This window comes from Neoarius graeffei, chromosome 2, assembly GCF_027579695.1.
Source record: "Neoarius graeffei isolate fNeoGra1 chromosome 2, fNeoGra1.pri, whole genome shotgun sequence".
NCBI classification, from domain to species: Eukaryota; Metazoa; Chordata; class Actinopteri; order Siluriformes; family Ariidae; genus Neoarius; species Neoarius graeffei.
Window position 1 is genome coordinate 115,562,545 of NC_083570.1, and position 72,089 is coordinate 115,634,633.

Consider the following 72,089-nt stretch of genomic DNA (forward strand, 5'->3'; position numbering starts at 1 on the left):
TTGTTTTTTATTAAGTTCTATTCTATTCTCTTTTATTCTGATTTATTTTCTATCCTACTGACTTCTATTCTCGTGTTGTCTTCTTCTATTGAAATCTTTTCTACTGTGTTCTATTTTATCCTATTCTGTTATGGTTTGTTCTATTCTATTCTACTGTGTTCTCTTTTGTTCTCTCATGTCTTTTCAATCCTACTGAATTCTATTCTCTTCTATTGTGTTGTATTCTTCTATTGAGTTCTATTCTATTCCATTTTATTGTTTTGCTGTTCTGTTCTATTCTATTGTGCTCTATTCTCTTTTGTTCTTTTTTATCCTAATGACTTCTATTCTCTTCTATTATGTTGTATTCTCTTCTATTATGTTCTATTATGTTGTATTCCATTTGGTGTGGATCACTGGGGGCTGGGTGTGAACGGCCTAGAGAGTTGTTGGGGTGATCAATGGATTGTTGGATCTCTATGTCCTCCTGTGAGTCACTCAGTGCATTTACATGCACATCCAAATCAAGCTACTGTCGGTAATCGAGCAAAGGGTCCCAGCAGGGGTGCCAGAGAAATCCAATCCTACATGCACACAAGGAAATCGAGCTATTGTGTGAGGTACATTGTGCACCCGAGCCACAGGTGGCGCTACACGCCCCATCATGTTGGTACACTTCCGGTTGTCGTCATGAAGAAGAGCTATTCAAGAGTATAAACAAAGTTATCAGTTCCGTGTTCACAAGAAGAACGACGACGTTCGTTCTCCTTGTTCCTCCTGACCTCTTCTGCTGCTCGCTACTACTACTGTTATCATGCCGACCGAGGCTGTTGTGTTTCCCGCTTGTGGTCTCGTCACTCGTCACTCCCAGAAGGGGCAGTGCTGAATTAAGTAGCTCGACTACGTAGCTCGATAGGGTATACATGCACTAAGTAGCTCGGCTACAATCGCATAATCTAGGTTGCGTAGCTCGATTACGAGAAATCCAGTTCGGTTCGATTTCAGCTCAGCTAAGGTGTTTCCATGGCATTTAGAACTTCGATTTCAGTCGAGCTATGGCAGAAATTCGATTTTCTCTATGTGCATGTAAACGCACTGACTGAAAACAGCTGGGTTTTGGTGTGCATTCAGTTGTCTGGGAAGTGTGCCAAGGACTGCATTGTAGGCGGCTGATAAATGATGTCTTAGCCATTCAAAGTTGACAAAAATGGCTCATTTAACTCCTCGCTCATACCAACGATCCTCTCTGGCTAAAATGCATACGTTGCAATCCTGAAATGAGTGTCCTTTCTTGTTAAGATGAAGATAGACAGCAGAGTCCTGGCCTGAGGAACTGGCTCTCCTGTGTTGATCCATGCACATGTGAAGCGGTTGTTTTGTTTCCGCAATATACGAGTCCGTGCCTTCCTCACTGCACTGAATTGCATACACTACGTTGTCCAGTTTGTGTCTGGCTATTCTGTCCTTAGGGTGGACCAGTTTCTGCTTCAGGGTGTTACTGGGTCTGAAATGTACCGGAATGTTGTGTTTGTAGAAGATCCTCCTGAGTTTCTCAGATAGACCAGAAATGTAAGGAATGACAATGTTCTGCCTTGTTGAGCTGTATTCATTGGGTTTCTGTTTGATCCAATTGCACTCTGTTCTGTTCGACTGTCTTCTATTCTGTTATGCTCTAATCAAGTCTACTGAGCTTTATATACTTACAGTGGTGCTTGAAAGTTTGTGAACCCTTTAGAATTGTCTATATTTCTGCATAAATATGACCTAAAACATCATCACATTTTCACACAAGTCCTAAAAGTAGATAAAGAGAACCCAGTTAAACAAATGAGACAAAAATATTATACTTGGTCATTTATTTATTGAGGAAAATGATCCAATATTACATATCTGTGAGTGGCAAAAGTATGTGAACCTTTGCTTTCAGTATCTGGTGTGACCCCCTTGTGCAGCAATAACTGCAACTAAATGTTTCCGGTAACTGTTGATCAGTCCTGCACACCGGCTTGGAGGAATTTTAGCCCGTTCCTCCGTACAGAACAGCTTCAACTCTGGGATGTTGGTGGGTTTCCTCACATGAATTGCTCGCTTCAGGTCCTTCCACAACATTTCCATTGGATTAAGCTCAGGACTTTGACTTGGCCATTCCAAAACATTAACTTTATTCTTCTTTAACCATTCTTTGGTAGAACAACTTGTGTGCTCAGGGTTGTTGTCTTGCTGCATGACCCACCTTCTCTTGAGATTCAGTTCATGGACAGATGTCCTGACATTTTCCTTTCGAATTCGCTGGTATAATTTAGAATTCATTGTTCCATCAATGATGGCAAGCCGTCCTGGCCCAGATGCAGCAAAACAGGCCCAAACCATGACACTACCACCACCATGTTTCACAGATGGGATAAGGTTCTTATGCTGGAATGCAGTGTTTTCCTTTCTCCAACCATAACACTTTTCATTTCAACGAAAATGTTCTATTTTGGTCTCATCCGTCCACAAAAAATTTTCCAATAGCCTTCTGACTTGTCCACATGATCTTTAGCAAACTGCAGATGAGCAGCAATGTTCTTTTGGAGAGCAGTGGCTTTCTCCTTGCAACCCTGCCATGCACACCATTGTTGTTCAGTGTTCTCCTGATGGTGGATTCATGAACATTAATATTAGCCAATGTGAGAGAGGCCTTCAGTTGCTTAGAAGTTATCCTGGGGTCCTTTGTGACCTCGCCGACTATTACACGCCTTGCTCTCGGAGTGATCTTTGTTGGTTGACCACTCCTGGGGAGGGTAACAATGGTCTTGAATTTCCTCCATTTGTACACAATATATCTGACTGTGGATTGGTGGAGTCCAAACTCTTTAGAGATGGTTTTGTAACCTTTTCTAGCCTGATGAGCACCAACAATGCTTTTTCTGAGGTCCTCAGAAATCTCCTTTGTTCGTGCCATGATACACTTCCACAAACATGTGTTGTGAAGATCAGACTTTGATAGATCCCTGTTCTTTAAATAAAACAGGATGCCCACTCACACCTGATTGTTATCCCATTGATTGAAAACACCTGACTCTAATTTCACCTTCAAATTAACTGCTAATCCTAGAGGTTCACATACTTTCGCCACTCACAGACATGTAATATTGGATCATTTTCCTCAATAAATAAATGACCAAGTATAATATTTTTGTCTCATTTGCTTAACTGGGTTATCTTTATCTACTTTTAGGACTTGTGTACAAATCTTATGATGTTTTACAGTGGTGCTTGAAGGTTTGTGAACCCTTGAGAATTGTCTATATTTCTGCATAAATACGACCTAAAACATCATCTGATTTTCACACAAGTCCTAAAAGTAGATAAAGAGAACCCAGTTAAACAAATGAGACAAAAATATTATACTTGGTCATTTATTTATTGAGGAAAATGATCCAATATTACATATCTGTGAGTGGCAAAAGTATGTGAACCTTTGCTTTCAGTATCTGGTGTGACCCCCTTGTGCAGCAATAACTGCAACTAAACGTTTGCGGTAACTGTTGATCAGTCCTGCACACCAGCTTGGAGTAATTTTAGCCCGTTCCTCTGTACAGAACAGCTTCAACTCTGGGATGTTGGTGGGTTTCCTCACATGAACTGCTTGCTTCAGGTCCTTCCACAACATTTCCATTCGATTAAGGTCAGGACTTTGACTTGGCCATTCCAAAACATTAACTTTATTCTTTAACCATTCTTTGGTAGAACAACTTGTGTGCTTAGGGTCGTTGTCTTGCTGCATGACCCACCTTCTCTTGAGATTCAGTTCATGGACAGATGTCCTGACATTTTCCTTTAGAATTCGCTGGTATAATTCAGAATTCATTGTTCCATCAATGATGGCAAGCCGTCCTGGCCCAGATGCAGCAAAACAGGCCCAAACCACGATACTACCACCACCATGTTTCACAGATGGGATAAGGGTCTTATGCTGGAATGCAGTGTTTTCCTTTCTCCAAACATAACGCTTCTCATTTAAACCAAAAAGTTCTATTTTGGTCTCATCTGTCCACAGAACATTTTTCCAATAGCCTTCTGGCTTGTCCACGTGATCTTTGGCAAACTGCAGATGAGCAGCAATGTTCTTTTTGGAGAGCAGTGGCTTTCTCCTTGCAACCCTGCCATGCACACCATTGTTGTTCAGTGTTCTCCTGAAGGTGGACTCATGAACATTAACATTAGCCAATGTGAGAGAGGCCTTCAGTTGCTTAGAAGTTACCCTGGGATCCTTTATGACCTCACTGACTATTACACGCCTTGCTCTTGGAGTGATCTTTGTTGGTCGACCACTCCTGGGGAGGGTAACAATGGTCTTAAATTTCTTCCATTTGTACACAATTTGTCTGACTGTGGATTGGTGGACTCCAAACTCTTTAGAGATGGTTTTGTAACCTTTTCCAGCCTGTTGAGCATCAACAACGCTTTTTCTGAGGTCCTCAGAAATCTCCTTTGTTCGTGTCATGATACACTTCCACAAACATGTGTTGTGAAGATCAGACTTTGATAGATCCCTGTTCTTTAAATAAAACAGGGTGCCCACTCACACCTGATTGTCATCCCATTGATTGAAAACACCTGACTCTAATTTCACCTTAAAATTAACTGCTAATCCTAGAGGTTCACATACTTTTGCCACTCACAGATATGTAATATTGGATCATTTTCCTCAATAAATAAATGACCAAGTATAATATTTTGTCTCATTTGTTTAATTGGGTTCTCTTTATCTGCTTTTAGGACTTGTGTGAAAATCTGATGATGTTTTAGGTCATATTTATGTCGAAATATAGAAAATTCTAAAGGGTTCACAAACTTTCAAGCACCACTGTATATTGTACTGTGTTCTATTTCCTTCTGCGTCCCTTCCTTTCTTTTCCTCATGTTCTTCAACAATGAAATGAATTGTTCATTTTCTTTTTCCTGTAAAACTTTTTCCTCTTTCCTCTTTCTGTCCTTTTGCATGGCTCTGTTATTCCATTCACCCTTTTCATCTCCTCAGGCAGTGTCAGTAATTTTTAACCTGTTGATATGTCAGCAAGTGTGTGTGTGTGTGTGTGTGTGTGTCACACTAAATCAGCAGCAGCATTTTCTGCAACAAACACACACTTCTGCGTATATACAGCAGTGCTTGAAAATTTGTGAACCCTTTCTAATTTTCTACAACCCCGATTCCAAAAAAGTTGGGACAAAGTACAAACTGTAAATAAAAACGGAATGCAATGATGTGGAAGTTTCAAAATTCCATATTTTATTCAGAATAGAACATAGATGACATATCAAATGTTTAAACTGAGAAAATGTATCATTTAAAGAGAAAAATTAGGTGATTTAAATTTCATGACAACAACACATCTCAAAATAGTTGGGACAAGGCCATGTTTACCACTGTGAGACATCCCCTTTTCTCTTTACAACAGTCTGTAAACGTCTGGGGACTGAGGAGACAAGTTGCTCAAGTTTAGGGATAGGAATGTTAACCCATTCTTGTCTAATGTAGGATTCTAGTTGCTCAACTGTCTTAGGTCTTTTTTGTCGTATCTTCCGTTTTATAATGCGCCAAATGTTTTCTATGGGTGAAAGATCTGGACTGCAGGCTGGCCAGTTCAGTACCCGGACCCTTCTTCTACGCAGCCATGATGCTGTAATTGATGCAGTATGTGGTTTGGCATTGTCATGTTGGAAAATGCAAGGTCTTCCCTGAAAGAGACATCGTCTGGATGGGAGCATACGTTGCTCTAGAACCTGGATATACCTTTCAGCATTGATGGTGTCTTTCCAGATGTGTAAGCTGCCCATGCCACACACACTAATGCAACCCCATACATCAGAGATGCAGGCTTCTGAACTGAGCGCTGATAACAACTTGGGTCGTCCTTCTCCTCTTTAATCTGAATGACACGGTGTCCCTGATTTCCATAAAGAACTTCAAATTTTGATTTGTCTGACCACAGAACAGTTTTCCACTTTGCCACAGTCCATTTTAAATGAGCCTTGGCCCAGAGAAGACATCTGCACTTCTGGATCATGTTTAGATACGGCTTCTTCTTTGAACTATAGAGTTTTAGCTGGCAACGGCGGATGGCACGGTGAATTGTGTTCACAGATAATGTTCTCTGGAAATATTCCTGAGCCCATTTTGTGATTTCCAATACAGAAGCATGCCTGTATGTGATGCAGTGCCATCTAAGGGCCCGAAGATCACGGGCACCCAGTATGGTTTTCCGGCCTTGACCCTTACGCACAGAGATTCTTCCAGATTCTCTGAATCTTTTGATGATATTATGCACTGTAGATGATGATATGTTTAAACTCTTTGCAATTTTACACTGTCAAACTCCTTTCTGATATTGCTCCACTATTTGTTGCCGCAGAATTAGGGGGATTGGTGATCCTCTTCCCATCTTTGCTTCTGAGAGCCGCTGCCACTCCAAGATGCTCTTTTTATACCCAGTCATGTTAATGACCTATTGCCAATTGACCTAATGAGTTGCAATTTGGTCCTCCAGCTGTTCCTTTTTTGTACCTTTAACTTTTCCAGCCTCTTATTGCCCCTGTCCCAACTTTTTTGAGCTGTGTTGCTGTCATGAAATTTCAAATGAGCCAATATTTGGCATGAAATTTCAAAATGTCTCACTTTTGACATTTGATATGTTGTCTATGTTCTATTGTGAATACAATATCAGTTTTTGAGATTTGTAAATTACTGCATTCCATTTTTATTTACAATTTGTACTTTGTCCCAACTTTTTTGGAATCGGGGCTGTATATTTCTGCATAAACATGACCTAAAACATCATCAGATTTTCACACAAGTCCTAAAAGTAGATAAAGAGAACCCAGTTAAACAAATGAGACAAAAATATTGTACTTGGTCATTTATTTATTGAGGAAAATGATCCAATATTACACTTCTATCAGTGGCAAAAGTATGTGAACCTTTGCTTTCAGTATCTGGTGTGACCCCCTTGTTCAGCAATAACTGCAACTAAACATTTGCGGTAACTGTTGATCAGTCCTGTACACTGGCTTGGAGGAATTTTAGCCCCTTCCTCTGTACAGAACAGCTTCAACTCTGGGATGTTGGTGGGTTTCCTCACATGAACTGCTTACTTCAGGTCCTTCCACAACATTTCGATTGGATTAAGGTCAGGACTTTGACTTGGCCATTCCAAAACATTAACTTTATTCTTCTTTAACCATTCTTTGGTAGAATGACTTGTGTGCTCAGGGTCGTTGTCTTGCTGCATGACCCACCTTCTTTTCAGATTCAGTTCATGGACAGATGTCCTGACATTTTCCTTTAGAATTCATTGGTGTAATTCAGAATTCATTGTTCCATCAATGATGGCAAGCCGTCCTGGCCCAGATGCAGCAAAACAGGCCCAAACCATGATACTACCACCACCATGTTTCACAGATGGGATAAGGTTCTCATGCTGGAATGCAGTGTTTTCCTTTGTCCAAACATAACGCTTCTCATTTAAACCAAAAAGGTCTATTTTGGTCTCATCCATCTGCAAAACATTTTTCCAATAGCCTTCTAGCTTGTCCACATGATCTTTGGCAAACTGCAGACGAGCAGCAATGTTCTTTTTGGAAAGGAGTGGCTTTCTCCTTGCAACCCTGGCATGCACACCATTGTTGTTCAGTGTTCTCCTGATGGTGGACTCATGAACATTAACATTAGCCAATGTGAGAGAGGCCCTCAGTTGCTTAGAAGTTACCCTGGGGTCCTTTGTGACCTCGCTGACTATTACACGCCTTGCTCTTGGAGTGATCTTTGTTGGTCGACCACTCCTGGGGAGGGTAACAATGGTCTTGAATTTTGTCCATTTTTACATAATCTGTCTGACTGTGGATTGGTGGAGTCCAAACTCTTTAGAGATGGTTTTGTAACCTTTTCTAGCCTGATGAGCATCAACAACGCTTTTTCTGAGGTCCTCAGAAATCTCCTTTGTTCGTGCCATGATACACTTCCACAAACACGCGTTGTGAAGATCAGATTTTGACAGATCCCTGTTCTTTAAATAAAACAGAGTGCCCACTCACACCTGATTGTCATTCCATTGATTGAAAACACCTGACTCTAATTTCACCTTCAAATTAACTGCTAATCCTAGAGGTTCACATACTTTTGCCACTCACAGATATGTAATATTGGATCATTTTCCTCAATAAATAAATGACCAAGTATAATATTTTTGTCTCATTTGTTTAACTGGGTTCTCTTTATCTACTTTTAGGATTTGTGTGAAAATCTGATGTTGTTTTAGGTCATATTTATGCAGAAATATAGAAAATTCTAAAGGGTTCACAAACTTTCAAGCACCACTGTAGGTTCCAATGGAAGATTCAAGTGTAATAATAATAATTAAAAAAAAAACTTTCAGGATTACTTCACTTCATGGATTTAAATTTTCTATTTGATTATTTTTAAAGTCTCTTTTATTAATTTCTTTTTGTTCTAAATCAAGTTTCAAATCAAGTTTATTTGTACAGCGCTTTTAACAATAAACATTGTCGCAAAGCAGCTTTACAGAATTTGAACGACTTAAAACATGAGCTAATTTTATCCCTAATCTATCCCCAATGAGCAAGCCTGTGGCGACGGTGGCAAGGAAAAACTCCCTCAGACGACATGAGGAAGAAACCTCGAGAGGAACCAGACTCAAAAGGGAACCCATCCTCATTTGGGCAACAACAGACAGCCTGACTATAATATTAACAGTTTTAACAGGTATAACCCTCAACTGTCCTCATGGGGCCGTCCTTCACAGGAGTGGGGCGATAAAACTCCGACCAGACACAGGGCACCAGGATGGATCAAGCAGGTCCGAGGGGCAGAAGAGGCCAGCATCTCAATCCCAGGATCAACATGTAACTCAGAGGGACAGATGGGGGGGGGAAGAGAGAGAGAGAGAAAGAAAACACGTTGTTAGGTATGCCCTAAAAATGACAAGTATTAAATCTGTGTGGTAGGCTCACAGAGACGAGAGTCTTTACATCAGGCATAACACACAATGGCATGTTAATATGGTAAAAAATATATCATGACTCTGCTCTGGCTGGATGCTTGATTGGGTGATGGGAGCACACTCCTCAGCAATGATGAGATGCAGATGGGACCCTTAGGCCTGGCCAAGACAATTCAGTTACATTTCACCGGGTCTGGGACATGCGACAGAATGTCTGACGGCCGATTCCCTGCAGGCTACGATAGCCAGTCGAGGTCCCCACCGTCTCCACCAAAAGATTTCCTGTTGACTCCATGTAACTCAGAGGGACCGATTTGGGGTGGGGGGGAGAGAAAGAAAACACAGGTGGTTAGGTATGCCCAATGTCACCTGAATAAGTAGGAACAGTATACATATTGCACCGAGTACAAGCAGGGACTCCGGCAACTAACTATGACAGCATAACTAAAAGGAGAGAGCCAGAAGGTAACACAGGCATGAGGGAGCCCCGGGACATAAAGCAGCCAGCCACTACACCGTCAACAAACTCGAGTGAGCAAGCGAGTGGGGACTGACAGCATCCATACATCCCAGTTTACCAAAACACTCTATGTCTGAGGACCCTCCAGATCTACTCCTTTACCTCATAAACACCATTAACAAAAGGCTTGACTAAACAGATATGTTTTCAGCCTAGACTTAAATGCTGAGACTGTGTCTGATTCCCGAACATTACTTGGAAGGCTGTTCCATAACAGTGGGGCTTTGTAAGAAAAGGCTCTGCCCCCTGATGTAGCCTTCACTATACGAGGTACCAGCAGATAGCTTGCACCTTTTGATCTAAGTAGGCGTGGCGGGTCATAGAGGAGCAGAAGTTCACTCAGGTACTGTGGTGCGAGACCATTTAGTGCTTTAAAGGTCAATAGTAGTATTTTATAATCAATACGAAATTTGATTGGGAGCCAATGCAGTGTGGATAAGACAGGCGTGATGTGGTCATATTTTCTAGTTCTAGTAAGGACTCTTGCTGCGGCATTTTGAACTAACTGGAGCTTGTTTATGCACTTATTGGAACATCCAGACAGTAAGGCATTACAATAATCCAACCTGGAGGTAATGAAAGCATGGACTAGTTTTTCTGCATCATGCAATGACATTAAATTTCTTATCTTTGCAATATTTCTGAGATGAAAGAAAGCTATCCGGGTGATGTTATCAATGTGAGTTTCGAATGAAAGACTGGGGTCAATAATCACTCCGAGGTCTTTTACTGCTGCACGTGAAGAAACAGAAAGGCCATCCAGAGTTACTGTGTAATCAGAAAACTTACTTCTAGCTGTATGTGGTCCTAGCACAAGTACTTCAGTCTTGTCAGAGTTAAGCAGAAGGAAATTTATAAGCATCCAGTGTCTAATGTCCTTAACACATTCCTCAATTTTATTAAGCTGGTGTCTCTCATCAGGTTTTGCAGAGACATACAACTGTGTGTCATCAGCATAACAGTGGAAACTAATACAATGTTTACGAATAATATCGCCCAGAGGTAACATATATAGAGAAAAAAGCTGTGGACCCAAGACAGAACCTTGTGGAACACCAAACTTTACCTCGGTACGTCTAGAAATATCACCATTTATATCAACATACTGATAACGATCAGTTAGATAAGACCTGAGCCAGGAGAGGGCCATTCCCTTAACTCCCACAACATTTTCTAGTCTATCCAGAAGAATGGAATGATCAATGGTATCAAATGCTGCACTAAGGTCAAGCAACACAAGTAGCGAGACACAGCCCTGATCAGACGCCAACAGTAGGTCGTTTACTACTTTAACCAGTGCTGTCTCTGTGCTATGATGAGGTCTAAATCCTGACTGATACATTTCATGGATGTTATTCCTATGTACATATGAGCATAACTGCTGTGCCACAGCTTTTTCAAGGATCTTGGAGATAAAGGGGAGGTTTGATATTGGCCGATAATTGGACAGCTGACAGGGATCAAGGTCAGGTTTTTAATCAGGGGTTTGATAACTGCTAGTTTAAAGGATTTGGGTACATAGCCAATCATAAGAGAAGAATTTATTATTTTTAGAAGCGGTTCAATTACTCCAGGCATTATCTGTTTGAATAGATGTGTCGGTAAGGGATCTAGTGCACAAGTTGAGGCTTTTGATGTAGAGATTAATGAAAGTAATTCAGTTTCTTTTAGGGGAGTAAAACATTCTAACTGATGATCTGATACAGTTATATTGTTAACTACAAGGTCACTTTCATTGTCTAACCTTAAATTAGTAGTTTGAATTTTTTGTCGGATATTCTCAATTTTGTCATTAAAAAAATTCATGAAGTCGTTGCTACTACATACTGCAGGTGTGCATGTGTTGATAGTGGACTTATTCTTGGTTAATTTTGCTACAGTATTAAATAGGAATCTAGGATTATTTTTGTTATCTTCTATTAGGGAGGAGACATATGTTGATCTCGCAGCACTAAGAGCTTTTCTATACTTCAGGAAGCTCTCCTTCCAAGCTAATTTGAACACTACCAATTTTGTTTGACGCCATTTACGTTCCAATTTTCGAGTGGTCTGTTTTAATGTGCGAGTGTCATCATTATACCAGGGTGCTAATTTTTTGTCTCTGACCATTTTCCTTTTTAGAGGAGCTACATTATCTAAAGTATGGCGGAATGTTGACTCTAAGCATTCAGTTGCCTGATCAAGTTCTGCAGGGGCTGACAGTGACCCAATCAAAGTTGACAGCTCTGGGAGATCATTTATAAAGCTCTGTGCAGTAGTTGATGTGAAAGTACGTTTAATACAGTAACGTGGTGAGGTGCATATATTATTACTCAGACATATTTTGAATGAGATGAGACAATGATCTGAGATAACTTCAGACTGTGGAAGTATGACTATATTGTCTACGTTTAATCTGAATGTTAGTATTAGATCAAGGGTGTGACCACCATTATGGGTCGGTCCTATGACATTCTGCTTAATCCCGACTGAATCTAAGATGGACACAAACGCTGTTTTCTATCCTGTGTTATATGATTGAACTCAATTCTATTGTGTTATATTCTATCATGCTGCCTTCTATTCAGTTGTACTCGAGTCTATTCTGTTCCATGTTCTATTTTCTATTGTGTTCCTTTTGATTCGATCCGGTTTCCTTCTGTCCTGTGTAATATCATACTATACTAGTGTACTCTTTTATAGCACTGTATTTGGAGCTTCTGTTAACCTGCACATTCACATCATGATGTAATCAGATGATCATGTAGCAGCAGCAGCACGGTGTATGAGATCCTGCAGGAATCAGCATGAAGGGAAAGTGTGATCTCTGTGACTTTAACTGTCGTGTGGGTCTCAGTGTCAGATGGTCTGGTTTGAGTATTTCAGAAACTTCTGATCTCCTGGGATTTTCACACGCAGCAGTCTCCTACTAGTAGAAAATAGTGATGAATAATGAGTAATTAGACACAGAGTGCAACAGCCCACATACTAAACCCTTATTTCCTCTACAGTAACACAGTCACTGTGTGTTCGTCAAATGGAGTCCACAGTAAAAAGCAGAGGACATGCTCTCTCTCTCACACACACACACACACACACACACAATCAGAATCATGTGAAATGCCTCAGTGTACCACACCCTGCACTCCTACAGTTACGTCCTCCTTCTCGGAGTCCTCTTTTTCCATCTAATTTTGTCTCTTTCTCAACTCTCTCATCCACCTCCTTTCCCAACATACACACTCACTGGCCACTTTATTCAGAACACTCATACATCCACTTGCTGTTTTATGCAGTCCTCTAATCAGCTGATCCCTCGATGCATCAAATCACACAGATGCAAATCAAGAGCTTCAGTTAATGTTCACAGTGTTCAGACATCAGAATGGGAAAAATTGTGATCTCAATTTTTGTGTGACTTTCTTTCACTGTGGCATGCGTGTCGGTTTGAGCCAGATGGACTGGTTTGAGTATTTCAGAAGCTGCTGATCTCCTGGGGTTTTCACACACAACAGTCTCTAGAGTTTACACAGAATGGTGCAAAAAACAAAACAAACTTCAAGTGAGTGAGCGACAGTTCTGTGGATGGAAACAAATGCCTTGTTGATAAGAGAGGGTCAGAGGAAAATTGAGCTTTTTGGCCAGGAAGGCTATAGTAACTCATATAATCACTCTTTACAACCGTGGTGTGCAGAAAAGCATCTTAGCATGCAACAACAGACAGAAGAACCCACTGGGTTCCACTCCTGCAGCCAAGAACAGGAATCTTAGAATCAACAACAAGTTCCTATTAAAGTGGCCGGGGAGTGTGTGTCAGGCTTCAATTTTTAAATCATAAAGTTGTCTTTCCCTGAGGGAGATGTGGACTCATATGGATTTTAATACATTTTTAATAAATAAATATATAAATTGAGAAAAGACCAGAAAATGCAGATGCTGAACATGGTTTTGTTGAACACTTTAATCCTTTAGTCAAAGGTGATTGTGTTTTAAACGAAGCTCAGATCCAGTTCTTTCAGAAGTCCGTTTATGGTCCAAACTATTAAGAAACACAACTGTAATGCAATGGCCTCAAATTAGTGCCGAAATCATTTTCCATTTATCACGCTGTTATAAAGCATTTCAGGTTTCTCCAACTTCACAGATTCAAGAAACCCTTATGTCACTAAATAAATGGGAATGGAACAGATACGTCACAGCAGACTTCAGGAATGTTTGTGAAAATATGAAAAGAACAAATTAACTACATAATTATTAATGAATTCACTTCAAATGACAGATACTGACTGCAAAGTCATCTGAAATTTTGTATTTTTTTATTGTGCATGTTATTTTCCTCTGTCTCGCAAGAACAAGATCATGCGGACGAATGAGATGTGATCATTTTGATGTCCTCAGGGTCGCTGTTCTCCGTTTTGGGACCGTTTTCCTCCCTCTTGCGGTAAACCGTACAGCCCAACGGAAACAGGAAACAGCCAAACATGAGGGAGGAGCTTTAACTAATTAGCATAACTATGGAACTGTGTCACACCAAGATGGCGACATGTGGAAAACCTCGTGACTCTGCATCGACCTCAGAGAGTTTTGAGTCGCAGGGATGTAATTTGTGGTTGAATAGATCCGTGAAACAAAAGATGAATATTTATATCTTTTCTCTGTTACTGCTTTTGTGTTCTCATTTCTTTCTCCGTAAGATCAAAACATTAGGTGAGTAACTCCATACTCGCTACCGTGGAGTCGAGCCCATGCATAGCTAAGCACTAGCTAGTATGATTTAGTTATCTGTCCATAAAAATGACACGTCATCTAACCTTGCTCTGTCTTGCAGTTGCACTCACTAGGCAGGCTTTCCTTTTCTTTTCCATAGGCTTTTAGCTGGCGGGAGAGCCGAGTCCTTCATGTCCGCCCACGCCGACTTGTTTTGATTAAGAGTTGGTTAAACACACTCCACAGTGGTCATGATATTGTTGCTCACTTGCTTCGGCAATCTCTGGAATTGTAATGTGTGTGAAACTTTTTTTTTTTATCTCGGCAAAACATTTACACACAGGATACATGGTGTGTGTGTGTGCGCAGCAGAAAAACATCTCAAAACTCCAGCAGCAACAAAAATAGAACATTTTACTGAGAATTCAACTTTGCCATCATTACCTTTAACATATATGATACAAATAAAAACACTAACACTGAACGAAAGTTCTAGCCATAATCTCAAACAGATCCTCAGGGATTTTGTCAAATTTCCATACATCATTCAGCGTTACTTTATAAAATATTAATGCAGTGTTTAGGAACGTTTTATGAAAACACAAAGTGTAAGAAAAAATACTGTGGAAAAATATCTCATCTCATCTCATTATCTCTAGCCGCTTTATCCTTCTACAGGGTCGCAGGCAAGCTGGAGCCTATCCCAGCTGACTACGGGCGAAAGGCGGGGTACACCCTGGACAAGTCACCAGGTCATCACAGGGCTGACACATAGACACAGACAACCATTCACACTCACATTCACACCTACGGTCAATTTAGAGTCACCAGTTAACCTAACCTGCATGTCTTTGGACTGTGGGGGAAACCGGAGCACCCGGAGGAAACCCACGCGGACACGGGGAGAACATGCAAACTCCACACAGAAAGGCCCTCGCCGGCCCCGGGGCTCGAACCCGGACCTTCTTGCTGTGAGGCGACAGCGCTAACCACTACACCACTGTGCCGCCCGTGGAAAAATATTGTGTTGAATGAATACAGGGAAAATTAAATTTTACAGATGGTTGTGGGGTTTTTTTCTAGAGTATTCCACTGCCTTCATTAATACATTCATTGTTAATGTAACATTATGTTGAAAATATATAAACACTTCTACTATTATTATTATTCTAGCCAAGCCATTTGGCGGAAGCAGGGCTTGCCTAAGGCTGTGCGCAGCCAGGGAGGAGATCTGCTGACCTGGCAGAGGTCACCGAGGTAGTCAAGAAGCTCCTCAGTGGCAAGGTGCCAGGGGTGGATGAGATTCACCTCTGGACATTGTTGGGCTGTCTTGGCTGACACGCCTCTTCAATCTCACATGGAGGTTCAGTCAGTTGGTCGGGTTCAATGCCCGAACTGATGATCACATCATCAGTTTTTCTTTGGCTAATCAGACACAAGGTACGCCACCACTCTTGCTGGAGCGGTTGGGGGTTAGGTGCCTTGCTCAAGGGCACTTAAGTCAATCCTGCTAGTCTGGGGAATTGAACCAGCAACCTTTTGGTCCCAAAGCTGTTTCTCTAACCATTAGGCCATGACTTCCCCATAAAACATTACTCATGGAGGTTGAGTACAGTGCCTGTGGTGTGGCAGACCATGGTGGTGGTTCCTCTTTTTAAAAACGTGGACTGGAGAGTGTGCTCCAATTATAGGCACATCATACTGCTCAGCCTCCCCGGGAAAGTTTATTCCAGGGTGCTGGAAAGGAGGCTCCAACTGATTGTTGAACCTCAGATTCAAGAAGAGCAATGCAGAGTCCGTCCTGGCCATGGAATGGTGGACCAGCTCTTTACCCTGGCAGGGTTGTTGGGGGGGGGTGTTCATGGAAGTATGACCAGCCAGTCTATATGTGTTTTGTAGATTTGGAAAAGGCTTATGACCATGTCCCCCGGGGGCTCCTATGGGGGGCACTGTATGAGTATGGGGTATCGGGGTTGTTGCTTAGAGCCATCCAGTCCTTGTACAACTAAAGTGTGAGCTGTGTCTGTATTCCCAACACAAAGTCAAACATGTTTACGGTGGGTATTGGACTCTGCCATGGCTGCCCCTTGTTGCTGATCCTGTTTGTGATATTCATGGATGGGATCTCAAGGCACAGCCGGGGTGAGAAGGATGTCTGGTTTGGGAATGCAGATGATGTGGTTCTGTTGGCTTCTTCAGAGTGTGACCTTCAGCACGCACTGGGACAGTTTGCAGCCGAGAGTGAAACAGCTGGGAAGAGAGGCAGCACCTCCAAGTCTGAGGCCATGGTTCTCTGCTGGAAAATGGTGGAGTGCTCCCTCCGGTCTGGGAGTGAACTGCTGTCCCAAGTGAAGGAGTTCTTGGGGTCTTGTTCACGAGTGATGGTAAAATGGAGCGTGAGATAGACAGGCAGACTGGGGTGGCATCAGCAGTAATGTGTAATGTGGGCATTGTACCGGTCCATCGTGGTAAAGAGGGAGCTGATCCGGAAGGCAAAGCTTTCGATTTACCAGTCAATCAATGTTCCAACCCTCACCTATGGTCATGAGCTTTGGGTAATGTCCAAAATTGAGATTCTGGATACAAGCGGCTGAAATGAGTTTTCTCTGGAGGGTGGCTGGGCTCACCCTTAGAGATAGGGTGAGGAGCTCAGACATCAGGAAGGATCTTGGAGTTGAACCGCTGCTCCTTCATGTTGAAAGGAGTCAGCTGAGGTGGTTTGGGCATCTGATTAGGATGATTCCTGGGCACCTTCCTCTGGAGGTTTTCTGGGCATGTCCAACTGGGAGGAGACCTCGGGGTAGACCCAGAACACGCTGGAGAGATTATATATCTCATCTGGCCTGGGAGCACCTTGGGATCCCCCATGAGGAACTGGAAAGTATTGCTGCCACTACAACCTGACCTCAGATAAGTGGAAGAAAATGGATGGGCAGATGAATGGAATATTATTATTATTATTATTATTATTCCTTGAACAGAAACTTCAATTCTCCTCACTTGATTCCATAAACCTGTATTTCATCATCCCACCACCCAAAGTTGATTTTTTTTCCTATCACAGCACACCCCAAAGTGTTTTATTCCTCTTATACTTCATCAATTTGCCAGTGATTACTTTTTATCTACTGATAAAAGCATGAGCTCTCATTTTTATCAATTTATAGTTACCTTTAATGTTATGAAGTGTCCACTGCCCAAGTCCCTGTGAATGTGCTTTTACTATAGAAATGATACCATATTCAAACAAGTGCATTAATATAAACCTGTGACTTGGAGCCACACTACTGTCAAAGCTGCTGTTCCAGAGAATTAATCAACACCTTTGCATTCAGGAATTCGACAGTGCTGTGGTGTAATAATAACAATAATATTTGCCTGTGTCTCTGGGTTCAGGATGTGAAGGTCAGCGTTAATGCCATGCGTCACATTCGCCACGCTTCCAGAAATACTGTGGATATTTGTTGAGCAACAATGTGTCTGTTTCATTCAGTCCAAAACAAATGCCTCCTCACCGCAGCTCTCTCTCTCTCTCCCCTCTTTCTGTCTTTCTCTCTCCCCTCTCTCGCCCTCTCTCTCTCCCTGTGTCTCTCTCTCTCTTTCCCTTCTCTGTCTCTCTCTGTCCCTCTCCCCATCTCTCTCTCCCTTCTGTATCTCTCTCTCTCTTCTGTCTCTCCCCTCTCTGTCTCTCTCTCCTCTCTCTCTGTCTGTCTCTCACCCTCGCTCTCTCTCTGTCTCGCCCCCCTCCCAGCATAGTTCACGTTTCATAACTTTCTCATGTTAACACAAAGGCAACAACAAACAAACAAACATGTCGTCGAAACATGTCAGGTAAACAAACCTAAAAAATTAGATGTCTGATAAAAAAGAAAAAACTAACAATAAACAAACAAACAAATAAACGTGTGTGTTTGAAATCCTGCTTTGCCTAGAGACATGACCTGTTGTTGAACGCAGTATCGTGTGTGTGTGGCCATGCCTTAGGCTCTGTGGGTCTTGCTGGACTGTGCAAACATCTAAGATTAAAAGGATAATTGGGATTGGGTCGTTTTCTCTCTCTCTCTCTCTCTCTCTCTCTCTCTCACACACACACACACACACCTTGTGGGCAGACAGTAAAATTCCAGAAATTCTTTCAGCATTGAACAGGTGAGCCTCTGTTTTCGTTCTACGGCCCAGGCAGTGCTTCCCTTCAGTGAACAAATTAAATAATAACTCAAACATGTAAGTTTCCATGATGATACTTATTTAATAATTAATGATAATGGTTTTAACAATAGCTTTTCCTTCATTAATTCATTAATCATTTAGTGTGCAATAGAGATGAACAGTAATGTATTTAAAGGCTTGGATTATAGTTTAAATCCATAATTATTAACCACTCGGCATTTCGTTCTATGGTGCACTGTAACAGGTTTACTGTATAAAGCACACATGATGGTGCAGCACGAGTCCATGCATAAGCCTGAAGTCAAACACTGAAACCAACCGAGTCTAAATGTACCCAATGGCACTTTGTTTAGTCACTGGAGTGGAACCACCAAGTGTACTTCATTTGTAGTTTTAATGTGTATTTTTATAATAAAAAATTGTTTAAGACACAACATTACAGCATTATTTTAAATCCCTTATCTAAGACACACCACATACACTTCCTAAGATACACACAGCAAAGAATCAAAAATGGACCTTTAATCGTACCAAGGAAAGGTACACTTTAGTACCTTTATTTCTGGTTTTGTTTTTGACTGAGGCAGGTGAAGGAACATGTCATGGATACAACTGAGTTACAAACAAATGATGACAAAAAACAGAACAGCAAAACAAAGTAGGGATAGGGTGTGGTCCCATGCGTGGCATAGCACAGCCTTTATATTCCACATGGACTACTTCACCATTCAGCAGGATAATGTTCCCGACCGAGCACAAGGCCAAGGCAAAAAAAAAAAGTTCAACAGTGGCCAAGTCAACATCCAGATCTGAATCCCACTGAGATTAGATTGTGTGGCAAGGTTTGAAAATTGCAGTCAATACACAATATCTAATCAACCTGAAAAACCTGGAGCAAGTCTGCCAGGAAGAATGGGTGAAAATCACTTCAGGAACTTATGCCAACAGACATAAAGCTGGTATTGCAGTGACCAAGAACTCTTGCTCTAGCATCTTGGGCAAATCCCAATTTGTTTAGTCCATGCATTCTACTCAAATGATCCAGTTTCACTTGTAAAGAAACTCCATTTACATTCTGCTCTGAACTAAAAGTAGCACTGTGAGTCAACACTTTCAGCTCAGAGCTTTAAGGTACACCATATCACATTAGCTAGCATTAGCAACAACATCTAAGGGAAGTGGTGGATCAGTCCTGAAAGGCTCTGACCTATGGAACTGAAGGTTGTGCATTCAAATCCCAGTCTTTAACCTTCAACTGCTCAGTTGTATCCTTAAGGGGTGGCATGGTGGTGTAATGGTTAGCACTCAGTACGTTTACATGCGCATCCAAATCGAGCTGCTGTCGGTAATCGAGCAAAGGGTCCCAGCAGGGGTGCCAGAGAAATCCAATCCTACATGCACACAAGGAAATCGAGCTATTGTGTGAGGTACATTGTGCACCCGAGCCACAGGTGGCGCAACACGCCCCATCGTGTTGGTACATTTCCGGTTGTCGTCATGAAGAAGAGCTATTCAAGAGTGTAAACAAAGTTATCAGTTCCGTGTTCGCCATTGGCGTTTTTCTCCCGTCCATGAATTTTAATATATTCAACTCCTTAAGCTGAATGAGCATGAACTCTGTCTCCTCATTGCTCCAGAAGTGCACGTTTCTGCTCGCCATTTTCTCTTCTTCGTTTGTTCCTCCTGACCTCTTCTGCTGCTCGCTACTACTGTTGTCATGCCGACCGAGGCTGTCGTGTTTCCCGCTTGTGGTCTCGTCACTTGTCACTTCCGGAAGGAGCAGTGCTGAAGTAAGTAGCTCAACTACGTAGCTCGATAGGGTTTACATGCACTAAGTAGCTCGGCAAAAATCACATAATCTAGGTCGTGTAGCTCGATTACGAGAAATCAAGTTCGCTTCAATTTCAGCCTAGCTAAGGTGTTTCCATGGCATTTAGAACTTCGATTTCAGTCGAGCAACGGCAGAAATTCGATTTTCTCTATGTGCATGTAAACGCACTCACTGTCACCTCACAGCAAAAAGGTTATGGGCTCAAATCCCACGACCAACAGGAGCCTTTCTGTGTGAAGTTTGCATGTTCTCCCTGTGTCTACATGGGTTTCATCCAGGTGCTCTGGTTTCCCCCACAGTGCAAAGACATGCAGGTTAGGTAAAAATACCCAGCCACTGGGTTTGCATAAGCTAGTGCATACTTAGTGTCGGTCCTAAGCCTGGATAGATTGGGGAGGGTTGCGTCAGGAAGGGCGTCTGGTGTAAAACCTCTGCCAAAGGGGTTTGAAAATAAATTGGGGCATTGCCCTGTATTCTTCCCCTGTTGTGAACTATGTGATAAATTAAGGTTTGTTTTGTTTTGATAAAAGGGTCAGCTAACTGAGGAAAATGGAACTGTTATCAAGGAAGACCAAGGTAAGATCATGAGATCACAAGCATGTATGACTGACTAGCGTCACTCTGAAAGACAACTTTCCCATCCAGAGAGCATGGATAATTATGCTGACTTCATTGTCAGAACCTGAACTTGTGAACTTCTAATGAGAGTGCAAACATTTTAACCATTTGTTTACCCAGGAAGGAACACAAACTACTCATGTAATTTAGTATCCTGATACCCTGCAGGGAAACACTGCTCTTTCAACTGCTGCTGGATGAACTGCCTGGAAAACAAAGTGTGTAAGGCTCTGTAAGGCCACTTACTCTGTCTGTTTAGTGCTCCAAATATCTATATCTTTATTTGGATTTAACTCCATGAAGTAATCCTGAAGGCTTTTTTATTATTACACTTGAACCTAGACCATGGGGGAAGCCATGGCCTTGAGGTTAGATAAGCAGCTCTGGGACCAAAAGGTCACCAGTTCAATTCTCTGGACCAGTATATGGCTGAAGTGCCCTTGAGCAAGGTATCTAACCCCCAACTGCTTCCCAGGCTGCTCTGGATAAGGGCATCTGCTCAATGCCATGAATGTAATGTAACGTAATACTAGGCCTGTCACGATAACAAATTCTGTTGGATGATATATTGTCTCAGAAATTATTGTGAAAAACAATATTATTGTTGATGTCTTTTCAAGACAATTTTATGCCACTAGTAAAATAATAATGATCATGCAAATACACCCTTTCAAAGAACAGTAAACTTTAATGAAGTCAACTTATTCAATTCAACAGTGGAACATAAAAAATATATAAATATAAATAAATAACCTAAAGAAATAAAACAACAATCAAACAAAACCACTCACAACAAAAACAATAAATAAAATACAATCTAGGGCTCTTAAAAATTGCACTTAAGTAAATATTAACTTGGCACAGGGTAATAAAGACATTCTTTTCTTCACAGGCAACATTCTGCCAATCCAGTTTCTCAAAGATTAGCACCCAGATAAACAAAAAGTGCAAAGTAACAACGTATTGCCAGCTGTCATTTGGATAAAACTAACAACAATTAGAACGAGATAACATGTAGGCAAGGGTGTAGGTTTGGTATTAACATTGGTGGGGACATAAACCCAATGCCAACCCCCAGTGGCGCCAACTTCAGGTCAACATTAGAAGGTCACAATATTTTGCTCCGTTGTGTTCCACCAAAAGAGTCTCCATCATCTCTCCAAAGGCCAGACTTTTAACATTTGAAGTTCAGAACTGTAGTAATTCATGATTAATAATAATAACATGCAATTCGGCAACAATTCAGTGGTGTAGTGGTTAGCGCTGTCGCCTCACAGCAAGAAGGTCCGGGTTCAAGCCCCGTGGCCGGCGAGGGCCTTTCTGTGCGGAGTTTGCATGTTCTCCCCGTGTCCACGTGGGTTTCCTCTGGGTGCTCCGGTTTCCCCCACAGTCCAAAGACATGCAGGTTAGGTTAACTGGTGACTCTAAATTGACCGTAGGTGTGAGTGTGAATGGTTGTCTGTGTCTATGTGTCAGCCCTGTGATGACCTGGCGACTTGTCCAGGGTGTACCCCGCCTTTCGCCCGTAGTCAGCTGGGATAGGCTCCAGCTTGCCTGCAACCCTGTAGAAGGATAAAGCGGCTAGAGATAATGAGATGAGATGAGATTTTCATTTACCGTACGATAAGACGGTATATTGAATATTGTGACAGGCCTACGTAATACTGCTACACCTATGGGAACACTGGCTCTTGAGACACACCCAGATGTACAAATGGTGTATGAATTCTGGCTCTGAAGGTTCAAACTCTATCACTCCAGCTCGTAATCGGTCTCAACTTGATATGCACAGGACTTTTTGTAAATCCTGGTAGTTCTTTGTACTTGCCAGCAATATTTTGATTAAGAAATTTAGTCATTTATTTCCTGGAAAACAAGCTAATTAGTAGCTTAATTCAAAGCACCATGACTAGGATATTAGTACTGTAAATGCATCACACAGCACTGAATGTTGGGAAGCCAGTCCCAGTACACACCTCTAGTCTCAATCACATTTCTGGCAAAGCTTTTAAAAAATGAAATAGACCTCCTATTTGACACCTTTCTGTTTTAGCAGCATTCACTTTTTCAGCAGTTTGTGCTATGGAAGCTGTTCCATGGGAGTGGACCATGTGGGCTAGCCTTCATGCTAGCCCACATGAAACTCTTCAAGGACAATCTCAAAGTGTCGCTCAAAACCCTAGAAATAGATCTCAACTCCTGGGAGTCGCTTGCTCAGGATCGTCCAGCATGGCGAGCAAAGCTCACCAGTGGTGCACGTGCAGTAGAGATGAAACACATCGCCAAGGCCCAGAAGAAACGAGTTGCCCAGAAGAAGGCTCCAACTATCGCTACCCCCACTACAGCATCTACCCACGCATGCCTGATATGTGGACATACCTTCAAAGCCCAGATTGGCCTCATCAGTCACCTCGTCCAAACCCACAACCACCAGCCACCAAATTGAAGTCATGGTCATTTATGATCCCGAAAGACAAACATCATCACCACCATCAGATCAAGATGTTTTCAGTGGCCTAAATGAGAGTGATGCATTAATAAAGAGCAGGCTATGCTATTCAAAAGTAATTATTAAAACATGGCCATGATTTAATTAAAATGAGGGAACACATTAGTAAAACATGGCCATGATATAAATTTTTTTCTTTTTGTGTTATGGCCAGGGCTCCATACAGTGGTGCTTGAAAATTTGTGAACCCTTTAGAATTTTCTATATTTCTGCATAAATATGACCTAAAACATCATCAGATTTTCACACAAGTCCTAAAAGTAGATAAAGAGAACCCAGTTAAACAAATAACTGGGGACTGGAGTGCTGGGCGATGTCAATTTTCCCTTTTGAACCTCCGGCCTCAGCTCTGCCTTCTCTGGACCCACCAACACCAACGCCACGGGGACCTCCTCATTCCAAAGTTTTAACAGATTGAGGTGGTAAATCTGTAATGCCCCACCCCTGTCCGTTCGCCTCACCTCATGGTCGATGTCCCCGACTCACAGTGTGACTCAAAGGGTCCTTGCTACCTGGCGATCAATTTGGAGCTTGACGTGGGCAACAACATGAGTACCTTATCTCCTGGTGTGAATTCCCTAAGGCGCGTGCCCCTGTCGTACAGACGGACTTGACGTTCTTGGGCCTGCCACAAATTCTCCCGGGTTTCGGCACCACTGTGGCAATGGCTTAAGGTGGGTGGAGCACAGAAGCACAGCAAGCCAGAACTGAGTTCACACAACTCTTTTATTTTAGCTTTTCAGCTGTTTACTCTACACTCTCCCAGTCACACGTGTGCGCGCACACATAAGCATTCTGGTTGGGGAGAGAGCTCCCTTCCTCTGCTCTCCCTCTCCTCTTATAGGGCGTGGTCACTGGGGAAGACACACAAACACAGGTTAATTCCCGTCAGGTGCAGTGATTCTGCCACTTACCTTCCCTGACTCCGCCCTCCATTCACAGACCGACGCTTGGCCATGCCCCCGCTGCCACATAATCTCATCTCATCTGATTATCTCTAGCCACTTTATCCTTCTACAGGGTCGCAGGCAAGCTGGAGCCTATCCCAGCTGACTACGGGCGAAAGGCGGGGTACACCCTGGACAAGTCGCCAGGTCATCACAGGGCTGACACATAGACACAGACAACCATTCACACTCACATTCACACCTACGGTCAATTTAGAGTCACCAGTTAACCTAACCTGCATGTCTTTGGACTGTGGGGGAAACCGGAGCACCCGGAGGAAACCCACGCGGACACGGGGAGAACATGCAAACTCCGCACAGAAAGGCCCTCGCCGGGCACGGGGCTCGAACCCGGACCTTCTTGCTGTGAGGCGACAGCGCTAACCACTACACCACCGTGCCGTCCCCTGAGGGAAAATGTGATTAGTGATTTGAATATGATTCTTGTGACTGGTTTGAATATTTCACAACTAATTTAGATGCGATACAGCAACAATACTGTATAAAATCTTCATTTCCGTTCTGCAGATGAATGTTTAGATGCTATCTCTCTCTCTCCCTACCTGTCTCTGTTCTCATTCCTGAAACCCGACACCTCTGTGGTTTACGATGATAAGCTGCCAGAGGTTTGACAAATACAAAGCAGCATGTTGAATGCTGAACAGGTGTGACATAACAAGAGAGAAAAGTCACATTTTGCAGTTCAAATAGAAGTCTAATCTCATTATTATTATTAGCCGCTGTTTGTTCTGGTTAAAGGCATTTGATCAGAGCTCAAAAGCAGTAAAGCAGTCTCACTTCACTGCATTCACTCAGGATATTTTATAAGTGTAGCCAGTGTATATAGTGCCCGCCACAATTATTGGCACCACTTGTAAAAAAAACAACACCTTTTGATGAAGTAGCTTCATCTTACACTGAAAAAATGAGAACAACAATCCAACCTTTACTTTGAAAAACACTGTACTTTAAAAATGTCAGTCCTATTCAGGTGGTATTAGTTTCTCCTGAGAGTTATAAATTCACAAATTTTCCCGGCTATGAACCTGGATGTTTGCACAACACAACACATGATCCTGATTGCATTTTTAAATGCTAAGCTCCACAAGGTATCAAATCAAGCTATTGTCTTGCCTCGAAGTGTTCTGATAATCTGATTATTCTGAGCAGGTATGTTGGAGAATGAAATATCTTGAATAAAGAAGTGTTTGACATGAAAGATAAATAACTTATTTTAATTTAACAGAATTGTGCAATGAACCTGCCATATCTTTGACCTTAAACAAACAAAAGTTATACAGAAGAAAAATTCAGCCACACCTTCTCTACTCACTGAAACAAGCCTGAACACACAGAAGAACAAAGTTTGAGGGTTTAAATGTTGGTGGGATTAAATGTGACATAGATAATTGTGGAACTGATCCAAGGTTCAAAAAGAGTTTGTGATTACGTGGCAGGGGGTGGCACGGTGGTGTAGTGGTTAGCGCTGTCGCCTCACAGCAAGAAGGTCCGGGTTCGAGCCCCATGGCCGGCGAGGGCCTTTCTGTGTGGAGTTTGCATGTTCTCCCCGTGTCCGCGTGGGTTTGCTCCGGTTTCCCCCACAGTCCAAAGACATGCAGGTTAGGTTAACTGGTGACTCTAAATTGACCGTAGGTTTGAATGTGAATGGTTGTCTGTGTCTATGTGTCAGCCCTGTGATGACCTGGCGACTTGTCCAGGGTGTACCCCGCCTTTCGCCCGTAGTCAGCTGGGATAGGCTCCAGCTTGCCTGCGACCCTGTAGAACAGGATAAAGTGGCTAGAGATAATGAGAAATGACATTTTCCCCCATTCAGATGGTTGATGTGATGTGAACATTACCTGTAGTCTCTGGTCTAGATGTGCAGATTTTATGCATTGTACTGCTGCCAGAGTTCCTAATAAAGTGCTCAGAGACTATATAAAACATATCAAGTTTCTGTTCCACTAGTATCTGCTAAGAAATCATAAAACGGATTCTAAGTGCACAACTATTATCCTTTAATAAAATGAACTGTAGATGCAGATGGTTTAGTGCTCATGTGCCATGAACAGGTCTTAACAGTAACATCGCTCTAATAATAAACTAAATGAACCTGTCTGGGTGTGTTCTCCGGTGTTTTATGAAGTTCATTGTAGTCGATCCAGTGTCTTAAATGATCTTCCGGCATACTTTGCACATGGGGTGGTGGTGTTGAGGTGGTGCAGGAGCGGATGTATCCCAGAATAAATAAAGAAAATAAAGCAACTACAAATAAAAATTCTTTCCGTACTGCTTTCCACACCTGCGTCTTATTTATCCACAGAATTTTTGTTCGAAGTTTCGATGTTGTTTGTGAGATCCAAACCTAAGACAATTTTCTATCACGAGGTGAGAGACAAGAAAGTTTTTTGCACCTCAAATCTTGAACCTCTTTGTGTGAAATGACGAATGGATAACGTATACGCGTAAGCTTTTTTTTTTTTTAGTATCACTGTGCATCGGTGTACGTCCTATGATTATCACTGGAATCAATAACAAGGGCTCCAAAGTGGTGGAACGGAAAAGCGTTCAGGAGTTTTTGAATCCTGACAGTGAATGCCACAAATATTTGTGGCTGGGTGTCCCATGAGTCCAACAGCGACATGAACCAATCCTGGGTCTTTCTGAGCTCATGTATGCAGAAGAGGGTAGATAGCGCCTTCCACAAAGTGTGTTATTTTTCAATACATTTCAGTCCAGAATGTTAATCTGTGTGACTTTTGTGTTGTTGATGTTTGGGGGAAGCCATGGTTTAAAGGTTAGCGAAGCAACTTTCGGACCAAAAGGTCGCTGGTTTGATTCCCTGGACCAGCAAGAATGCTTGAAGTACCCTTATGGCCCTTTTCCACTACCCTTTTTCAGCTCACTTCAGCTCGCTTCAGCTCACTTCAGCCCGACACGGCTCGCGTTTCGACTACCTCAAAACAGCACGACTCAGCTCGCTTCAGCCCTGCTTAGCCCCCAAAACTCGCACGGTTTTGGAGTGGGGCTGAAACGAGCCAAACCGAGCTGAGTGAGGCTGGGGGCGTGAGCAGACACTCCCCTGTGCACTGATTGGTGAGGAGGAGTGTCCTCACATGCCCACACATGCCCCGCGAGCACGCTGGGATCTGTAAACACCGTAAACCCGGAAGAAGAAGAATTATGAGAATTTCTGAAGCCTTATGCGCCTCGCCTCATCTATACGCTCTTGCCAGTATCTGTTGGCGTTGTCGGTGACAACAAGCCACAGCACCAAGACCAGCAACACTAACGACTCCATGTCCTCCATGTTTATTGTTTACTATCCGGGTCGTGAGACTACCGCTTAAAAGATCACTGATGTCACTGTTTGCGCCGCTTAACGACATCATGTGACGTCCACCCACTTTCGCTAACTCCACCCAATGTGTCCACCCACTTCCAGCCAGCATGGTTCAGCGCGGTTGTAGTCGAAATGCAACTCCAACAGCCCCACTCAGCCCAACTCAGCACGGCACGGCTCAGCCTGACTCAGCCGCGTTTGTAGTGGAAAAGCGGCATTAGGCACCTAACCCCCAACTGCTCCCCAGGCTGCTCTGAGTATGCTATACGTCACTCTGGATAAGAGCATCTGCTAAATGCCTGTAATGTAATATAATCTGAGTCACATGGCTACCACCCCATACTCCTCCACCCTTACAGCCTTTATCCTCTCCTCTTTCCTTGTTCAGTCATTGTCTCCTGATTGTTTGCACCTATTAGTCATTCGTTTGTCTGTCCTAGGGTCTGTAGAGCCAGGTTTTTGTGTATTCAGTCCATCCTTCCCTGTTTATTGTATTTCCATGATTATAAAATGAGCCCTGTTCTGCCTTCTTATGTGTCTTTTGTGATCCATATTAAGGTAGACAGGTTGTACAGGGGGCGGCATGGTGGTATAGTGTATTATACAATTATATGGTATAGTATTTAGTTGGCACTGTCGCCTCACAGCAAGAAGGTCCTGGGTTCGAGCCCAGCGGCCGACGAGGGCCTTTCTGTGTAGAGTTTGCATGGTGTCTGCATGGGTTTCCTCTGGGTGCTCCGGTTTCCCCCACAGTCCAAAGGCATGCAGGTTAGGCTAATTGGTGGCTCTAAATTGACCGTGAGTGTGAATGGTTGTCTATGTGTCAGCCCTGTGATAACCTGGCGACTTGTCCAGGATGTACCCCACCTCTCGCCCATAGTCAGCTAGGATAGGCTCCAGCTTGCCTGCGACCCTGTTAAATAGGCTAAGCGGCTACAGATAATGGATGGAAGGTTGTCCAGGACAACAATTATCATCATCTTTTTTATTTGTACTTAAAGAGACATTCTGAAACTGAACTTGCCAAACTCACCTTTTTTATGCTATTGTATGGACTGGGCAGTGTGATACTCAGCCCGTGTTCTAACCACACCCAGCTATTACAATGACAAGTTTTAAAGGTTTTTCCTTTAACAAGTCAATCACACGCACATTCTTCCTGTCCTTCCTTCCCTTCCGGCTGCCCGAACATGTCTCTATTCTGTTATTAATGTAATAATATCTGAACTGTGCCTTAATTGTTGTTACCTTACCTTGATAAATAATAATACATTTTAACAATTGTGAAATAATTAGAATAATATGCAAAGTATTTAGTTGGTATTTAATTACGTTACATTCCAGACTATTAGCAGACGCTCTTATCCAGAGTGACGTACAACACATCAAGAGCATCCTGGCGGGCAGGTGGGGGTTAAGTGCCTTGCTCAAGGGCACTTCATCCATCCCTGATGGTCCAGGGAATCAAACCAGTGAGCTTTTGGTCCCAAAGCTGCTTCTTTAACCTTTAGGCCATGACTTCCTGTTGATTGATTAATTAATTAATCAATTAAAGCAACACTAGGTAGGAATTTTACTTTAAATTATCAGCTTCAAATTCATTTTGATGACAAACTGACTACTCGCTGGAGCAACAAAGTTTTAGTTTTGCTGAAACATCGTGTTCGCTAAGTGTTTGTGGAGTTTGTGTGTAATTGACATTATGTAGACATAAAATATACACTGGGCAGGGAGATCTAGCATGAGCTAGCTGAGATAGGTTTACAAAGTTGCAAGCTTTCAAGGCTTATTTGGTTTTAGATTGGTAAAGACTGACCAAACATTTTGGCGTGAGATTAAGTTATTTATTTGCATGCCAGCCTGAGATACAAATGAGCTTAGATGACTTTTGTCATCCAGAAAAACTGCAACTCTCCATGAGACAGAGACAACACTGATAAGGTCACGGCCAACACATACATGTCAACCTATACGGAATATCCGTATTTTATACGGATTTGATTCAATAAACGTAGTATACGGGCGTATAAATAAAGTTATACAGATTCTTTAAAAAAAAAGTTAATATTTATTTAGAGCTATAATCAATTCCCACAATGATAAACGTAATGTACAGCACAGACAGCCAGTAAAGAGTCTTATGAAATTGCGTGTTATCTTGTGGTATGAAATTGTGAAATTATGAAATTGGTCTTCCAGTGAAAAGAAATGATGTGTATCATACTATTTTAAAATAAATGACAAATATTTACATGTGGGCGGCACAGTGGTGTAGTGGTTAGCGCTGTCGCCTCACAGCAAGAAGGTCCTGGGTTCGAGCCCCATGGCCGGAGAGGGCCTTTCTGTGTGGAGTTTGCATGTTCTCCCCGTGTCCGCGTGGGTTTCCTCCGGGTGCTCCGGTTTCCCCCACAGTCCAAAGACATGCAGGTTAGGTTAACTGGTGACTCTAAATTGACCGTAGGTGTGAATGGTTGTCTGTGTCTATGTGTCAGCCCTGTGATAACCTGGCGACTTGTCCAGGGTGTACCCCGCCTTTCGCCCGTAGTCAGCTGGGATAGGCTCCAGCTCGCCTGCGACCCTGTAGAAGGATAAAGCGGCTAGAGATAATGAGATGAGATGAATGAGATATTTACATGTGATGGAAATTACATTTGTGCAAGGGGAGTCGGGAAATCTGTTAAAAATCACCAACTTGTCTTAGAATATCAGTGTGTTCTCTTATGAACCATCAAACTAGTGTGACAATTTATATTTTCACACTTTTTTCCCCTTCAAGTTCACAAGGCCAATAGTGCCCATAGTTAAAGAATCACCCATGTATATGGACACAGTGTCTCAGTCTCCTGGCACTGCATGTAAGGATGCTTCCCAAATCTCACCAGATCCATCGACTAGTGGAAACAGTGAACTCCCACAGAATTTCAGTGAGACCTTCCTCAGGAATATTTGTTTATTCTATCTAAGATTGCAAGGGCAGCTCCTTCTCCCAGCTTCAACAATACAGACTATTGTTGAAGAGATGCAAAATCTGTATGAGTTAGGACAGGATTACACTTTAAGTAATCTTCGTTCACTTTTAAAAGATGATATGAGTCTAACAGATGATGACGTCACTAAATTCTGTGATTGTGTTAGAGATTCAGATCAAGCGGCTGCTCCGAAGATGTGAAAGAAATGCATACATGTCAACCTATACACAATGTCCGTATTTTATACGGATTTGATTCAATAAACGTAGTATACGGGCGTATAAATAAAGTTATACGGATTCTTTAAAAAGACTTCATTAGAGCTATAATCAATTCCCACGATGATAAAAGAGCGCATAACATTTACAAACGTACTGTACACCACAGACAGCCAGTAAAGAGTCTTATGAAATCGCCCGTTATCTTGTGGTAGCGAGACTTCGTTCCACTTTTGATCATGCGCACACCGCATTGCGAGAATCCCGCCAACCGTGAAGTCATAGACATATAAACATAGACACCGCCTTCTGCGTAGAATCATACGTCATCCTCGCCGCCATATTGGATGTGGCAAAGTGGAGATTCTTCACCCGTCTCTGGTATAGCGTCTAGACAGTAGCCGAGAATAAAGATGCCTCATTCATGTGCTGCGTTTAACTGTACCAACAGGTTTGCCGTCCAAACGAGATCACATGGGATTACCTTTCACAGGCGAGACTGGAAAAATACTTTGTATTCATTCTGAAGGTTTATTGTTATTAATATTGAATAAAAAGTAACTGGGATATATCATTGTTAATTATCATTCAAATTTTAGGTAAATTATTTTAATTTGCATCTTATACGGATTTTATAAGGGAAATACGGATTTTGGAGTTTGGTTATACAGGTTTGATTGACCAAAGGTTGACATGTATGCCTACATCACAATCCTTCATAAATAACACTGGCAGGGATTTTTTTTCTTTTTTGCTGCACTTGAAAGTCAAAGTTTGCACACAACTCAGAATGCTAAGCTAACATTACCAGAATCACACTGACACCGAGATGTCTAATGCTGGGGGACGCTAAGAGACAAGTCACAGCTAGTCAGCTAATTTAACCTTACAAAACCTGGACTTCCCTGACACAAAGGGATGGAAACATGGGTGGTAAGCTCACCAACAAGGCTAGCGACCAACACACGAGCTCTTATTACCAGTACCGATGTCTGTGTGTTATCTAGCAAGTTTGCTAACATCAGCTCGAGATGTAGCTAGCGGCTAAATTTCTGTCGAAATGGACGACTTGGATTATGATCAAAAGCGAGCGAGTTGACGACTTTGCTAACAAAAATCAAGCAAGTCCAACAACATGACACGTAGCAAAGCAGCTAGTGTAATATTACTCAACAGAAAGAAGCCCAGCTTGGCATCTGTCTCAGACTTTTATCTCTCTTAGTTCTCGCTAACGAGTAAAATCCAGTCCAAGATTTGCTCTTGTCTGGTCTCTTGCTCAGTTACTCTCTCTTTTCTCATCCTGGCTTCGTCTGATAGCATCTTCTTTGGTCTCTTCACCTCGACTGCCATGATGTCTGTACTGATTATACTCATCTCATTCTCATTATCTCTAGCCACTTTGTCCTGTTCTACAGGGTTGCAGGCAAGCTGGAGCCTATCCCAGCTGACTACGGGCGAAAGGCGGGGTACACCCTGGACAAGTCGCCAGGTCATCACAGGGCTGACACATAGACACAGACAACCATTCACACTCACATTCACACCTACGGTCAATTTAGAGTCACCAGTTAACCTAACCTGCATGTCTCTGGACTGTGGGGGAAACCGGAGCACCCGGAGGAAACCCACGCGGACACGGGGAGAACATGCAAACTCCGCACAGAAAGGCCCTCGCCGGCCACGGGGCTCGAACCCGGACCTTCTTGCTGTGAGGCGACAGCACTAACCACTACACCACCGTGCCGCCCCACTGATTATACTAATTTATCTTATTTTTATGGCTAGTGTTGCTGGATGATTTTGGAAGTGAGCCAGAGTGCTGTAAAGTGTTCCACAGTTCTCCTGAGAGGTCTCAGGGATGAATCATTAAAGTTACATAGTGCTGTAACTGGTGAACTGGGCGTGGTTTCGGAATAGAAAACGAGCCGTTCTTCGTAATACAATCCAAAGTACCATCAAAATAAATTTGAAGCTGATATTTGAAAGTAAAATTTCTACCTTTAAAACTCACTACAGCTATAATGTTTGGTCCACTCACATACAGGTAAGAGCATGTGTGTGTGAGTGTTCGCACCACACCCCTAAGCCCTTGTTAGCTGAATTCTTGATATCACTGGATTCTAAAATGGTGCTGTATTAGACACAAAGTGCACTGGATAGTGAATAAGGGCCTGTTCTATTATACCCTAGATAGGGTGCATGTCCAAGCCATTTAAGATTCAACCAAATATTAAGTAGTTCTTTAATTTTAAGATTATACCTGTGTGTGTGTGTGTGTGTGTTTAAAGTTAAACTAGACCCAAGAATTATATTGAGACAGAGTTTAAAGCCAGACAGTCTGTTGGAATTCATTATATTTGTATTGCATTAAATATTGATAAAAAGAACATGAACACTTTTTAACATGAGCACGTCCTGGTTTGCCAGCCGACTCACTTCCCAAACGGAGATCTAGGGCCCTCGGCAGGCTGCAGGACTCCACCGGCTGGGGCCCCGTGCAGTGCGCGTGAGCAGGGAGCGCGTGGTGATGCGGGACGGAGCCTCGGGGTTCGCTGTGTGCGGGAAGTTAACGGGATCAAGGAGCCGCCCAGCAGCAGGGCGGGGCCGCCTATAAAAACTAGCGGATCTCTGTAAGGGCACTTAGTCTGGACTTTATTTCCATTTTATTAAAGTACAGAAGGGAAAAACAAAAAACAAAACACACGGCAAATATGAGCAAAATCCTGGTGGGCATCTTCACTGTGGGACTGTGTTTCACCCTGGGTGAGTAGAGCACAACTATACATACTTTATTTTATATATATATATATATATAACACATACAGAGAGAGAGAGTGTCTGCAATTTAGCTCCACATTTTTAATAAATATATCTTTGTTTATTTAGTCTGTAATTTGGCTCCACATTTATTTATTTATTTGGAGTGAGTGTCTGTAATTTGGCTCCACATTAAAAAAAAAATTAATTAATTAATTAATATTTATTTATTTGGAGTGAGTGTCTGTAATTTGTCTCCACATTTAAAAAAAAATTATTTATTTATTTATTTATTTATTTATTTGGAGTGGTTGTAATTTTTCTCCACATTTAATTTTTTTATTAATTTTTATTTTTTTATTTTTTTTATTTGGAGAGTGTGAGTCTGTAATTTGTTTCCACATCTATCTATCTATCTATCTATCTATCTATCTATTTATTTATTTTTCTGAGAGCGTGTCTGTAATTTGGCTCCTATTTATTTATTTAATATTTATTTCCATACAGGTACTGCGTTACACAATGGGGAATTTTTATATAGAAAAATATTTTAATCTTTTATGTTTTTTTCCAAACAAGCAATTCTGAGTTTCAGAATAGACATTTTTATTACAATATTATTATTATTATTATTATTATTATTATTATTATTATTATTATTATTATTATTATTTAATTTATGAAGCGTTTCCCACCTTTTTGGTTCATTTTTCTTTTTTTAGCATTTATCTTAAGAATATGAAAATAAATGAATAAATATTTTAATAAAAATAAAAATTTGAGGCAAAATAATTTTCTTTTCTTTATTCTCTTTTTCAGCTTGGTATTTATACCTTTTGATTAATTTTTACTAAAGTTTTCCAGTGTGTGATTTATTTTTCTTTTTCATTATTTACATCTTGTTCCACTTCAGTGGTGTTCCCTTTATCACCGAGAGGACAATGTGAGAGAAATCTTTTCCCTCAGAAATGATTTGAAGGTGACGTCTTTTCTCCTGTTTGTTGTGTTAAGCTGAAGTGTGCTGTGAAAGACGTCGGTGAGCCGGACTCCACCCTGCACACCGTGTTATTCAGTAACCGACATAACTGGCCTTATTCCGTTATCTGGCTATGTTGGATCTGTGGCTTGTGTAATAGAAGAGTCAGGCTCTGTGTGTGTGTGTGTGTGTGTGAATAACATATCACCTTCAAACTACTTCTCACGTGTTGGTCCTGTTTGACTTGTTCTCGTTTAATGGGTCTGAGCTTGAATAACACTGTTTACGCAGGAGCTGAGTTCATGAGGGTGGACACAGAAACTCGAACATGGTTTATACCAAATATGATGTCCATGAGACCAAATCAGGGAAATATCACAGGCTTTAGAGCAGATCGAAGCCTCGGGAGACCACATACAAGACCGAATAGACTGAATCAAGTACGTATGAGAATGACTAGTCCAATCTAAGACCAATCAGACCTAATTTGAGATGTGTTTTACCAAATATGGAAGCCATCTACAAACCATTCTGTCAAATATGAGCCTAAATATACCCGATATAAACTAAAGATAAGTCAGTGCACCGAATACTGAATAAAATACACCAAATATGAGAATAATCTCAGACTGAACCAAATATAAGATTGATTGGACAAAACAGACCAAATATATAAAGCATAAGACCATGTGAGACTGAATCAAATATGAGATGCTTTCAATTAAACCCTTTTTCCCTCCTTCATAGGGTCTTTGCTTGTAAGAAGTGTGTTCTATCAAATTATTATTATGAGACATAATAAGCCAAAACCTGAGCTGGATTGCCCCAAATCTTGAGCTGCTCCGTCAAACACTTAAAAGTAGCAGGCATGAGGTTGAGGCGCACCCAAATCCTTGCAAATTATAGTTTGTGCATAGTTGAACTTGCCCTGGTAGCTTCACTCACACAAACGACTCGTTTACAGCCTCAGCAGCTCGCCGTCTCATGCCACTGTTTCTTCCCTGCTGTTATTATTAACAGCTTACTTGATTTTACCAATAAAAAAAGGAAAAGTGCCTCATTGTGAGAAATGTACTGCACTACCAAGAGCATAGAGATCATATTTAACCTCAGTATGTGTAGAGAGAGCCCTGTGATGACCTGGCGACTTGTCCAGGGTGTACCCCGCCTTTCGCCCATAGTCAGCTGGGATAGGCTCCAGCTTGCCTGCGACCCTGTAGAAGGATAAAGTGGCTAGAGATAATGAGATGAGATGTGTAGAGAGCTGTTTGGAATGAGTTACCCCTGGTGGTGAGATGGTGCAAGAACCATGTCACAGAGAAGAAAAAAGAAATCTTTGAAGTCAGAATATTTTTCAGCTTATATTACAATCTAAAGAGCTTTCTATTTATGTAGGCCTATAGACATTAATAATAATAATAATAATAATAATAATAAGGGGGCGGCACGGTGGTGTAGTGGTTAGCGCTGTCGCCTCACAGCAAGAAGGTCCTGGGTTTGAGCCCTGTGGCCGGCAAGGGCCTTTCTGTGCGGAGTTTGCATGTTCTCCCCGTGTCCGCGTGGGTTTCCTCCGGGTGCTCCGGTTTCCCCCACAGTCCAAAGACATGCAGGTTAGGTTAACTGGTGACTCTAAATTGACCGTAGGTGTGAATGTGAGTGTGAATGGTTGTCTGTGTCTATGTGTCAGCCCTGTGATGACCTGGTGACTTGTCCAGGGTGTACCCTGCCTTTCGCCCGTAGTCAGCTGGGATAGGCTCCAGCTTGCCTGCGACCCTGTAGAAGGATAAAGCGGCTAGAGATAATGAGATGAGATGAGATAATAATAATAATAATAATAATAATAAATGTGTAGATGAAGATACAATACATGTCCAGCAGAGGGCAGCATTGCTGTATATGGAAATGGCTAGCTCAAGGGTGTGTATTTGCATAGACACCCTTGCATCAGAGGATTTCTACACACCTCGATTGCATCAGAGGATTTCTAGAACATCTCTATAAACTCTGATGTTAAATTTAACACCAGCGTACGTGTTGCAGCATGTCATCACACCTTGGTCCTCATGCAATCGTTTAACCACTACAGCTTCAATAGTCTTGGATTAGCGTGCATGACTAGAATGCAATTTGGGGTCTAGTCTGTGACTGGACTATTAGCATGACCTGCTACTACACGTCCCATTTAAAAACAGCTACCCAAACCCTGTCTACTGTCTAGCTTCCTGTATTGCTTAACCCATCCACTCTCCTCACCGGTCCTCCTTAAATATCAGACCTTCTTGTAATCCTAAAATTACCTTCCACCTCCTTTTCCACTTCTCGTCTCTCAGCTGTTCAGTATCTCTTTCTGTTGTATAAGGTTGTTTATCTCACTCATGCTTGGACTTTATGGAAGAGTGGTGGGTGAGCTGTATGAAATCCTGTTTGTCTTTGTTCTCTGGTCTAATGAGACCAGCATTGGCCTTTGAGAGAAACATAGCACTGCTCCGTACCCTGAGAATACCATTGCTACTGTGACGCACGGTGGTGGTATCGTCATGTTGGCATTTACCCTTCAGCCTATTGGTTGCTTCTCTGCCTGATACCTTCTTTACCTGTTCACTGATGGCTTCTCCCCTTTTGCACCACCCCTTTGCTCAGGTGCTTTGTTTTTGTAGGTGGGGTAATTGAAGCACAGGGCACTCCGCCCTAGGCGCATGTTAGCACAGGGACTTTCCAACAAACAAACACATGACCTCGTGATTAAAGCTATTATGCACTTGTGATTACTGCCTTCCTCCAGGGTAGTTTCATCTCCAGTTTTCTTGTGATCATGTGACCATCTGGTATGTTGCTTGTATTATTGTCTGTCTTGTTGTTTAACGGTCTTACTCTCGGCTCATTTTGAGAGAAGAGTGAATTTAGTGGAATTGGTTCTAGATAAGGAACACATTGTCCTGTGGTGCCCTGCAGAAAGACACTTCATCCAGTCAGCTGCCTCCGGGGAGTGATACATGATGCAATATTTCCTAAGGCACTTTAAACAGGTCCTAGAAACTGGTCTCTCTGTCTATGGCCAAGAACTCTTGTTCTCTTTTACTGTCTGTCTAACCACCTTGTGATCTGTCTAACTTCCTGTCTGACGATGTTGTAGGGATGCCCCCACTGAGAGAGTGGCTGTAGATGGAGAATAGAAAGTGATGGAGTACTGAGCCTTGTGGGGCACCAGTAGTTGCTGATGTAAGGGGTGTTTAATGCAAGAAATATTGAGCATAACCCCTTTATTCAGATGGAAGTGATGACGGTCACAAGGTTTTATTAGATGGTTTAAAGGAATGGGATCCTGCGGGCAGGTAAAATGGTCAACCAGAGCTCTAATAAGTGACTGTTTAAAAAAAAATGCCCGATCAAGAATGTAATAAGTGCATATATATATCAAGAGGCGGACACACTAACCACTCAACCAACTCGCAGTGCTCAGATATACGAGCGTCGCGAGTTGGCCGAGTGGTTAACATGTCTGCCTCTTGACCAGGAGATCATGAGTTCTACTCATGGTTGGGTCATACCAAAGGGCATCATAAAATATGGTCAAAAGTTCTTCCTGTGCCAGGACCTGGTCTTCCCAGGCAGTCTCCTGTCCCAGTACTAACCAGGCCCTTAAGGCACATTGAGTGGTGCTAATCTCCACTTCTGTAGCTCTTGGCTTCTCACCTATACAACTAAGGTTACAGTGGGGGTTGGGTCCTCTGGTAACTGCAAGAATTTGACTCCCCACTTGCATCTGTATTGCAGAGTGTCTTGCCAGATGGCAGTAGGTATCATTTTTATGAGGGTCTTTGGTATGACCTGACCGTGAGTAGAAATTGCAATCTCCCAATCAAGAGGTGGACATGCTAACCACTAGGCCAACTCATGGTGTATAAAAAAAAAAATGGTACCTACTGCTATCTTTCAAGGTGCTGCCATACAGACATGAGTAGGAAGTCAAACTCTTGCAGCTGCCAGAGGACCAGCACCCCCCCCCCCCCATTGTAACCCCAGCTATGTAATAGGCAAGAGGCCAATGGCTATAGGAACAGAGATCGGTGTCGCCCATTGTGCCTTAAGAGCCTTGTTAGTACTTGGAATGGAAACTGCTTGGCACAGGAGGGACTTATATATGTGAGCATTATAGGTTTTGGCACTATACAGGTTATCAAAGAGCTAAAACTAACATGTGCTGATGCTAACTGGAATAAATGTGTCTTATTGCTGCTTTTCCACTACAAACGCGGCTGAGCCGTGCCGTGCTGAGTCGGGCTGAGTCGAGCCGAGCGGGGCTGTTGGAGTTGCATTTCGACTACAACCGCGCTGAACCGTGCTGGCTGGAAGTGGGTGGACACATTGGGTGGAGTTAGCGAAAGTGGGTGGACGTCAGGTGATGTCGTTAAGCAGCGCAAACAGTGACATCAGTGAGCTTTTAAGCAGTAGTCTCACGACCCGAATAGTAAACAATAAACATGAAGTCGTTAGTGTTGCTGGTCTTGGTTCTGTGGCTTGTTGTTACCGACAACGCCAACAGATACTGGCAAGAGCATATAGATGAGGCGAGGCGCATAAGGCTTCAGAAATTCTCGTAATTCGTAATTCTTCTCCTTCCGGGTTTGCGGTGTTTACAGATCCCAGCGTGCTCGCGGGGCGTGTGTGGGCATGTGAGGACACTCCTCCTCACCAATCAGTGCACAGGGGAGTGTCTGCTCACGCCCCCAGCCTCACTCGGCTCGCTTTGGCTCGCTTCAGCCCCACTCCAAAACCGTGCGAGTTTTAGGGGCTAAGCAGGGCTGAAGCGAGCTGAGTCGTGCTGTTTTTTGGTAGTCGAAACGCGAGCCGTGTCGGGCTGAAGTGAGCTGAAGCGAGCTGAAGTGAGCTGAAAAAGGGTAGTGGAAAAGGGCCATTAGTTTGTCCATGACTGTGTGTTTTAATGACCTCATCATGTTGCTCCTTTCCAGTGTGTTCAATAGAATAGGATTTAGTGGAAATATATAAACACACATGCGCATACACACACACATCCTTTCCCATTTCCCTTTGAAGGATTTTGTAAGCTTGTGGTCTGGACAGAGTCTGCTTGACTTGTTTTAGCCCTCACAGCATCAGGAAAAGTTTTATAGGAGTCAGGAAATGGAAAACAGACGAATGTAGTGCATGTCAGTGTGTCACATGCTCGGCTTTCAGCAAAACACCGTTGTCATAGAGGAGGACTTGAAGTTTACAATGCTAATTCATTAGTGGAATTAATTCCCCAGGTGTGTCGTTCTTTGAAACGCAGGCTGGCTTAAGTTCTATTGTGCGTGTTAAGTATCACATTTCTAAAACAAAGGAGTATGACTTGGAAAAAATGACTCTCGTTAGCATGAACATGAATGAATAGGTTTGTTGGATTCACAAGAAAGACCTGACTCACTCCCGATACCTGTAGTTAGTGTAGTTATGTAAGTTGATGCACTAGTATAATTGTTGTTGAATGGCTCTCTTTAAATGAATCGGCTGAAATGATTCATAAGCACAAATAAATTGGTCAAAAGTTTTGAAGTTGCTCACGTAGCGGTTAGTGCTGTCACCTCACAGCAAGAAGGTCCGGGTTCGAGCCCCGTGGCCGACGAGGGCCTTTCTGTGCAGAGTTTGGATGTTGTCCGCATGGGTTTCCTCCGGGTGCTCCGGTTTCCCCCACAGTCCAAAGACATGCAGGTTAGGTTAACTGGTGACTCTAAATTGACCGTAGGTGTGAATGTGAGTGTGAATGGTTGTCTGTGTCTATGTGTCAGCCCTGTGATGACCTGGTGACTTGTCCAGGGTGTACCCCGCCTTTCGCCCGTAGTCAGCTGGGATAGGCTCCAGCTTGCCTGCGACCCTGTAGAACAGGATAAAGCGGCTAGAGATGATGAGATGAGTGAATCAAAAGCCTTAAATCTTCTTTTATATTACTCTTCTGAATCTATTCAGAAACCTGAATGCAAATGAAGTGAATCAAACCTGTAATTTCTAACTTGTATGAAATATTGCTTTAAAAAAAAAAAGAAACAGTTAAGGAAAGTGAGGTTTTTTAAATACAATTTATCTTCGTTTGTTTGAGTAGTGAATCAAATGAATCGTGTATGAGTGGCATTTTAAATGACTCTGATTCATAAAGCGATTCAAGTCCTGATTATTAGTTTCAGCTTGATAATGATGAGGAGATTTTGGTTTCAAAGATTTGACATTTATCATAATGTATCACCCTTTACGTCACATGATTGAGGTTTTTTTATATCATGGCTTTCCACGTGCTTTTGTGCGTCACTTCATGAGACTGTGTGATGCGATGATGTCATTGTGATGATGCCGTTCAAACACAACAGTAATCCTGATGGTATTTGACCATAAACACTATAAATGCACTTGTGCCTGCTTGGGCAGTTCAGCCTCGTAACCTCAGGAGGGGTGTTTTCTGACAATACCATGATGTTGCTATGCTAATGCTATAAATGCTAATCCTGCCCGGAAGTGTGATCATTTCCAGTCATGAAGAGCCATAAGAACCACAACAGTTTATTTTAAATATTCAAGTACTGAGAGTAGGAAATATCAGAGTAATTATGGGGCTTTGGTCATGTGATCAAGGTTACAGCACTGCATCATAAGACTGACATTATAACGCTGTGAATAGGTCATGATGAGTGGCGTATCACATGCTAAATGTCTGAGCACATTTTTTTTCTAGATTTCAAAACCGACCTTTCATGATGACTAACACCATGATAATGTGGAAATGAGATGATGGAAGTGAGATGTTTCTGAAAAATTAGCATGTCGTAACATGCTCTTGTACAACCTCGAAACATACATGAGCGTTTTAAAAGTTCTTATCTTTCTCACACACACACCCTCTTAAGTTTTCAAAGCTTGTTAATGCTGCCAAATTCTGATTTGAGTCCATGAGTCAGCATTATCCTGTTCTTCCACAGGTTTCAATGTGTCTGTCAAAACATTAAACTGAATCAAAGCCTGCTGCGTAATTACCGCAAGCGTTTGGGTGTGTGAAAAGCTCAAGTTCATAGTAGAAAACGTCTCGAATTTGTTTATCAAGATCATCAATTACACAGAGGAGTCAAATAATCAAATGAATCAGTGACACTTTAGAGTTAATGTACTGTCCGAATCATTCCTGCAAATTTAATAGACTCGACTCAAATGAATCAATTCATAATTAAGATGAAGCAAAGCATTTTTTACATTCATTTACTAATCAAAACAAGCATTATAAACAATCATCGTGTCTTTGAGGTGATCCGAGTCGAACTTCTAATACATGCATTGCTTCATGTGAGAATTCGCAAAGTGAGTTGATTCAGAGGGCGGCACGGTGGTGTAGTGGTTAGCGCTGTCGCCTCACAGCAAGAAGGTCCGGGTTCGAGCCCCGTGGCCGGCGAGGGCCTTTCTGTGTGGAGTTTGCATGTTCTCCCCGTGTCCGCGTGGGTTTCCTCCGGGTGCTCCAGTTTCCCCCACAGTCTAAAGACATGCAGGTTAGGTTAACTGGTGACTCTAAATTGACTGTAGGTGTGAGTGTGAGTGTGAATGGTTGTCTGTGTCTATGTGTCGGCCCTGTGGTGACCTGGTGACTTGTCCAGGGTGTACCCCGCCTTTCGCCCGTAGTCAGCTGGGATAGGCTCCAGCTTGCCTGAGACCCTGTAGAAGGATAAAGCGGCTAGAGATAATGAGATGATTCAGAAGTTTGAGCTTGTCTTTTTCTTTTAGTTTTTTTTTCAAAGAAGTGAATCACAGAAGACTCTCTCAAATGAATCACTTCATTGTAAACGACTGTTTTAAGTGAATCGGTTTGGAAGCACACATACAAAGTGGCTCAGGGTGGTGAATCAAACATGATTTAATTGTTTTCAACAAAAAGAATCATTTAAGTGAGTTGTAATTCCTGTCATTCATTAGTGTGAGACAATGATGGGACATTGTTGAATATATGCATGTTTTCCTTTGTTTTTTTTTCTTTACTTATTTTATGTGAGTTGAGTGAACCAACAAGTGCAAATGAATCAGAACAAGAATTTGATTCGTATTCGTGACTCAAACCAGTGAATTAAAAGAAACAAATCACTAAAAATAAATGTCCAGTACTAATTAGAAATAGTGATACGTTCTCAGATAGTTCTGTTTAAATGAGTGAGTGAGTCAGGTGAATCAATTCACTTAATGGAAATGAAAATCTTTAGATTTTAGTAAATTTGCTCATGGGTGAATCAAATGTGCTGTGCAGAGGTCGTTTGAAAGACATTAGGAGGAGTCAGGAGAATCAGTTAGTAGATACAGACACAAGTATCTTCAAAACTAATGTTTTTAGTGAAGATACACAAGGTGGTGAATCTACTATTCAGAGTCTATTCACTTGAATGATGGTTCAAAAGAAATTAATCACTGAGTCACTAATTTTAATCAAATCAGTTATTTGTGAATGAGTCTTTTAAAGATAGTTGGGTGAATTGATTCATAAGGGCATGTGAACTGAAAGAAATAAGCAAATCAGTGCATCAGGGTCAAAAGATTAAATTCTGTATGATAAGTATGTTTCTGGAGGAAATACTTTTGGATTTGCTTGACTAAGCTTATAGTAAGAGTTTGCTGAGTGAAAACAGACCGTTCGACTGAACATGCAGGTTTCTAAAAACTTCTGGAATGTGAGACTGTGAGAAATGACGGTGTTGGAAAAAAAGCTACACCCTGAATATTTGGAGTCGTATAACAACTGTCTTTAGGGTGTTTAATTTTTTGTTTTTAAATAATATTTTAGAATTTAAAACTGTTGTAAATCAGTTTAAAAGAACAAATTCAAATAAATCCGCAGTTTTAGCAAACTGACTCAGAATGCTGAATCAAATGTACATAATTCAGTTTACTCAAATGTACAGACTAAATAAATGAATCCCTATAATATTAATGAGTGTAAAACCTTGAGCGGGTGGGTGGAGCACAGAAGTACGGCAGGCCAGAACTGAGTTTCCAAAAACTCTGTCACACTTTTCAGCGTTTACACTCTCCCAGACACTCAGACACGCACGCGCGCGCACACACACACACATCAGTCATCTGGTTGGGGAGCGCGCTCCCTTCGTCTGCTCTCTCCCTCCTTATTTAGGGTGTGGTCACTGGGGAAGACACACAAACACAGGTTAATTGACATCAGGTGCAGTGATTCTGCCACTTACCTTCCCTGACTCCGTCCTCCGGTCACAGACCGATGCTTGACCATGCCCCTGCTGCCACATACCCCCACCGCCCGACTCGGGCCGGGCAGCTGTCTGGCCTGCAGCCGACACCACCCCCCCCTTGATGGGAGAGGAAGTCTGCCATGACCATCTGCGCCCCTGGCTTGTGGATCACCTTGAAGTTAAAGGGCTGGAGTGCCAGATACCAAGGGGTGATCCGCGCATTGGCATCCTTCATGTGGTGGAGCCACTGGAGGGGTGTGTGGTCCGAACAGAGGGTGAAAGGGCGTCCCAGCAGGTAGTAGCGGAAGGTGAGGACTGCCCACTTGATGGGTAGGCACTCCTTCTCTATTGTGCTGTAGCGCCCCTCACGCACTGACAGCTTCCTGCTGATGTACAGCCCCTCCACCTCCTGGGACAAAACAGCCCCCAGCCCTCTGTCCGATGCGTCCGTCTGCAACATAAAGGGGAGAGAAAAGTCAGGGGAGTGTAACAGTGGCCCCCACGCAGTGCAGCCTTCACCTCAGAGAAAGCCTGCTGGCATTGCTCTGTCCAGTGGACTGGATCTGGTGCCCCTTTTTAGTGAGATCAGTCAGCGGGCTGGTGACCTCCGAATAATTAGGTATAAACCTACGATAGTAGCCAGCCAGCCCCAGGAACTGTCTCACCCCCTTTTTGGTCTTGGGCCTCGGGCAGGCCGCAATTGCTGCTGTCTTATTAATTTGGGGACGCACCTGCCCATTGCCCAAGTGGAAGCCCAGATACCGTACTTCCACCCACCCAATTGCATACTTCTTCGGGTTGGCCGTGAGACCCACTCACCTCAGCGACCCAAGGACGGCCCTCAGGTGTTGCAGATGCCGCGGCCAGTCATTACTATAGATTATGATGTCGTCCAAGTATGCGGCCGCGTAGGTGGCATGGGGGCGGAGGACCCTGTCCATAAGCCGCTGGAACGTAGCGGGCGCCCCAAACAGCCCAAAAGGAAGTGTGAGAAATTGGTGTAAGCCAAACGGTGTGGAAAAGGCCGTGGTTTTTTTTTTGTTTGTTTGTTTGTTTTTTCTCCTCGGGATAGTGGAGTCAAGGGGATCTGCCAATAACCCAGTGTCAAATAAAAGCAAGCCGTGCCTAGTCAATCCAGCAACTCGTCAATATGAGGCATTGGGTACGCATCGAATTTAGACACCGCGTTGACTTTTTTTCTATAGTCCACACAGAACCGGACTGACCCGTCAGCCTTGGGAACCAAGACCACCGGGCTGCTCCAGTAACTGTGGGACTCCTCGACGATGCCCATTTTGAGCATGGCCTCGAGTTCTTCCTGAACCACCTTTTTCTTGTGTTCGGGTAGCCTGTAAGGGCGGCTGCGCACTACCACCCCCGGGGGCGTCTCAATGTGGTGCTCTATGAGGCGGGTGTGGCTGGGCAGGGGCGAGAGCACGTCCGAAAATTCAGTCTGCAACTGGGCAACCTCCGTGAGTTAGGTCGGGGAGAGGTGGTCTCCACAGGGGACCGGAGAGGTAAGCGATGTCAATGTTCCCTTTTGCACCTCCGGCCCCAGCTCCGCCTTCTCCGGAACCAATGACACCAACACCATGGGGACCTCCTCATTCCAGAGTTTGAGCAGATTGAGTTGGTAAATCTGTAGTGCCCCACCCCTGTCTGTTCGCCTCACCTCATAGTCAATGTCCCCGACTCGCCGTGTGACCTCAAGGGGTCCTTGCCACTTGGCGATCAATTTGGAGCTCGACGTGGGCAACAGTACGAGTACTTTATCTCCCGGTGCAAACTCCCTAAGGCGCGTACCCCTGTCGTACAGGCGGATTTGCTGTTCTTGGGCCTGCTGCAAATTCTCCTGGGTTGTGTGTGTGTGTGTGTGTGTGTGTGTGTGTGTGTGTGTGTGTGTGTGTGTAGTTTTGCACACAGGTCAATAACATATTGGATTTCATTTTTGCTCGGTGAAGGTCCCTCCTCCCAATTTTCCCGCAGTACATCTAGGATGCCATGTGGCTTACACCCATATAATAATTCGAACAGGGAGAACCCTGTGCAGGCTTGTGGGACCTCTCGCACTGCAAATAACAGGGGTTTGAGCCACTTATCCCAATTGCATGCATCTTTGCGTACAAACTTCTTAATTATGTTCTTGAGGGTGCGATTGAACCGTTCGACTAAACCGTCCATTTGCGGGTGATAAACGCTGGTGCGGATCCGCTTAATTCCCAGTAACCCATACAGTTCACGCAGCATGCATGACATAAACGAAGTGTCTTGATCAGTCAGAATCTCTTTGGGGATTCCGACTCGGGAGATGATGTGGAAGAGTGCTTCCGCAATACTGCATGCTGAGATATTGTGACAAGGCACTGCTTCCGGGTATCGCGTTGCATAGTCCACCAGAACTAAAATAAAGCGATACCCTAGTGTTGACCGATCTAATGGCCCAATGAGATCCATCCCAATTCTTTCGAGCGGGGTCTCGATTAATGGTAGAGGGCACAAAGGCGCTTTTGGAATGGCCGCTGGATTTACTAACTGGCATTCATGGCATGCAGTACACCACCTACTGGCATCGCCGCGAATCCCTGGCCAATAGAACCAGGCCATTATTCGGGCTAGTGTCTTATCCTGCCCCAAGTGTCCAGCCATGGGATTAAAGTGAGCCGCCTGCAATACAAGTTCCCGGCGGCTTGTTGGGATCAAAAGTTGTGAGACCGTCTCCTTAGTCTGAGTGTCCTGCGTCACTCGGTATAATCTATCCCTCATCATGGAGAAATAGGGGAAGGATGGGGTGCCATTTGGCTGGAGTGTTTGATCATCGATTACTCTCACTTGGTCAAACGCATGCTGCAGAGTCTCGTCTCACGATTGCTCTAACGGGAAATCCGCGAGAGATTCCCTGAGAGAGGGAGGAGGAGCCTGCTGCTCCTCACTCTGATGCAGAGATGACGTAGATGGCTCTGTGACAGCTGCTCCCACCAATGCCAAACTGGGACCTCCCCCTGCTAAACTACAGCAGGACACACTTTTCACTAAATGAGTAATTAATTCCCGAAATCCCGGCCAATCAGTCCCCAAAATTATCGATTGGGTAAGGCGAGGATTAACCACCGACTTTACACTAAATTTCTCCCCTCGAAATAGAATGTGGACCAATACTAAAGGGTAGTTGTGAACATCCCTGTGCACACACAACACCTTCACCAATTGTGCTCCCCCTAATGCCTCGTCTTGCACCAGTTCTTTGGTGGATTGAGGTCTGATTACAGCCAGAGTCCACCAAAGCCTGATACGTATCCCCTTGGACACTCACCGGTATGCAATATGCTCCGGCCCGATTGAGGGCGGTTCCTGGCGCGTCGGGGATCCGGACCACCACGCCCACCTCCATTGCTGAGCACTGATGCTGGAGGTGCCCCGGCTCCCCGCAGCACCAGCAAACTGGCCCGGGCTTTCTCTCTGCACCGGCGCTCTGGGGCTCACTCACCTGAGGGGGGAGAGAGACAGACACAGAAACGGGAGGGCACCGCAGGTGCAGCGGGCCGGCTGGGGTGGAGCTGGTCCCCGCCTCCGCGGTGGGGGAATGGGTCGAAGACGAGACATAGAAGGGGGGGAGGGAGAGAGAGAGGAGAAGAGGAGATCCTGCCGTGGAAACAGCCGCCAAATGATCCTCCGCCAACTCGATGGCCTGATCCAGTGATGCTGGGCGATGGCACTGTACCCACTCTGCTATTCCTTCAGGAAGTTGGATGATGAACTGCTCCTGTGCCACCAGATCGATGATTCCCTCGGCGTCACAGTTGTCAGCCCTCAGCCACCACCGGCAGGCGTCCCGGAGTTGCTGGCCAAACGCGAACGGCCGGCCAACCTCCTCTAGGCATAGAGCGCAGAAGCGTTGGCGTTGTTCGCGGGTGCGCCCCACATGCTGGAGGATGACCCGCCACAGGTCTGTGTAAACCAGCCGGCTGTCGGCGGGGAGCTGTAGCGCGGCCATCTGCGCCTCGCCCATTAGCAGAGGGAGGAGGCGCGCCACGCACTGTTCAACCAGCCAGCCCCAGGCCACTGCTGCTTGTTCGAATAGTGCGAGGAAGGCCTTGGGGTCGTCGTGCGGGCCCATCTTTGTTAGGGTGGGGTGGGCCCGCGGTGGTGGAGGCGGTGGACCCTGCTGACGCAAGAAGGTGTCGGAAAGCCTGACGATCTTCCTGTTGTGCCAGCACCAGGGCCTTGAACCGTTGCTCTTGCTCCTTTCTGAGGGCGACCAGCACCTGGTGCTGGCTCTGTTGGGCCGTGGCGAGGGCGTGGATCAGGTCTGAGAAGGGGGAAGACTCCATAGGGCTGTTCTCCTCTGTGCTCCGTCCTGGGTTTCGGCACCACTGTAAAACTTTGAGCAGGTGGGTGGAGCACAGAAGTATGGCAGGCCAGAACTGAGTTTCCAAAAACTTTGTCACACTTCAGCATTTACACTCTTCCAGACACTCAGACACGCGCACACTCATCAGTCGTCTGGTTGGGGAGAGAGCTCCCTTCCTCCGCTCTCTCCTTCCTTATATAGGGCGCGGTCACTGGGGAAGACACACAAACACAGGTTAATTGACATTAGGTGCAGTGATTCTGCCACTTACCTTCCCTGACTCCGCCCTCTGGTCACAGACTGATGCTTGACCATGCCCCCACTGCCACAATGAGATTTCCAAACAAACTGGTTCTTTTGAAATGAATCTTTTGAGTCAGTTCAGAAGTGCAAAAAGGTAAATGACTCTCTGAAGTTTTAGCAAATGTCTTACTCAGGCTGGTGAATCAGATGTGCATGATTTCAGTTTAGTCAAAAGATTCAAAATAAATGAAATCACTCTAGTCATAATTAATTCTTTTTAAACAAGCCCTTTAAGTGATTCTCAGTGAGGTTAAGGTCAGGACTCTGTGGTGTGTGAAAATGAGTCCTCATGCTCCCTGAACCACTCTTTCACCATCTGAGCCCTAATTTTATTCCCGTGCCATCTGAAAAGAAAAAAAAATATCCATTGATGTGATGTGAACCTGGTCATTCAGTGCATTCAGATCGTCAGCTGACTTCATTTTATTGCCCCGTAACGTTGCCGAGTCTTGACCTGACCAACTGAATCAACCCCAGATCATCACACTGCCTCCAGAGGCTTGTACAGTGGACAGTATGCATGATCGCTTCATGAGCTTCCCTTCTTACCCTGACACACCCATCACTCAGGAATAGGGTCAATCTGGACTCATCAGACCACATGACCTTTCTCCATTGCTCCAGAATCCAATCTTTATGCTCTTGAGCAAACTGAAGCCTTTTCTCCTGATTAGTCTCACTAACAAGTGGTTTTCTTCTGGACACACAGCGGTTTAGTCCCAATCCTTTGAGTTCTCATCACACTGTGAGTGGACACGATCTTAATTTCACTATTAAACACAGCCTGCTGTCCATTTATTTTATGATTCAACTTCACCAAGCGTTTAAGTGATCTCTGATCAAAGTCAGTCAGGATCTTTTTCCAACCACTTTTTTTTTTTTTTCTGTGAAGGTGATGGTTCATCACGATCCTTCCAGGTTTTAATAATGTGTTGGGCAGTTCTTAACCCAATTCCAGTCATTTCAGCTCATCTCCTTAGTTTTCTTTGCTTAATGTAGGCTTTCTCTCTTTCTCTCAGGCTACACTCTGGAGTGCTATAAGTGTGACCTAGGATTCTGGGGTTTGTGTATCACCACCAAAGAGACCTGTCCAGCCAACGAGCTGTGTTTCTATGGAAAGGGGAAGACAGGTAACAACACATCCAGTCTCTCTCTCTCTCTCTCTCTCTCCATGATTACTTGTATTTATATTATGATTACAATGCTTCCATGATAGAGCGGCAATAACAGAATGGGTTAAACGTTGGTAATAAGATCACTATCCAATAAATAAAGACGTTATTAATCGCGGAGGGTCTTCAGGCTGGAACACTTCGCTGATGAGAGAAATCGGAGGGGAATCAGCTGACTGGTCTGAGTGGACATCTACAGTCACTTATAATATATCATGAAATAAAATTAAATGGAGACTGTGACTAAAGTCACAGTAATTTACGCTAGCTCTTACAAACTGGGATGTCTGGTAACCATACCCTATAGATCCGGAGCAGTAAGAGATAGAGAATGACACTTAATGAGGGGGGAGAACCTGTTTTTCATGGATCATTCTGGATCAGTGATCCAGATCAGCACCAAAAGTCATGGCAATATAATTCAGCCCAGAGGTATTCTTCATGTGAAATTTGGCAATGATTAATTGAAAACTGAGGGAGAAATGGTGTCCTAAAAACATTTGGATAAGAATATAATAAAGTAGAAAGATCCTGAGTGAGAGTAATGATTTGTGCCAGTGCTGCTAGCGCAAATTAACTACAGCTGTAATAACTGTTAAAAAGAACATCTGTGATAACAGCTTGAATGATTAACAGCAGTGTCGTCTGCAGATCATCTGTAAAACAATGGAAAGAAAAGCAGTAATTACAGCGAGAATAACAACGTTAACAAAAACACTATGAAAAGCAACAGCTGTAACTGCAGCAGCAACTACTGTAACTGTTGGGGAAGCCATGGCCCAAAGGTTAGAGAAGCAGTGTTGGGACCAAAAGGTCGCTGGCTTGATTCCCTGGACCAGCAGGAATGGCTGAGATACCCTTGAGTAAGGCACCTAACCTCCAACTGCTCCCCAGGCTGCCCTGGATAAGAACATCTGCTAAATGTCTGTAATGTAATAAGAATAACTGCAGTAGTAATAAGTCAAGTCAACTTTATTGTCAAATATGCTATACATGCTTGACATGCAGCACAGATGAAATTTCAGTCCTCTCTGACCCACGGTGCAAACAGGCAATGCAATAAATAAAAATAGAATAATTGAAAAAAACAAACAGTATAAACACTCTAGATAGTTCCTATCTATGATGTATATCTATAATAACAAACTGAAAAGAAATAACATCTGGAATGGCATGGAAATGGAAATAGAGTGTATCATTTAGACTTTTTATTAATTTTTAAATAATTTTAATCTGTTTCTTTCTCTCTCTCTCGCTCTCAGCGGGTGTGATTAAGCTGCAGATGAAGGGATGTCTGGACGTAAAGGATTGCAATAAGACGACCGATGTTACCTTTCCCACTGAGTCCAACACCACCATCTACAAAATGACCAAAACCTGCTGTAACACCGACCTGTGCAACACCGCCACGCCGCTCGCTTACACACACACACTCCTCCTCGCCTCACTCGCTGCACTGCTCCTCACCAAGGTGCTGGTGTGAGGCAGGGTCTCTCTCTCTCACACACACTGTACAATTTTTTTCCTTTTCGAGCAGTGCTCACCATTGTCTCTGTGATGTTTCAGGGTTTTTCTTTTTTGTTTTTTTTATTTTAATTGCAGCGATAAAATGTAAAACTTTCATTTAATGCCCTAACATCATTGTGTTGCTCGTTCAGTTTATGTCTTGACGAGATGAATCCTAGCCTTCTGTTATGTTTTACCTTTTTTTTCCCTTTTTTTGTAAAGAAGTCTCTCGGTAAGATGTCCCTGTCGACACTGAAGTGTTATCTCTCTTTAGGGGTTCAGTTATGAGATGTTAAGTTAAAAAAAAAAAAATCCATCATTTTTATAAAATTTAAATGAACTTTTGTGTTTTTTTTTCCCCTTTTTTTTTTTTTTTATTGATTCCCAGAAGCATTTGAGCTAAAGGTACAAAAAGAGATTTTTGTGCCAAAATTCAGCGAGTGTGTAAACTGTTAATAGATGTAATTTATTCTGATAAATGCTGTGCAAAAATTCTGACTTTTCAACATTCAAGATGTTTAAACTCTAAAATGCCAAAAAAGCAGCTTTTTTTTTTTTAAACCTGTAGTTTTAGGTAAATTTGCCATTTCGATGCCAAGCATGTGTCATCCTAACACACAAGCTCTTCGTATCTGAAAGAAAAAAGGGATTTTTTTTTTGTGAACTAGAAACATTTCAGGGTTCAAAATATAAGAAGTAAAAATCAGTCTGGAAAAGTGTCATGTGGGGGGGGGGAATGAAGTGCTTGAGATGATGTTGGCTGTTTTGCTTTCTGATCAGGTTCTGGATGCAGTTTACAGTTTAATGTTCTCTAGCTGTCATGAGGGTGATTACACAATAAACCAGAATTGGTCAAAAAAAAAATCTGTCCTGTCACATGAAACTCAGTCAAACCAGACCACTCATCCAGCGAGGAGTTAAAATGTACGAATATTGTTTTATACCTGAAATGCAAATTACTTTGATGGTACGAGTGAGGATTTCTCCGTCTCCAAGTCCAGTTCTGCTAGTTACTAAAGATATACTTCACAAGAAGGAAGTGATTTACGGAAAACCTTCAGAAACCTGATCTTCCTGATGTTTGAATCCGATCCAAAATCTAATCTTTCATTCAGCCGAGAATCTCAGATTCACAGACCACCTGAAGAAATAAAGAGCCTTAATCAAAAGGCAAATGTCTTATTTTTGTACTACTTTTTAATAATAATAATTATTCTATCCACATTCACTGGATATCAGCAATCGCGTGTTCTGATTGGCTACTCTACTACTAGTCTATAAGCTCATATACCGTGAGTAGAGAAAAACAAAATGGTGGCGTGTATCAAGTCCGATGCATCACTTTGTCAAGTATTTAAAAGAAACAGAAATGGCTAAAAAAAAAAGTCTCTCTTTTTTTATTGTTTTATACCTGAAATGCAAATTACTTTGATGGTACAAGTGAGGATTTCTCCGTCTCCAGGTCCAGTTCTGCTAGTTACTAAAGATATACTTCACAAGAAGGAAGTGATTTATGGAAAACCTTCAGAAACCTGATCTTCCGATCCAAAATCTAATCTTTCATTCAGCCGAGAATCTCAGATTCACAGACCACCTGAAGAAATAAAGAGCCTTAATCAAAAGGCAAATGTCCTATTTTTGTACTACTTTTTAATAATAATAATTATTCTATCCACATTCACTGGATATCAGCAATCGCGTGTTCTGATTGGCTACTCTACTACTAGTCTATAAGCTCATATACCGTGAGTAGAGAAAAACAAAATGGTGGAGCACATCAAGTCCGATGCATCACTTTGTCAAGTATTTAAAAGAAACAGAAATGGCTAAAAAAAAAGTCTCTCTCCTTACCCCCCACCCCCTCCCCAAATATCTCCTGTTCCACACTCCAGCCCAGTCGGTGGCAGTAATGCACCTTTTAAGTTGGTTTGCCAACCACCAAAAAACCCTAAAGAAGAAAAAAGAAAATGGTGGAGTGTGTTCCTGAACCAACTGAGGATGAAATTAAAACTCTATTCAAAAACAAAACCTCAAAACAATACAAAAAAGCAACAAAATATGGAATAAAAGTATTTGATGGTAAGAACGTATCTTTGTCGAAGCGACAAAGTATATGGACACTTAAGATTATCCTGGTTGTCACTGTTAATCTATAGGTAATGTGATGAACTATACCATGCGGTTCACCTACTGTTTTCTGCAGTTCTCTAATCAGCCGATCCCTCGACAGCAGCACGATGCATCAAATCACGAAGATCCAAATCAAGAGCTCCAGTTTATGATCAGAATGTGAAAAATTGTGATCTCACAGTGAAGTGTGACTTTCTTTCACTGTGGCATGGGTGTTGGCTTGAGCCAGATGAGTATTTCTGGTTTGAGTATTTCAGAAATGGCTGATCTCCTGGGGTTTTCACACACAACAGTCTCTAGAGTTTACACAGAATGGTGCGAAAAACAAAAAACGTTCATAGAGTGAGTGAGCGACAGTTCTGTGGGTGGAAACAAACGCCTTGTTGATAAGAGAGGTCAGAGGAAAATGGACAGATTGATTCAAATTTGAAGAAGAACTAATAATAATAAAATACTTATTTCATGCAAATTAAGATTTAAATATGATAATATGCACATTACACACATTAATAGTGAAATTATAAAACATTGTCTATGGTATATATATATATATATATATATATATATATATATATATATATATATATATATAAAGGAAAACAAATGTATATTGCTTATTGTCTAAAATAATTTATATTTATCTTCATATAAATATTACAGTTGCAAAATCAATTAATAAAATGTTTCTATAAAAGAAAATCAGAATATGATGGAAATATCTCATAATAAAATAGTGATCCATTAATATGATCAGTTGTAGTTTTTAAAATTTATTCATAAGCAGCCCAAAACAAAAACGTTTTAACTAAAGACTTAAAATTGTCAAAATTAACATTGGATGGCTTTGGGCTGAAATGCCCAAGAGTGGCGGCACACACATACAGTATGCAGCGGCTTTACTCTCCTATGATGAACTAAATTTCGTTGTACATTTGTGCAGCAACAATAAAGGCATTCTATTCTATTCTTCTCATGTCTGATTTCATGAGGAAGAGCATTAAAAAGTTTAGGTGCCTCAACAGCGAAGGCCCCGTCACCAAGAGTCTTCTTGGTTCTACTCCTACAGCCAAGAACAGGGATCTTACAATCAACAAGAAGTTCCTATTAAAGTGGCCGGTGAGTGTGTATATGGAATTGTTTTAAACAAAAAAGTGTTAAAAAATAATGTTGATATTTTAGATCCTTCAGCATATCCAGCGTTTCCCTTCATGACGCTTGACCCACTATTGGCATTCTCTTAACCAGCTTCATGAGGGAGTCACCTGGAATACTTTTCAATTAACAGATGTGTCTCGTCAAAAGGTAATTAGTGGATGAGTTTCTTGCCTTCTTAATGCATTTGAGATCAAACAGTAAATAATAAACAAGCTATAAGTAAATAGCCCTGTTCCATCCACAGCTGTAGTAATCCATACAGTATTATATCAAGAACCGAACAACTAAGTAAAGACAAACGACATCCATCATTACTTTAAGACATGAAGTGACTTTTAATTAATAACAATAAAGAATAAACACTTGATGAGAAGTTTAAAAAAAATGTGTAAAAAAGGTAATGGTCTGTTTCCAGTCCTGAGGAACTGTCTAGAAATGTCTCACTGTGATTTCCTGTTCAAACAGGAAGTCAGGATGATGGCATGTTGAAGCGCTTCGTTGATTTACATAACAGCCAACTGTGGTGACGCGACGAACACGGCTTAACACCTGATATAAAAATGTAGCTCGTTTGAAAAATGACTATAAATCAATATAAATGTTATTTGCGTTATTAATATTAATGATACTGTAACATACACTACAGCACTGTTGAGTTCTGGACCCTGATTGGTCAGAAGGTGATTCTAATGCATCATCGTTTCTGTAGTAACAGCTCATTTGCAGCGACGCGTCCAGCCAGAAGCTTGGATTAAGACACGTCATCAGTGAGATGGTTTTCAGTAAGGAGGTTATTATCATCAAATCAAGTCAAGTCAAGTTTATTTGTATAGCGCTTTTAACAATAAACATTGTCGCAAAGCAGCTTTACAGAATTTGAACGACTTAAAACATGAGCTAATTTTATCCCTAATCTATCCCCAATGAGCAAGCCTGTGGCGACGGTGGCAAGGAAAAACTCCCTCAGACAACATGAGGAAGAAACCTCGAGAGGAACCAGACTCAAAAGGGAACCCATCCTCATTTGGGCAACAACAGACAGCCTGACTATAATATTAACAGTTTTAACAGGTATAACCCTCAACTGTCCTCATAGGGCCGTCCTTCACAGGAGTGGGGCGATAAAACTCCGACCAGACACAGGGCACCAGGATGGATCAAGCAGGTCCGAGGGGCAGAAGAGGCCAGCATCTCAATCCCAGGATCAACATGTAACTCAGAGGGACAGATTGGGGGGGGGGGGAGAGAGAAAGAAAACACAGGTTGTTAGGTATGCCCTAAACATGACAAGTATTAAATCTGTGTGGTAGGCTCACAGAGACGAGAGTCTTTACATCATGCATAACACACAACAATGGTATGTTAATATGGTAAAAAATATCATGACCTGCTCTGGCTGGATGCTTGATTGGGTGATGGGAGCACACTCCTCAGCAATGATGAGATGCAGATCATGTGTGGAAGGAGTCTCCAGTGTCAGCGCTTGGTAACACTCAGAGGTAAACCTGTACATTTTCTCGGTCTTCAAGACAGATGAATTTTTACTCTTTGTGCTTTCCTAAGCAAGAACATGTCATGCAAATATTTTCCAACAAATTTAAATAAAAGCCACACCCATGGAAACATCATCATGGAAATCTGTTATCACAACAATGTAAACTGACAAACAGCTACTGAGGTTTACGTCATCAGGGTTTCTACATTCCTCCTCATATCACCACACATGCATGCAGAGTCATGACATCATGTCTTACAAATTGAGCAATGCTGCTGTCATCAAGTGTAGATCTCAGCTGTCAGATCCTGTTGTACAGGAATTCTAATGAAACGTAATGTTCTGCTCACACACTCACAGATTTGTCGGTGGGTTGTTGCTAAAACCCGTGACACAGAACGGGATGTGACATATTATCACTTGGGCAGTGACCTCCCCGTGATGCGGGACGGGACAGGATGGACCCATGACATACGGGACAGGACATACGGGATGGGATGGGACACCTACCTTATTGTCTGTGATGGGATATAATTTGTTAATTAATAAATAATTTGTTGAAAAATTCTAGTGTTGACTTGTCATTTCTTGTATTTCAGTTGTACTAAATGTAAACAGTGGTATCATCCATCATGTGAAGGACTGGGGCATAAAACCCAGGATGAAATTAACAAAGCAAAGAATTTTAAATGTATCAAATATTAGAGCAAACGTAGAAGACCAAAGAAGAAATAAATATTAACACATACACACTAATTTGTTTGTTATTTCTTTCTTTTCTTTTCTTTTCTTTTCTTTTCTTTCTTTTGAGCGAAAATATGTCCGTGACAATTATTCCAGTGACAGGACGGGGAGGTGACCATGAGCGATAATATGTCACATCATGTCCCATCCCATGTCATGGGTTTTAGTAATCGTCTTATCAGTGAGACATGAAGGAACAGTTTGTTTCAAAATTAAACATTTTAATTTTTATACCCACATTGTGTATGTTGATGACACAAAGTCGTGATTTCAGCAAGTATAATTTCAGTTTGTTTTCTTAATTCTATGCAAATTAAGTGTGACTCAGTAAAGCAACAATTCCCAACAAGTGTCTCAAACAATTCCCCGGATGAATCCGACAGCGTGTGTGGTCTGACGTTTCTTCAGTTCCCATCGCACAACTTTAGTTCCCACTGACAATTTATTGTTTTATGCGAGAAAAACCTCTAACCCTGGTTTTATCTTCTCGATTAAATTATGAGGGAAAGTAAAGTTTGGAAGGAAGTAGTAGAGATCATTGGTCCCTCTGGTGCGTATACGTAGCGAGTTCGTAATCCGAGAATGAAGCTAATACGAGGCCGAGCATTTAATGTGTAAATCAAACAACCAGTTTCCACACTGATTAGTCCGTTATTTACTTTACCCTAGCTAGTTCGCTTAAGAAGATGTACATACTGAATATACAGTAGCTACAACTGTTTCCTGAACAATAAACAACAATATTGGACAAGCACTGATCCTGATCCTCTCCCGCTTGGACAACTGCAACTCTCTCCTTGCTGGCCTTCCAGCATCCGCCATCAGACCCCTGGAGCTCATCCAGAATGCTGCAGCTCACCTGGTCTATAATCTCCCTCATTCCTCCCACGTTACCCTTCTGCTCGCTGCCCTTCACTGACTGGATCACATTTAAGACATTGGTGCTGCTAACTTACCAGGGAGTCAAGGGGTCAGGTCCTGCATACCTCCAGAGTCTGATCCTCCCCGACACACTGACCCAGAGCCCTATGCTCCGCTACTACTGGTTGCCTGGCCCCTCCCTCTCTCCGCTCCTGTCCAGCCCACTCAGTACTGAGTGCGTTTACATGCACATAGAGAAAATCGAATTTCTGCCATAGCTTGACTGAAATCGAAGTTCTAAATGCTATGGATACACCTTAGCTCAGCTGAAATCGAAACGAACTGGATTTCTCGTAATCGAGCTACGTGACCTAGATTATGCGATTGTAGCCGAGCTACTTAGTGCATGTAAACGCTATCGAGCTACGTAGTCGAGCCACTTACTTCCCTTCCGGAAGTGACGAGTGACGAGACCACAAGCGAGAAACACAACAGCCTCGGTCGGCATGACAACAGTAGTAGTAGGGAGCAGCAGAAGAGGTCAGGAGGAACAAGGAGACAAAAAACAAAAACAATTGAACTTTTTGTGTGTTTATTAAGACATAAGTTAAATTGTAAGCAAAAAATGGACTTTAGAAAAATATACAATTGTGCAAAATAAGTTGTCTTACAAAACAGTGGTCTGCGCAGGACAGTTTGTAGCCAACAGGTGGCAATGACATGTGGTGTGAATGTAAAGTGGAAATCACTCCTCTTCTTCATGATGACAACCGGAAGTATACCAACATGATGGGACATGTAGCACCACCTGTGGCTCGGGTGCATAATGTACCTCACACAATAGCTCGATTTCCTTGTGTGCATGTAGGATTGGATTTCTCTGGCACCCCTGCTGGGACCCTTAGCTCGATTACCGACAGCAGCTCAATTTGGATGTGCATTTAAACGCACTGACTGCTGTCTGTCCTGACTCCCCGTTGGTGGAATGACTTTCCCATTGAGGTCAGAACTGCCGACTCCCTGACCACCTTCAAGCGCAGACTGAAGACTCACCTCTTCAGGCTGCACCTTTCCCCTTCTTCCCTGCCCACTGTGTAACTGCGTTTTGATCCTGACCAACACAGGCTGTGTACAGTCTCAAAACACTGGAGGTTTTTTTTTTTTCCTTTTTGTCAGCTCATGTGTATGGTCGAATTGTTTTGTTTTCCTTGGCTGTTTGCCTTTGCTGAGTGTAGCTCACAAAGGTCTGTGACAAGCTACATCGGGTCAGTCAGCAAGTCCTGTAGTGGAAATAATAAAAAATAAACATAAAATAAATATTCTGTTCTCGCTCAAGACTATTTACTGATATTTTAGATTCTTCAGCGTATCCAGTGTTTATCGTGATGATGCTTTACACACTATTGGCATTCTCTTAACCAGCTTCATGAAGGAGTCACCTGGAACACTTTTCAATTAACAGGTGTCTCGTCAAAAGGTGACGAGTCAAAAGTGGACAAGTTTCTCGCCTTCTTAATATGTTTGTGATCAAACAGTAAATAATAAACATGCTATAAGTAAATAGCCCTATTCCATCCACAGCTGTAGCAATCCATAGAGTGTTGTCAAGAGCCGAACATCTAAGAGAAACGACATCCATCATTACTTTAAAGGAACAGTCCACCGTACTTCCATAATGAAATATGCTCTTATCTGAATTGAGACGAGCTGCTCCGTACCTCTCCGAGCTTTGCGCGACCTCCCAGTCAGTCAGACCCAGTCAGATGCACTGTCACTCCTGTTAGCAATGTAGCTAGGCTCAGTATGGCCAATGGTATTTTTGGGGGCTGTAGTTAGATGCGACCAAACTCTTCCGCGTTTTTCCTGTTTACATAGGTTTATATGACCAGTGATATGAAACAAGTTCAGTTACACAAATTGAAACATAGTGATTTTCTATGCTATGGAAAGTCCGCACTATAATGACAGGCGTACTAACACCTTCTGTGCGCTTCGGCAGCGCATTGATACGGAGCTCAGATATCAATCCGCTGCCGAAGCGCGCAGAAGGTGTTAGTACGCCTGTCATTATAGTGCGGACTTTCCATAGCATAGAAAATCGCTACGTTTCAATTTGTGTAACTGAACTTGTTTCATGTCACTGGTCATATAAACCTATGTAAACAGGAAAAACGCGGAAGAGTTTGGTCGCATCTAACTACAGCCCCCAAAAATACCATTGGCCATACTGAGCCTAGCTACATTGCTAACAGGAGTGACAGCGCGTCTGACTGCGTCTGACTGACTGGGAGGTCGCGCAAAGCTCGGAGAGGTACGGAGCAGCTCGTCTCAATTCAGATAAGAGCATATTTCATTATGGAAGTACGGTGGACTGTTCCTTTAAGACATGACGTGACTTTTAATTAATAACAATAAAGAACAAGTGTTGCCAGGCAAAACAAATCTCACCCGGTAGCACTTATGATGAATATAAAGGAAGATATCACGAAAAAACGATTTTGTCCTTTTAGGTGACCTTGACCTTGATTTTGACTTTGTGTGTGAACATACTTGGCCAATAAGCATGGTTCTGATTCTGTCACCCCCTGTGACAGTGTGTGTATGTCAGCCTCAGTTCTGAAGTTTCAGTTTCGAAAACTGTAAGAAGTAAGAGTAGAATAATATAAAGTACAGACAGTGGAAGCTCAGTGGAACACACTTTCCCTCTGTCATAAGCATAAACATTTCTGAAAGTGATTTCTTTAGTCTAGTCCATTTATTTATAATTTATATTTATAGTAATAAATCAAATCAACAGAGCGGGGAAGTTTTTATCAATGGGGTTTAAAATTAGGCATGGCCAAAACCCCTGCCTTTGCATATGTAAACGAACCAAGAAATCATCCAATGACAGCAGTGTATGCAAATGAGGCAGGTAGTGATCCAGTTAGCATGTGTGTGGACGGAGTCTTTCCAAGGCATTTTTTTTTTTTACCTTTTTGGGCACTATGACCTTGACTTTGACCTGATGACCCCAAAATTTCGGAGGTTCTATTTGAGACCAATGCCCATCTATCCTGAAAGTTTCATGAAGATTGGTCCAGCCATTTTCCCGTAACATTGTTTACAAAAAACAAACAAACCTGACCGAAAACAATACCTCGCCCCCTGGTGGACTCTGTTCTGGGCGAGGTAATTGGATTAGAAGGTGTGTCCAGACTTTTCACTCTTACTGTACAGTATGTTCCTTCTGAATAGACATGTGATTCGGTGAGGTAATGAGTTTTGAGCACAGCTTCAGCCTCCAGACATGTCATGGTCATGTGACGTACTAATAATTAAACAATTACTATGATACTCAGAACAATCAGTGTGTATTAAGTGAGGTGTCTGTGTGTGTGTAGTACATGTGGACTTTTGAGTGTGATGAGCGTGTGTACACCATAAAGACACACCCAAATCTGCGACTCTGACAGATACCACTTATCTCATTATCTCTAGCTGCTTTATCCTGTTCTACAAGCTCGCAGGCAAGCTGGAGCCTATCCCAGCTGATTACGGGCGAAAGGCGGGGTACACCCTGGACAAGTCACCAGGTCATCACAGGGCTGACACATAGACACAGACAACCATTCACACTCATATTCACACCTACGGTCAATTTAGAGTCACCAGTTAACTTAACCTGCATGTCTTTGTACTGTGGGGGAAACCGGAGCACCCGGAGGAAACCCACGCAGACACGGGGAGAACATGCAAACTCCACACAGAAAGGCCCTCGTCGGCCATGGAGCTCGAACCCAGACCTTCTTGCTGTGAGGCAACAGCGCTAACCACTACACCACCATGCCGCCCGATATCACTTGTCCCTTATGGATCAATCATTTCATTTCATTTCATTATCTCTAGCCGCTTTATCCTTCTACAGGGTCGCAGGCAAGCTGGAGCCTATCCCAGCTGACTACGGGCGAAAGGCGGGGTACACCCTGGACAAGTCGCCAGGTCATCACAGGGCTGACACATAGACACAGACAACCATTCACACTCACATTCACACCTACGGTCAATTTAGAGTCACCAGTTAACCTAACCTGCATGTCTTTGGACTGTGGGGGAAACCGGAGCACCCGGAGGAAACCCACGCGGACACGGGGAGAACATGCAAACTCTGCACAGAAAGGCCCTTGCCGGCCATGGGGCTCGAACCCAGGACCTTCTTGCTGTGAGGCGACAGCGCTAACCACTACACCACCGTGCCGCCTGGATCAATCAGAAATTATAAAATACTACTATTGGCCTTTAAAGCACTGAATGGTCTCGCACCACAGTACCTGAGTGAACTTCTGCTCCCCTATGACCCGCCACGCCTACTTAGATCAAAAGGTGCAAGCAATCTGCTGGTCCCTCGTATAGTGAAGGCTACATCAGGGGGCAGAGCCTTTTCTTACAAAGCCCCACAGTTATGGAACAGTCTTCCAAGCAATGTTCGGGAATCAGACACAGTCTCAGTGTTTAAGTCTAGGCTGTTTAGTCTAGCCTTTTGTTAATGGTGTTTATGAGGTAAAGGAGTAGACCTGGAGGGTCCTCAGGCATAGAGTGTTTTGGTAAACTGGGATGTATGAATGCTGTCAGTCCCCCACTCGCTTGCTCACTCGAGTTTGTTGATGGTGTAGTGGCTGCTGCTTTATGTCCCGGGGCTCCCTCATGCCTGTGTTACCTTCTGGCTCTCCCCTTTTAGTTATGCTGTCATAGTTAGTTGCCAGAGTCCCTGCTTGTACTCAATGCAATATGTATACTGTTCCTACTTATTCAGGTGACATTGGGCATACCGAACAACCTGTGGGTTTTTTTCTCTCCCCCCCCAATCTCTCCCTCTGAGTTACATGTCCATCCTGGGATCGAGATGCTGACCGCTTCTGCTCCTCAGACCTGCCTGATCCATCCTGGTGCCCTATGTCTGGTTGGAGTCTCATCACATTGCTCCTGTGGAGGGTGGCCCCATGTGGACAGTTGAAGGTCGTGCCTGGAGGATGCTCTGGACTCTTGCAGTGGTGCTTTTGTGGCTGGGTACTGCAGTTGACTTGCTGACTTTATAATCATATAATCATCTAACTGTGGACGTGAGTAGTCACAGATCCCATGCGCTCCGGTAAAATATTTATTTTATATATGTAAACCCGTTCGTTTGCTTTTGTGAAAAGTCTTAGTCGAGTGATATAAGTGCAAGATAGACGTAGGATCCAAAATGAAGTCGAGTAAACCGAGTTTAAGAGCAAAAGATAAGAAGAGAGTAACGAGCGACGTGCTGGACACAGCCGAGCCGAGGGAGAGCGCCCCGAGCCCGGCCGAGCCATGCGACAAGAATGCGCTGAAGCGCTGTGTTTATGATGGCTGCTCCAAGATCAGCACTCTGGGAGCCAAGCAGAGAAAACCATGGATGTGTAAAAAGCACCGCAACAAAATGTACAAGTACAAGAAGAAGAGGGGAAGAACTTCCTGTTTCTACACTGAACACAAAAAAATGCCGAAAACCAGTTTCCTAGCTCTGCTTTTTCTTGCATTGTGTGCATTAACAGTTTTAGTCAGATGTAAAACACCTCTGCGAAATCCTCTGCAAAGACACCATCTACGTCCTGTTTTATTTGGCAGCCCGTCACATGCTGCCTATTTGCCATATGGATCAGAAGCCTACTTTGCTTTGGCTCTCCGCCGTCAATCGGCCATTTTGGATTCACTGTCACTCAATTCAAGATCTCGTGCTCTCAAGTTATTCGCCAGTGGCATGCTTTTGCTCGGAGGAGACGTGAGCCCCAACCCTGGCCCTTCTAATGCTCCATCTGAGCGTGGTTTAAACGCGCTATATTTAAATGCTAGAAGTGTCAAGGCTCTCATTCCACTCGAAGAGAACCCTTCAGGTAAAATATGCAACCTAGCCATTCTGCAAGAGTTGGTCTACCGAAATTCATACGACATGGTTTGCATTAGTGAAACATAGCTGGTTGAGTCAGTCTTATCTTCGGAGATTTTTACAGGATACACTATCTTTATACATTTTATCATCCTGAACTGGGGCCTGAGGATCTACATGAGCTCAACCTCTCTTTGCAAGAGTCACCCGAGACAGCTTGTTTTATTCTCATCAGAGACTTCAATCTTCGTTCTGTCATCTGGTCTCCAGACGAATCTACCCCAGCAAACACGGGCGTATCTTCAGTAGATGAGGCGTTTCGTACTCTTATGGAGGATAATTTCTTTCATCAATTCATTCAGGGACCAACTCACATAGCGGGAAACAAATTAGATCTGTTGCTGTGTAACTTTCTGGAAGTTATTGAAGATGTAACAACGTACACTCCAGCTGAAAATGGATTTCCCTCGGATCACTATCTGATAGAGTTCTTCATAAGACTAAAATTTACACGATCCAAAACTGTGCGCCGTAAGACGTACGACTACAGTAAAGCCGATTTTGATGATCTCAGAAGACGCCTGGAACTGGTCTCACTTGAATTATCTCTATCAGACGATGTTGATAATTCCTGGACTCAATGGAAAGATTTGTTTCTAACTGCGGTAGAAGAGTGTGTGCCAGTTAAAATCATATGCGATACAAACACTCCGCCTTGGATTGACGGTGAGGTCAGGTATCTTATGCAGAAGAAATATCAAGCGCTAAAAACTTTAGGAAAAACAAAACGTCCGAACGTAAACAAAAACTTCGAAATATTAGCAATGATCTCAAGACCCTCGTTAAATGTAAACATCGTGACTATTTGGTTAGGATTGAAGGATCTTTTCGGGACAACCCAAAACTGTTTTGGAGCTATCACAAAGCAATTCTGCACCATCGCTCGAATACAGACACTGTGATTACTCACAACGGTCAAAGCGCTAGTAAGCCCGCAGATAAAGCGGAAATGTTTAACAACTATTTCTGTTCTGTTTTCACTTCTCCCAGCTCAGACAAAGCGTTTTGCGGTTATACATGTCCCTTGAGATCAGATGAAAAAATAACTGAAATAACGCTAACCGTCGACGAAGTGCGTGACTGTCTATCAAATCTAGATGTAACAAAAGCCACTGGTCCTGATGAAATTCCTGCTCATATTCTAAAGGAGTGTAGCTCACAAATAGCTCCAAGTCTTTGTGATTTATTTAATCGCTCCTTAAAAACTGGGCGCTTTCCTTCAAACTGGAAATGTGCCGACGTCACTCCTGTTCACAAGAAGGACTCAAAGGAGCCTGCTGCAAATTATAGACCTATCTCTTTGCTTCCAGTTGTAAGTAAAGTGTTGGAGTGCTGTGTTTGCAACAGACTTTATGATCACATCTCGCGACTAATAACATCACTCCAGCATGGCTTTGTGCACAGTCGCTCGTGCGTCACACAACTTCTGTCCGTACTTCACAAAATCGGTGAAGCTCTAGACAAAAACAATCGGGCATTTTATATCTGAACTTTGCAAAAGCTTTTGACTGTGTTGCCCATACTATCCTGATCGAAAAGATGAAATGGTACGGTATCGATGGGTGTCTGCTAGAGTGGTTTCGAGATTATCTTGGGGGAAGAACACAAAGAGTGGTAATTGACGGCGCAGTCTCTAAGCCTCTGCCCGTGACCTCTGGTGTGCCTCAGGGCAGCCTGGTCGGTCCTGTGCTTTTCACTATTTTTATCAATGATCTTCCCGAGGTCGTGGATAAAGAAACTGGAGTCACTCTATATGCAGATGACACAAAACGTTTTCGCACTACCCTGACATCCGAAGACAGCGAGCAATTACAGCATGATCTAGCCAATGCTGATGGGTGGAGTTGTGAATCGAACATGCAGTATAATGCCAACAAGTGCAAAATATTGACCGTCACGTGGAAAAAAACTCCAATCATTCACGACTACCACCTGGGCAGCACGTGCCTTCAACGAGTTGATGAAGAAAAAGACCTGGGCATGGTTATTTCAAGTAATTTAAAATGGGATTCACACGTCTGCTCAATAGTCAACAAGGCTAACCGGATGCTTGGCTTTCTAAAAAGATCCTGTCCCTTGCTGATGGAAATTCAAGTGAGGAGGACTTTATATTTGTCACTCGTCAAGTCACAGCTCTGTTACGCATCTGAAGTATGGTCCCCTGCTAGTGTCAGCCTTAGAAGCCTGTTGGAGAGAGTCCAACGATGTGCAACGTGCTGGATACTACAGCAGCGTATTGGGGATGCTACTTACACAGACAGACTCAGAAGCCTGCACTTGCTTCCTCTGACTTATGATAGGGAGATTAGAGACTTAGTCTTTGTATATAAATGCATTAATGGCCAAACAGATTTGAACATAAACCTCTACGTGTCTTTTGTAACTCATGACCGGTCTAGGGCCCAAAATCCAAAATTAATTTTAAAACCTGCACACTGCAGAACTTCAATTTATCAGGCCTCATTCTTCAATAGGATTGTTAAACCATGGAACTATGTATGTAAATATTTTTCCCCAGATAAATTCCGTAGCCTCCCTGTTTTCAAATCATCCCTGTTAGAGCTGTACTTTGAATTACTGACCTCCACCTACGGTATAATACGGACTTTTCATGTACTTGGTCTGTGTACCGTGACTGTGGTTGCCACAGATCAATTTAGTCTAATTTTAATTGTATGATTTTTCTCTTTTATACCTTAGGGGAAACGCCTTGCATGGGTCGCCCGTTCGTGTTCTCCCCTTTGGGCTGACTTACTTTATTATGTTTATTTTTATGTTTATTTCTTTTTTTTATGTTTATTTTGTAACAATCCAATAAAGTTGGTAAAATTAAAAAAAAAAAAAATTTAGGACTGCAGTTGACTTGCTGACTTTGGGACTGCAGTTGTCATTTTTACGCTCGGGTTTCCGTCGGTGGGGGGTTTATAACATCAACGAAGCTGACTTTATGTTAGGACTGTTAATGTTATAGTCATGTTGTCTGTTGTTGCCCAAATGAGGATGGGTTCCCTTTTGAGTCTGGTTCCTCTCGAGGTTTCTTCCTCATGTCGTCTGAGGGAGTTTTTCCTTGCCACCGTCGCCACAGGCTTGCTCATTGGGGATAGATTAGGGATAAAATTAGCTCATATTTTAAGTCGTTCAAATTCTGTAAAGCTGCTTTGCGACAATGTTTATTGTTAAAAGCGCTATACAAATAAACTTGACTTGACTTGACTCCAGGTGTTCCAGATGCTTTACTGAACACACCTCCTGCCCAAATAATGCTAGAGTTAACTCACTGTGTGTGTGTGTGTGTGTGTGTGTGTGTGTGTGTGTGTGTGTGCTGTGTATCTGTATTTAAATCAGTTTATATTGAAATCTCCAGGGAACATGACACAGGAACAGTATTGCATTTTAAAAATGCCAAAACATGAATGACTGATTGTCGAAAATGTGACTTGAGTCATACATACATGAACAGTGGCCATGCCTACATCTTTCAACCTGTTTGGTTTCAGATGTATATGCAAGCCAGCGTTTCTGAAATTCCTAAATAAATAAGAGTTTTTTTAACCAAATTAAACATCTGACAAGATGATGACCTTCAAACATTTTCACCAAAGTTTAAAAAAAATGTGTGAAAAAGGTAAAGGTCCGTTTCCAGTCCTGAGGAAGTGTCTAGAAATGTCTCACTGTGATTTCCTGTTCAAACAGGAAGTCAGAATAATGATGGCATGTTGAAGCGCTTCATTGATTTACATAACAGCCAACTGTTGTGACGTGATGAACATGGCTTAACACCTGATTTAAAAACATATCTCGTTTGAAAAATGACTATAAATGAATATAAATGCTATTTACGTTATTAATATTAATGATACTGTAACATACACTACAGCACTGTTGAATTCTGGACCCTGATTTGTCAAAAGGTGATTCTAACGCATCATCGTTTCTATAGTAACAGCTCATTTGCAGCGACGCTGATCCTGATCCTCTCCCACTTGGACTACTCCAATTCTCTCTCCTTGCTGGCCTTCCAGCATCCACCATCAGACCCCTGGAGTTCATCCAGAACACTGCAGCTCACCTGGTTCCTCCCACATTACCCTCCTGCTCGCTGCCCTTCAATGGCTGCATCACATTTAAGACATTGGTGCTAGCTTGGAGTTGGCTGTCAAGGGGTCAGGTCCAGTATACCTCCAGAGTCTGATCCACCCCTACACACTGACCCAGGTCCCTATGCTCCACTACTACTGGTCACCTGGCCCCTCCTCCTCTCTGCTTCTGTCCAGCCCACTCAACACTGCTGTCTGTCCTGGCTCCCCGTTGGTGGAATGACCTTCCCATTGAGGTCAGAACTGCCGATTCCCTGACCACCTTCAAGCGCAGACTGAAGACCCACCTCTTCAGGCTGCACCTCTCCCCTTCTTCCCTGCTCGCTGTGTAACTGATTTTCGGTCCTGACCAACCCAGGCTGTGTATGGTCTCACCTGGGGTTAACCATTGGAGTTTTATTTTCCTCTTTGTCAGCTCATGTGTATGGGTGAATTGTTTTGTTTTCCTTGGCTGTTTGCCTTTGCCGAGTGCTGATAGTTCAACAGAATATTACACTCAGTGTTATTCTGTCACTTGTTCAGTTGGCACGAGAACTTTCTTGTCTACAAGTTCAGCACTACATATACCTGATTTTTGCACTCGTTCTACATCACTCTGGATAAGAGCATCTGCTAAACGCCATGTAATGCAATGTAATGTAATGTAATAGACAGACCACGCCCACAATCAACAATCACTACACCCCCACAAGGGTCTGTGACAAGCTACATCGTGTCAGTCAGCAAGTCCTGCAGTGGAAATGATAAAAAAATAAACATAAAATAAATGTTCTGTTCTCGCTTAAGACTATTTGCGAAATATGTCTGTACAAGTTGAATATCTAAACTTTTATAATCATGAGAAAGATTGGAAATTTCCAGTTCCAATCCCAAATGGGATGGAGTCAGGCACATTTTGGTGATTTAACCTGATTAAACACACTTCAGGACAGGAAGTGGGCTTCTCCAGTCTATGTCACTGATGACATAGTGGCCAAAAAAAGAAGTTAGACTTCTTTTCTTTTAAAAACATCCTTGTTTTCGCATTTCCTATCACACGTATCATCATGTTTCCTTACTCGCTATAGCTTGCACATTTATCCGGCTACCTGAGGATGGTTTTGTCAGTTTCTAATGCTGAACACAGCTACACTACTGTCCACTCAATAACATAGCTAGCAGGGTAATACAGTAGCTATCAAGTCAGATGTAGTGTACAAGCTAGATATATTTTACCCATAAAACGACTTCTAGATTACAAACAAAACCTGTAACTCACTCTTACATCAGAGAAACGGTTTTGTCCATCATGTGAAACAACAACTGCAAAAAAATTTGTCCCAGTTATACGATTGTCCACATTAGGAAGAACATGTCACACCTGTAGTGTGTAGTTTACTGTCCTGGAGATCACTGCCTTTAAACACAAGCACTCGTATTTAAAACCTAAAAGAATAATCGGGGATAGAAAATACGGACCAAAGAAGTGAATAGCATTTTTTTTCCTTTTCAGTCAAATGTAATATTTAACATGTAACATAAAAAAGAGACAATTGGTAAATTAAAGCTAGATGGCCTTTCAATTTCATAAAATCGGTGAAATTTATTTCCCTCTGAAATGTGGTCATTGTGATATATGTTTATTTCTGTAATATCTCACAAAATATCAGGCCATTCTGTGGCTGGGAAATTATTTAATTTGAGGGGATTAAAGCAAATAATGTGCATGAAATCGCTCGCTTCACACAGTCAAGCAGACAGAGGAAGTCCGTGTGCGCATGTGCAGGTTTACCTTCTTCTTCTTTTGGGTTTTACAGCAGCTGGCATCCACAGTGTTGCATTACTGCCATCTACAGGTTTCCCTTTGAGCGTGCACTGACAGTTCCATCATTCTGTTGCTAAACAAACAGCTGATCACACCAAGGTGCTTGCCGAGCGCCGATATTTATTAGCTTGGTCCTGTGTTTCCTTTCCTTCATATATAACATAACGTCTTTTCTTCTCGCTTTCCTTTACTGTAGTTGGTCTTTCATGTTTCATTTGCACACTCACGTCCTCCATTTTTCTCTCCTGTTTCAAATTTGTATCCCACAATGCCTTGTGCGAACAGAGGAAGCCCACCACGTGATGTGATGCATGATGAAGTATCTTAACCTCCTAAGGCCCAAGCTGTTTTTTTACATGCATTTTTTATTTCTCTTTGCTATTTGGGTTTATTAGAATCTGATTAGAATAAAAACTAAGCATCATCTTTTGATAAGATGTACTTTTAGAGAAAAAGTATGTCCACATATGTGGATTCTTGTTCCGAATTTCTAAAAAGTGCTGTCCACGCATGTGACCGCTAAGCCCTAGGAGGTTAAATTGAGTCATGGTGAAGCAGGAAAAAATAGCAGAGAATTAAGGGCCATATAGCTCTACATTCATTAATTGTTCTATTTTTTTTAACTACTAAAATTGGAAGTCTGTGATTCGAATTCAGTAGCTTTCGGTCCACTAAACAAAAATAATTGGGTTTCGGGGGAAATTCTTTTCATGACCTAAACGTGAAAAATCTTAAAGGCAGTCTAGCTTTAATCAGTGAGTAATTTAGCAGAATGGTTTCCACACTTGAACTTCTTCAGATTACAAAATTGCACTTCCTGTATTTTCACTTTTCGTTCCTGCTTAATTCAACTTAATCTAATACTAAACTGAGATTATGAAATGAAATGGTAACGTGCACAGGGATACAAGCCTTTCTTTATCACATGTAATTTAATCTGATGTTTTAAATTGTGGAGTTAATAAAACAAAGGCAGTGATTTGGTGGTTAATGTGACGCGCTGACCTGTGAAGGACGAGCTGACTGACTGCTCGACTGTTACTGACTGCAAGCTGGAAATGAATTCATAATTATATCCATTAAAAGTTTACCAGATGAGCTCTGATTCACATGTGTGGGGGATTAACTCTGCTTAACCTGGGGGAAGCCATGGCCTAATGGTTAGAGACACAGCTTTGGGACCGAAAGGTTCTGGGTTCAATTCCCTTGGCCAGTAGGAATGGCTGAAGTGCCCTTGAGCGAGGCACCAACCCCCCTCCCAAAGTGCTTCACAGATAAAGGCAGTAAAAGACATTTAGAAATCAGGGCAAGACACAGGCTACAGCATAAAAAGGAATATAAGACAAGTTAAAAAAAAAAGATATCAAGGATAAAAAATGATCAGTACATACACAAATTAAAATAAGTAAATGAATAGAGATCAAATACAACTTGAATAAATAGAAACATTAAGATAAGAACGGGATTTAAAAAAAAGAAAAACTGTGTCAGACTGAACTAAAAGCAAATAGGTTTCAAATTTGATTTAAAACTGGCAATGGTTGGGCAGGATTTGATGTGGGATGAGAGACTATTCCAAAGCTTTGGGGCAAAAACAGAAAAGGCCCGGTCACCTCTGCTTTTGAGGCATGAGTGGGGGACTGTGAGGAGTTGCTGGGAGGATGACCTGAGTGACCTTGGGGGAGAGTAGGGGGTTAAAAGCTTTGTTATATAAGATGGAGCAAGACCGTTGAGAGCTTTAAAAACAAAAAGTAAAATTTTAAAGTCGATTCTACATTTAATTGGTAGCCAGTGGAGATGAGCCAAGACAGGTGAGATATGTTCTCTCTTTTTAGTACCAGTTAAAAGCCTAGCCGCTGCATTTTGGACCAATTGTAGCCTATTGATGTTAGACTGGGTTAAAACTCTGTACAAAGAGTTGCAATAGTCCAAACAGGATGAAATAAAGGCATGAATGAGAGTTTCAAGATCAGTAGAAGATAAAAGTGGCTTTAGTTTGGCTATGGTTCAAAGCTTCCCTTCACCACACTGCTGATGTGACTGTTAAACCTCAGTGAACCGCCCATTGAAATGCCAAGATTTCTCACTGTACTGTGAACATTCGCAGATAAGGGGCCAAGTGCAATTGTCAGGCTGGCTACAGAACAGGGGGATCCAAATACCATTACTTCAGTTTTATCGTCGTTTAATTGAAGAAAATTAGTAGCCATCCAGATTTGAATATCATCCAGACAGTTGAACAGATTGGTTAGTGAGGTGTTGTCTGTATGATGTACGTCACTCTGGATAAGAGCATCTGCTCAATGCCTGTAATGTGTCTCACCTAATATCCTTGGGGGGGGAAAAAACATTTCATGCACTTTAAAGGGACAACTAGTGTATTAGACAAAGAGTGTGATGTTTACGTCATTAATACTGGCACTCCATAGCTTTGAATGAGTTTTTACAGTCATGTATATTTAACATTCTTAAACTTCCAGCACATTTCAAGTAAACAAGGAGTGTTTGTGTTTGTGGTAATCAGATATGTGACCTAGATGACTCTGTAATTTTCCATTAAATGATCTCAGAGTTGCATCACAAGCTAAAGTAAACACATTTCCAAATACAGCAATTAATTAAAAACGCTTTATAACACTACAGAAAAAAAAAATGTGAAAACGTCGTGAATGAATCCAGAGTCCTGAACCTGGTGTCCAGGCAGGGTGTGTGTGAGTGAGTGAATGAACAGAGGGTCTCTGTCCGGTGTCCTTTGTTCTATGTGCTCCATCTGGTTCCGTTAGT

General features: G+C 42.6%; 1 protein-coding gene across 1 annotated transcript; it reads left to right on the forward strand.

Annotated features, from left to right (window-relative positions):
- Positions 1 to 33,422: 33,422 nt before the first annotated feature.
- Positions 33,423 to 52,241, forward strand: spaca4l (sperm acrosome associated 4 like). The gene is made up of 3 exons (XM_060915390.1): positions 33,423 to 33,555; positions 49,414 to 49,524; positions 50,829 to 52,241. Exons 1-3 carry the CDS (start codon positions 33,504 to 33,506, stop codon positions 51,047 to 51,049), a joined length of 384 nt encoding a protein of 127 aa, XP_060771373.1. The 5' UTR covers positions 33,423 to 33,503; the 3' UTR covers positions 51,050 to 52,241.
- The last annotated feature ends 19,848 nt before the right edge of the window (positions 52,242 to 72,089 follow it).

What these genes read in the sequence shown, in the direction of transcription:
- spaca4l (XM_060915390.1), top strand. Translation starts at nt 33,504, where the DNA reads ATGAGCAAAATCCTGGTGGGCATCTTCACTGTGGGACTGTGTTTCACC. An exon ending in GGGACTGTGTTTCACCCTGG is followed by an intron (nt 33,556 to 49,413) that starts GTGAGTAGAGCA and finishes TCTTTCTCTCAG; the next exon opens with GCTACACTCTGGAGTGCTAT. An exon ending in CTATGGAAAGGGGAAGACAG is followed by an intron (nt 49,525 to 50,828) that starts GTAACAACACAT and finishes TCTCGCTCTCAG; the next exon opens with CGGGTGTGATTAAGCTGCAG.